Raw genomic sequence first — 61,558 nt, 5'->3', positions numbered from 1 at the left:
GAGCTTCTATCCCCAGGCCATCAGGCTGCTAAACGAACAATAATCGCTAAACGAACAATAATCACTATGCAACAACCATCAAATGCACACAGCACACACACCCACACGCACACACACACTCACTCAAACAAACAACACACTGCAGCACCCACTCTCCACACTTTAGATCACACAAACACACTTACACTTTATATTTATTGATAAAGGATTTGCACTACAACTCGTACACCTACTGTGAATTGTACCTAAACTGCACCTTGTCCATTTATGCCTTGCACTATATAGTATTGTATATTAGTACACTGCACAGTATTGTATATTGTATGGTAACTACGTCTACGAACATTGTACATATGTCTAAACTGAACACTGTGACCTCTTTTTTTTCTTCTAATTTTTACTATGTTTTTATTTCATACTTATCTTGTCATGCACAGTCTCTGGAGCGCAACAGTAAGAAGCATTTTGTACAAAAGTATTCTGTACTTCTGTATGACAACTATTAAAGAAACTTGAAACTTGAAACTTGAAACATGTATGACAGTGTCCCAAATCAGAATTGAAAAGCTCAGATTCCATGTGATTTGTGCCGTTCACACTGTCGTGAAAGAATCAGATCTGAGAGTCTCATGGACCTGCTCTGCAGTCAGGTTACCAGACGTCCCTAATTCCAGGGACAGTTAGCATACAGTAACTTTGCAAGCATCGTTTACAGCTAAAGATGGTAAGAATACATACCTTGCTATATCGCTCTATATCTAAGCCTACTATCAATGACTGAAGTCTAAGATTTGTTTTTGTTTTGCACCATTTATAATTAGAAAAGTATAAAGACCTAGCCCATTCTATTTTTGTTATGTCAAACAAATCTATATGCCTATTGATTGTGTAAGTCGGACATAAATGGCTATTAGTTTTTTAACCATTATTTGTTTAACCTTTGATTTGAAGTTGAATGCCATCTTGATATATACTAACCATAGGTCATAAAAGTTATGAATTGTTTTTTGATGATGATAGTGGAGGTTTGTTGCTAGTATATTTCACTGATCCATCATGTGTCAATATTGACAAAATACATACACGTGATGTAGGTATAAGGGACCGTCCCCAAGCACAAACAGACGTTTAACAATGAGATCCTCATTTGAAGAACATGGACACATCAATTCCCCCTCTAATATCATCATCAAACCTTTTATTCTTGAAAGGACAATTGAGGTCACCCTCATTTCCAATGTCATTGAGACATGCAGATTATTAAATTAGATAATAATAAACATTGATATAATCAAAAGAATCAGTTAAACAGTAAACATAAAATATAAATGTAGCAGGGTGGATTATCTCTGCTTTATGAGAGTGGTTGTACACGGCCACCGGGTAGCGGGATGCAGTTGAGTTTGATCTAACTGAACCCCCGTCTTTGGGCCCGGAACGTCGAACTGGAGGTCGGGCAGCAGGAGCGGATGGGGCCCAGGATTTACTAACCTGGGGGTGGTACTCTGGTCCTCCTCGCCCTCCAGGGCGGTCAGCAGTAGCTCCCCACACACTCTCACTTCCCCCAGTACCTCCGTTAGCCCTCCCACACCTGGTGACTGTTAGATGAACAATGATTTTCGCTCCCCAAAGCAGTACCCTTCCTTAATGACCTGTAGAGACCTTTAACCATGAAATACGAGTATGGTGGGGAAAGGGTTAAATAATAATAATATTACCCGGACAACAAGGGTTAAGACACGGGTAATATACAATATGTTCACACTAGGCACCTGGTGCTCTCACTCAACAATACATGGGGAACGTTATTCCCAAAATAGGCACCTTGTGCTCGTTCTATTAATACTACTGCCCCGCTTTGCGGTGGGGAAGACCCAGGTAAATGTTAAAGGAGTTCAATGGGAAATTCAATACAAGAACACAGTTAAAGAAATGAAATGTGGGCCCACGTTACCAAACAAAAGTCCTAGCTAAAGCCGGCTTAAAATGGTTGGGGTACCCCTACCTAGACGCTGCTGCTAGCGTTCGTTTCGAATTGATATTGTTTTGGCACTCGAGTACCGCTGTACTTAACAGAGATGGCGGGTCCACTCTCACCACCACTCGTCCAGGTGACAAGATGGCCGTCGGGCGATCCCGCGATAACAGCCAGCGGGCCGGGGTAGACAGCAGGGGCAGTGGCGTGGGCTGGAGGAGCGCGCTGTGTTGTGGCGGCCTCTGCTGGAAGAAGAGGCGTCCTCGGCTGCGTCGAGGAGACGTCCACTGCGGGGCTGAGGGCTGAGCTGGTGCGCGCTAATCTGTGGGCTACCTTAAACACAGCTAAACTGTGGGTCTTGGTGGACCCTCCTGCTGTCGCTTATACAGCTAACGCAACGGGGCTATGTACACCACCTGTCTTCGGCGACGCTCGCCTAGTGGTACACTCAGAGTCACTATAGCCGTTAGCCACCAGCTAATATACCGCTTCAACTTCTAGGATAACCCGAGGTATTTACTGAAGTTTGTTATTTTTTCCGTTTCACTATTCACACACTTCACTATCGCTTGTAATTCTAGGATAACCTGTGTTATAGCAGAGTTTCTCTTTCTCTCCCGTTGCTCTTCAACGGGGCTCTCCGAGAGCACACGTCCGTTCACGTTCGAGTTCACTGTTGAAGAGGACTTCCTCCTGTTCCGCCCTCCAGGTAACCAGCTTCTCGCTCGCTCGCTCCTTCCTCCTCTGCTCCGCCTGCCACCACCGCCCCCTGCTGGCGACCGCAAACTGGTCCCACAATGGGACACTCAAGGCAGGAAGAAAGATGATTTAGTGTCACGTTAATAATCCATATCGAGGCCGGAGGGAAGAAGAGAACCTCGCGTTATTGGTCCGGGCGAGATATCAAAGAGAAACACTGGTTATCATGTCTTTGTGCACACAGGGGAAGTAAAAGGTTACGTCAGCACTTCTGAATAATAGAAGAATATTCAGGATGCTACATAAAGACAGATAAAGTGCAGAATCATGGAGAAAAGTACTAAAAACAATTTCAAACTGTTTCTCAAATCTCCCAGAGGAACACAAATGTAGAAAAAAAAATAACTTGAAACTACTTCATTGAGTGTAGGTCAGAATAATCCCTCCCAACATGCATTTCTTGATTTTTCACATTTGTCCTGGTAAAAGAATATTAAACTTTATCAAGAAGATAACTGACATATAAATGTGTGGAGGTGCACATGGTGAAGTTAGATTTTTTTTTTTTAGATGTTTACTTTTTGTTTCCTTTACAATGGTTTGAAGAAATGCGTAAGCTATAACATTATTAATCTACAGAGATGCTCATTTACTTGAGGCTCTATGTCTCTATTCTGGGCCATGTCTATTTTGATGTAGTGTTTTCCCATGGGTTCAATTACCTTATGATGGCTATAAATCTTTTTTTAAATCTTTTCAAACCTTTCTTTGAACTCAAAGGCAACTGAGGTTTCCCTCATTTACAGTCATGTCGAGTGTACATATACAGGAATGAGGAAAACAAGCATATAAAACAATAACACGCAGAAAAGCAAGGATAACAACTTGATTGACAAAGGTGCAACAGAGGGGAGAATTTCAAGCGTGAATTTCAAATGACTGTTGGAGTTCATTCCATGAGCTAGAGGGGCATCATAGTGAAATGCATTGCAATTATGTTGACATTTGATTTGATGTTCACCGTGTGTGTATGTTACTCCTAAACTACGGTCAGCGTAAATATTTTCCCTGATGGGGTTGCACTTCCGCGTTCGGTTTGCGCGATCTGATTGGCCACTGACGTTTCTGGTCATGTGACATCTGCGCCAATCGTGTGACGCCTGTTTCTGCGCATATTTCCGGCTCTAACAGCCTGCAAACTACCTTTGATTGATTGATTGAAAACTTTATTAACAGATTATTATTAGCAGAATGGGTACAATACAGTACATCTCAATACACACAATTGTTAAGGGGATGCAGACCAGAGAGAGACTTTCGTCTTGTTTACATCAGGGTCCCCCATTTTCAATTCATCAGGACATATATGACATACATGACATACAGATAGTCAGTACTGCTACATCTATACATTTATGACATACCAGATTTGCAAATACAGTACTGTTTGTGATACAAAAAGAGTCCAGAAAAGATGGTATATACATTTGACGTAAAAACTGTACATTGGAGGGGGGGGGGGGGGCACTGTACAACTGTACAAGCAAAACTGTACATTGGAATATTGACAACCATACTAGGTAATTTACTGTACATTGGAGGGGGTTGGGTTAGGACATTTACAGGGGCCAGTTTCGAATTGCAGTCTCCCGTAGGTGTTCTTTGAGAGTGGTTTTGAAAGTGGGTAGTGATTCACATTCCTTTACAGCTTTGGGTAGGGCGTTCCAACCTAACGCCTAGTTTATCACTGGTTAAGCTTAGGCGACTCTTTCGAAGTTGGTTAAGGTTAGAGTTTGGAATCAGGGCTGGTGTTCCATCGCCCTGCTCTAAGACGAACACCAACTTCGAAAGAGTGCCTAAGCTTAACCGGTGATAGAAACAGGCGTCACACAATTGGCGCAGATGTCACATGACCAGGAACGTCAGTGGCCAATCAGATCGTGCAAACCGAACACGGAAGTGCAACCCCGTTAGGGAAAATATTCACGCCTACGGTCAAGTTGTTTGGCCGTTCTGCTTTGCAGCTGTCATTTTATCTTAATTAAGATTAAAAAAAACTTTCTGTCGAGAAGTTTGGCCTTCAAAATAAAAGCGCTGGTATTGACACAAATGCATTATTGCTTTGGATCAAGTCTCTGGCAGTAAAGCGAATTAAGCATCATAACAATAGTTTGGGGAATCTATACCTTAATGTTAAGTATAGAGTGTAGGGGAAACCTATAGAACATATGTAAAAATTATTAGCAATTGTTATACGATATTCCTTTATTGATCCCCTTTTGGGAAATTCAGGCATCATAGCAGGAAGGGGGAGGTACAGGTATAGGCAGGGCAATAGTAGAAAAACATAAATATAGGCAATGAGATCTGAATATAAATATAGGAGAAAAATAAACGGTGTAAACAATATAATTAAGTGAATATAAAAATATATGAGAAAAGTCAAAGTAAAGCAGTATACCTAATTGGCATGATATACGTCATATGTCTGTGCAGGGTTTGGTGGTTAAGAGTCGGACATTCCTAATAGTTCTCAAGTTCTGCAGCCATGAGTTCCATGTAAAATAGGGCCTGATACAGCCTGTGGGTAGGCTTGATACAATGTGCAGGGAATGCAGAGTCAGAATCAACCCTTTATTTTGAAAGTTGTATTAAATTTCAGACGGGAAGTAGAACCACTCTATTAATTCAGCTGGCTTGCCACTGCACATTAACCACCCGACGTTAACTAGTTGGGACAAAGTCCGAATACCAACAAACAAATAAATCACCCTGCAGCAGCAACGGCTTCAAGTATGCTGTCGTTTTTGAAGAACCTGAATAAAAGTCGTCATAATAACATTATTAATGGAGTCCTGCAGAATGCAGAGCGGTCCAGGACAACATGGGCTGCTTGCAGAAACGTTGACAGACTAGGAGGAGGAGGAACATGTTGTATTATTATTAAACCCAGTAGAAAGTACTCCTCAGGGAAACCATACAATGTCCCCCCCAGCGCGGAGTTCGTCGCCCGGGTGTCTGGGATCGCCACGATGGGGAAGCTGCCCTACCGGGAGACCGCGCAGGGGCTGGACGCGGCGTTTGTCGGTGTTCCCATCGATACCGGGACCTCCAACCGGCCCGGGGCAAGGTAGTACTGTACCTACTATTAGTCTACCATCGGTACCGTATAATCATCACATACAATAATAATAACTCTGAATGATCGCATGTACAATACTGTTGTATTTATATATACAGTATTGATTGATTGAAAACTATTAACATATTGCAGAATTGGTAGGGGAGAGTGGGGTAATTGTGCCAGTTTTTACCTAAAGTGCCTTTAAAGCAAGGGGATTACACTAATGCCCCCAACTAAAATATGTACATATAGTTTAGGATGTTGTGCATCCCTGGGGACAATCACTTTGGATCTTAAATAAACTGTTTCAGAAATATAGCTTTAGAAAAAAATGTGGTTTTGTGGCACAACTTGCCCCCGGTGCGGGGTGAGTTGTTTTGGGGCGGCGTGGCTCAGGGGTAGAGCGGGGCGTCCAATGATCGAAGGGTTGGTGGTTCGAATCCCGCTTAAGCCCATGTCCATCCCATTGACATTGTGTCCTTGGGCAAGACACTTAACCTACTTGCCTCGTATGAATGTGTATGCATGTGAATGAATGTTGGTGGTGGTCGGAGGGGCCGTAGGCGTTGATTATTCGCCACGCTTCCGTGAGTCTGCCTCAGGGCAGCTCTGGCTGCAATTGTAGCTTACCACCATCGGTATGACTGTGTATGAACGAATAATGGACTCTGTGAAGCGCTCTGGGTCAGTGAAGAGCGCTATATAAATCCAATCCATTATTATTATTATTATTAGAGAGAATACACTGGGGTAAATTGTGCCATTGTTAGTAAAACTGATCATTTTAATCTCAAGAGCGGTAAAAGCATCCTGCAGATCTTCATCTCCTTTCCAACCTGACGTATAGTCTTCCCCTGTTGCACCTCTTTCACTGCTGATTGATTGAAAAGTTTATTAACAGATTGCAGAATGGGTACAGACAGTACAGAAACTGTACATTGGAGGAGGTTGGGTGGGTGGGGGCTGTACATTGGAGGTGGTGGGGGGGGGGGGGGGGGGGGGGGGTTGGGGGGACGACACTGGACACTGTACACTGTACATTGGAATACTGTCAAAGCCATACTTGGTCATTTACTGTACAACTGGGTTAGGACATTTGTAGGGGCCAGTTTCGAATTGCAGTCTCCCGTAGGTGTTCTTTGAGAGTGTTTTTGAAAGTGGGTAGTGATTCACATTCCTTTACAGCTTTGGGTAGTGCGTTCCACATTGATGTGGCTTTCCTCGAGAAGGGACGGCGGAGCTAATAGGCTAACGTTAGTGTACTGGTCCCGACTGTAGCAGGGACGGCGGAGCTAATAGGCTAACGTTAGTGTACTGGTCCCGACTGTAGCAGGGACGGCGGAGCTAATAGGCTAACGTTAGTGTACTGGTCCCGACTGTAGCAGGGACGGCGGAGCTAATAGGCTAATGTTAGTGTAGTGGTCCCGACTGTAGCCGGGAGGACGGCGTAGCTAATAGGCTAAAGTTAGTGTAGTGGTCCCGACTGTAGCCGGGAGGACGGCGTAGCTAATAGGCTAACGTTAGTGTACTGGTCCCGACTGTAGCAGGGACGGCGGAGCTAATAGGCTAATGTTAGTGTAGTGGTCCCGACTGTAGCCGGGAGGACGGCGTAGCTAATAGGCTAAAAAAATCTATTTTTTTTATTTTTATTTTTTCAGGCCACTGAACTTAGAAGCAGGCCAGGACAGTGTTTCTAGTTGTATTCTAAAATTCTATTCTATTGTATTCTAAAATGTGACTATATGGTTTTATATTAACTTAATAAATAAACAAAAATGAAAAATCTACTTATTTCAACGAACATTTCAAACTAAATAACAGATTATGAACATAAAATGCTGAAAACAACCGAAGCAACAATAGTATTTTAATGAGGCTATTATTATTATCATTATTATTTTGCAACAAGTTGGATCATACACACATACAGCTCATTACAGTAATATTCCACAATTATTACATTTTAGATAGTAATAATGGTACAGAGCATAAAAACACCTACATGCGCATGCTACACTATACTACATGGTATAGTAGTACTACCAACTAATAGTCTACCATCGGTATAATCGCATACAATAACTGAATGATGGCATGTACAATAATGTTGTATATATTTATATGTACTGTATATATATATATGTATCCACATCGCTCTGAATATACCTGCATATAATGTGTATATACCTGCATATAACCCATATAACTCTGTATAATAATAATAATAATGTACAATAATGCTGTATATACCATATATATATATTTATTCTTACCACCATATATATATATATATATATATATATATATATATATATATATATATATATCTCCACTGTCTGTACATACCTGCATACAATCCTTTCTACACACCTGTAGACTATATATATCTGTACATATCCCTTACCTACTCTTACGCTGCTGGCCAGTATGACTTACTACCATGGTGTCTTTATACCTGTATCACTGTACATATTAATACTATATCTATATCTGTACATATCCCTTACCTACTCTTACTAGTTACGCTGCTGGCCAGTATGACTTACTACCATAGTGTCTTTATACCTGTATCACTGTACATATTAATACTATATCTAAATCTGTACATATCTCTTACCTACTCTTACTAGTTACACTGCTGGCCAGTATGACTTACTACCATAGTGTCTTTATACCTGTATCACTGTACATATTAATACTATATCTATATCTGTACATATCTCTTACCTACTCTTACTAGTTACACTGCTGGCCAGTATGACTTACTACCATAGTGTCTTTATACCTGTATCACTGTACATATTAATACTATATCTAAATCTGTACATATCTCTTACCTACTCTTACTAGTTACACTGCTGGCCAGTATGACTTACTACCATAGTGTCTTTATACCTGTATCACTGTACATATTAATACTATATCTAAATCTGTACATATCTCTTACCTACTCTTACTAGTTACACTGCTGGCCAGTATGACTTACTACCATAGTGTCTTTATACCTGTGCTGTACATAATAATACTACAACTTTGTACATACATCTGATTAGCACTATTACTCAATAGCACTAATTTATATATCTTATACCCAGTTTAGTCACCTGTACATTGTATATATTACTACTATTGCACTTTACTGTTACATTTGCACTCTGGTTGGATGCCAAACTTCTTCTTGTTGTACTGTACTTGTGCTGTATGATGACAATACATTTTAACCTAATCTAATCAAATATATTGATTGATTGAATACTTTATTTTGACACAATCGTAGGACAAACATTTGAAAAACAAACAATAACAGTGTCAACACGCTGGTCAAAAATGGATAAAACACAATAAAGCCAAGGCTTGTTTCCATTGTGGTCCATACATGGAACATAAAAGGCACAAAAACACGAATGGACATATACACGAGACAGGACGCCTATTGCTTAATAACAGCGGAGCAGTGCTGCCGTTGCTTCCGCGTTTTCCCTGATTGGCTGCGACACGCCCCGCGGCAGGTGCGGCAACCGCGGAGCGGCAGAGCTTGCGGAATTATGTAACCGCCCTAATCCGCCATGATTTTCATTCGGCGCTCAGCTCACCTGGCAGCGCAGCGGTCCTGCGGTCCGTTGTTGACGAGTTCGAATCCCATGAATTTTTTTTTTTAACGTGATTTTTTTTTTAACGTGTGTTCTTTCGCCGGTTAAGGTTAGGCATGGTTAAGGTTAAGGTTAGGCATTGTTTCGGAGTTGTGCACCCCTAGTCGCTTTTTCTACTTTTTTGAAATATTTTGAGTGTGTGTGTGAGCACAGCGGTGTCTGTGTTTATTATTATTTCATGAAATTGGGTAAATATCTTAATTTTACATATATGTTCATTGTGTGAAAAGCTTATAACATGAAACACTCTAGAAATAGTAGTTACAGATTTAGTGACTCGTTCACCCCTAGTTACTTTTTCTACTCCCATCCACTTCAACGTTAAAACGGCATTTTTAAGCATTTTTAAATCTGCTCTTATTCGTTCAATTCTCTCTATATCTTGCCATCCTTTGCATATTCCACGAGATAAGGACCTTGTAATTGCCGGGATGTGCTGTTACCGATGTAAAACTCATGGTGGCGTCATCGCTCCACAGATAACTTTGCCACAAGTCAGGGGGAGGTGAGTTAGGCTGAAGCGGGCTGCCGGTGATTGAAACTCGGCACACAGGTTTTGTGGTGGTGGGGGGGGGGGGGGCGAGTGGATTTTCAAGACAGAACCAGAGGCGAACCGGACCGCGCAGTCCACAGCGCGCCACACGCCGAAAAACAAGACCCCCATAGCCGGCACGCGCCAACGAGGAAGTGTCCTGCACGGATCACCTCTGGTTCTTGTTTCACCAGCGAGCCGAGCCGAATATTCCTGCCGGAGCAGCACATCGAAGCGCCCAGAGCATATGCAGGTCAGTTGACCACTTGGTAAAGTTTCGCCTCAACGCCGTTTCTGGCCGAACTAGTCATCGAATCTTTAATATTTTTTTTGATTCGTATTCAGAGGTAATTCGTCGAGATATTTCTAATTGGTATTTATCAAAAATAAATATTAGAAATATGGTCAAACAACATTTATACGTTTTTTTTCGAACCGCTGAGCGCTTCGTAACGTTCGCCTCAACGCCGTTTCTGGTCGAACTAGTCATCGAATCTTTAATATTTTTTTTGATTCGTATTCAGAGGTAATTCGTCGAGATATTTCTAATTGGTATTTATCAAAAATAAATATTAGAAATATGGTCAAAAACAACATGTATCCGTTTCTTTTGAACCGCCCTCGTCAGTTGACCACTTGGTAAAGTTTCGCCTCAACGCCGTTTCTGGTCGAACTAGTCATCGAATCTTTAATTTTTTTTTTGATTCGTATTCAGAGGTAATTCGTCGAGATATTTCTAATTGGTATTTATCAAAAATAAATATTAGAAATATGGTCAAACAACATTTATCCGTTTTTTTCGATGAAAAACTCCGGATACAGGTTTTGTGGTGGTGGGGGGGGGGACTCGGGGAGCGAGTGGATTTTCAAGACAGAACCTTCGCCTCAACGCCGTTTCTGGCCGAACTAGTCATCGAATCTTTAATATTTTTTTTGATTCGTATTCAGAGGTAATTCGTCGAGATATTTCTAATTGGTATTTATCAAAAATAAATATTAGAAATATGGTCAAAAAACATTTATCCGTTTCTTTTGAACCGCCCGCAGTATGTTGACCACTTGGTAAAGTTTCGCCTCAACGCCGTTTCTGGCCGAACTAGTCATCGAATCTTTAATATTTTTTTTGATTCGTATTCAGAGGTAATTCGTCGAGATATTTCTAATTGGTATTTATCAAAAATAAATATTGGAAATATGGTCAAAAACAACATTTATCCGTCTTTTTCGATGAAATTTCTTTTTTTTTCAATAAAAACTGACGTGGTATCAAACAAACACTAATTTAAGTGGTTAAAATTCGAAAATATGTGTAATTCTTTACAGATATCTTGAGAATAGGCTATGAATGTTAAACATGGGTAAAACATTTTTTTTTAAATAGTAAACAGTTAAAATTATATGGCTTTAAACATGATGTATCTTTTCCTCTCCCTTAAGCCCAGTGAGCTCCCTCATCGTTAGGCCTGCACAAGGGTTAAGGTTAGAACGGTTAAGTTTAGGCGCTGTTAAGGAGCTGGTTAAGGTTAGAGTTTGTCTTAGAGAATGGCAATATTCTTTCTATGGTTAAGGTTAGGCATGGTTAAGGTTAAGGTTAAGGTTAGGCATTGTTTCGGAGTTGGTTAAGGTTAGAACGGTTAAGTTTAGGCGCTGTTAAGGAGCTGGTTAAGGTTAGAGTTTGTCTTAGAGACAGCCTATTTCCGCACTGCCGCTCTCCCGCGTTGCCGCGGTCACATGGTCAAATTGTCACATTCTTGCACTGCTCCGCTGTTAAAAAGCAACACGCAGACAGGACACCCTAAAAATAAGTACAATAACACCTAACCTGAAAACTCATACAGTCAACTAATGTTAAAAGAAAATCTGCAAACCCTTAAAAGCAACTCATGATAAAGAGAGATAAAAGCCAAGTTATGATAAAAGAGATAAAAACTATATTAAGACCAATTTGAGTTGCTGCTGAGCCTATTTCTATTTCTCAACTTTGTTCAGAGCTGCACTTTGCAGCAAGTTATGACGCTGATACACACCTCAACTAGTTTTATAATTAGCCTACTTAATTACTTGTATATTCTACATATAGTGGCCCATAGCAGGTATACTTTGCACATTTGTATTACTGGAATGGAATGTATCCATGACTCCAAGTACACACTTAAGTACACACTCAAGTACACTCTCAAGCCAGTGAAACAGTAAAAACATGATGATAAACATTAAATCTAGGCTCAGGAGGTAGAGCGGTCGTCTGGTAATCTGACGGTTCCCGGTTAGATTCCGGCTCCTCCTCCCGGGCAGCGCGTCGAAGTGTCCTTGAGCAAGACACTTAACCCCTAACCCCTCCTTGAGCAAGACACTTAACCCCTAACCCCTCCCGATGAGCAGGTTGGCACCTTGCATGGTCGTCTCTGCCATTGGTGAGTGAATGTGTGAGTGAATGGATGAAAGTGAGGCACTAGTTGCTCACTAGTTGCTGGGGCGACAGTGGCTCAGGAGGTAGAGCAGTCGTCTGGTAATCCAGAGGTTTGATTCCCCTTCCTCCCGGGCAGCGTGTCGAAGTGTCCTTGAGCAAGACACTTAACCCCCAACTGCTCCCAATGAGCAGGTTGGCACCTTGCATGGTTGCCACCGCCGTCGGTGTGTGAATGTGTGTGTAAATGGATGAAAGTGAGGCACTAGTTGTAAAGCGCTTTGGATAGTCCATGGATAGTCCATTTACCATTTTACCAATAGGGAGGTGTAGTCTGACGTCACTGGTTGTTCTACCCGTATAGGGATTTATTATTGGGGAAATGTATTATCGGCTATTGTAACAATTCTGCCGCATGGAAATTGGAAAGCTTTCCATTTTTGCACAAAATGAGTTCCCTTCTATCACTAACATTATTGTTTAAGCATTTTTGGTTGAAAATATAGATTGTGGATGAATACGCACAGAAAGATACACCATGCCAAATGTTAATGCTTCATTTGTTTTAAACGAGACCATTTAGAAATGGGCAATGGGGAAATACATTGCGTTGGACAGAGGGTGGAACACGAAAAACGGCAATGACGTAACCACTAAACCTCCCTATGGAATTCCTCCCAGGTTCGGCCCTCGTCACATCAGAGCAGAATCTTCCTTGCTGAGGAACTACAACAGCGGCACGAGGGCTGCCCCCTACGAGTCCCTGATGGTGGCCGACATCGGAGACGTCAACGTCAACCTGTACGACCTGAAGGACACCTGCAGGCGGATCCGCGAGGCCTACCGCACCATCCTGGCCACGGGCTGCATCCCTCTGACCATGGGTGAGAAGCTGTGGCACTTGACCCTCACGAAAAGTATTACAGTATTTCCAATGGTGGAAGTACACAGTTCCTTTACTTAAGTAAAAGTAGAAATACCCAGATAAATGAGTAATCTGGTAAAAGTAAAAGTCCTCCATTCAATATTTCCTTTGAAATGTAGTAAAATTATCTGCTAAAGACAGTTAGAAGTCGACACAGTGGTCGGAGAACATACTTTTAAATGCAGCAAGAGAAGGAAGAACCTTCAGCTTCAGAGTGAGTCGCAGGGCATTTCAGGTGTTGGAAGCATTAGATTAGATTAAAATGTATTGTCATCATACAGCACAAGTACAGTACAACGTAACTTTACTACAACAAAATTAAACTGGAGTATATATATGAATGAGTACTACTGAGTAATAGTGCTAATCAGATGTATGTGCAGTGTTATTGTATTATTATGTACAGTCATACAGGTATAAAGACAATATGGTAGTATAATGGTAGTAAAATACCATATTATTGCCATTGGTTTCATGGTTTAAATTGGATTAGGCCTATATTATGGTATTATTTAAGTGCAAAAGTACCATAGCGATACATGACCTTTGCCATGATAAATTATTTATACAATGGCCAATAACATGGTAAAACTGAAATTACAATCAAACTACCATGATTTTCTTTTGTTAGGGGAATGGACCTGAGAGCAAAGCTAAACCCTTTTATTATTATTATCACGTTGCATGTTGCTTATAACGCCAACTCACAGTGACAACACAGTTCTTGCACAGTGCAAAGGTTGCCTTGCAGCGCGAGGGCTCTATCCCTGCAACTGTTTAGGTTTTTTAATGTTTCATGTTTTATTTTACATGCAAAGTTCTGTCTCAGAGTAGCTTGTTTGACAGTAGCGCTCAAGTTCAACACTGTTTGACGAACAATCTCACTGACCCCTAGCTGCCAGAGTTGTGCCCTTCCTGTTGTACACAACTTGTGAGTCGCTTTGGATAAAAGTGTTTCAGCTAAATGACTAAATGGAATAAAAATAAAAATAAAAAGTTGGTTCTCATCCTACTTCAGTGTAATGTTCATCGTTCACTGATGATGTTATGAAAGTCACTGCGCTGTACTGATAGATCCGTTGTCAACACTTTTTCTGACCCATTTCACAGGTGGTGATCACACCATTGCATACCCAATCCTCCAAGCTGTAGCTGAGAGGTGAGTTTAACACACTCCATTACCGAATGTGTTCATCCCACGTTTTCATTTAATATACTTGGTTTGTGAAATTATATTGTAACAATACCACAACACCAGAAGGTGAACATTGCCTATAAGACTAGAAAAACACAGGCCCATCATTTGCATTAATTTGTAACATTGTGGCTTTATTTCAATATGTGATGCTAATATCTCACTTTTCTGGGCACATTCACATACATAAAGGTGCTGCAAGTGGTGTTTTTCTGTTTGTTAAAATAAGTAAAAAATATCTAGGGTTCTCTCTCCTGATTGGATGAGAAGTGGGAAGGGATACCAGAACATTTATTTTGTGTTTACTGCAGAGTGGAGGGACTGGGAGACCTGCATGTTACTGACCAGACACTCTATATCAGTGATGGCTGTTTACTGCAGAGCAGGAGGGACTGAGAGACCCATGTTACTGACCAGACACTCTGTATCAGTGATGGCTGTTTACTGCAGAGTGGAGGGACTGGGAGACCCATGTTACTGACCAGACACTCTATATCAGTGATGTCTGTTTACTGCAGAGTGGAGGGACTGGGAGACCCATGTTACTGACCAGACACTCTGTATCAGTGATGGCTGTTTACTGCAGAGCAGGAGGGACTGAGAGACCCATGTTACTGACCAGACACTCTATATCAGTGATGACTGTTTACTGCAGAGTGGAGGGACTGAGAGACCCATGTTACTGACCAGACACTCTATATCAGTGATGGCTGTCTGAGTGTAGAGCTATTCAACACTTATTTGAACAAAAATAAAATACCACTTAAAACACCTTTAACGTATAGGCAAATGCTTTTTAAAACGTTCTTGACCTAGCATTTAGCTAACTCACAACATAATAAAAAATAAAATGTATGCCAGTGTTGCAAATGTAAAGAAAACACGTAAATACATAAAAAACCCACGTTAACCCGTTCACTACCACACTACAGAAGATTAACCTTTCACTACCACACTACAGGTTAACCCTTTCACTGCCACACTACAGAAGATTAACCTTTCACTACCACACTACAGGTTAACCCTTTCACTGCCACACTACAGACGGTTAACCCTTTCACTACCACACTACAGAAGGTTCTGTATCGTTAGTGGCTTAGCTTGGCATCGCCTTCTGCACTATCTCGCGTACGTGCACGCGTACTGAATAAACCACAAATGTACCTCTAATACCAGTATTAGTCTGACCACACCCCTCATCAGCTTACCTTCATAAGCAGGTGTGTGGTCACCTGCTCTCCTCCTTCTCGCTTTCACCACAAGGAAGAGGTGCCTCGGTAGATCCCCACACTTGACACCATGATGGAAGAAATTGGATTAGGAACAGCTTGGGAAACAAGGATACGTTGACATCATATCTTTATTTTCTCTCTCACTATTTTCGAGAAAATACGGCGATATTGTCTTCGTACTGGAGTGTCTAGAAGATGATGATCATTCTACAAACCCTCCACCGGTTTTCGTATTGGGAGCACGCCGCTGCATGCTTCTCAACTGCAGTTCCTTGCTGTGTTTGTTGGGGTGAAACCTGTCAGGCCACGGCTGAACTGTCGGACATGCCGCTGTTGTGAGGAGCGGTGCGTTCCAGGTTGGGTGAGTAGTGTTTGCTGGCGGGCTCCACTTGTCTGTTAGTGCTATGGGGGCTACTAGACAAAGTTTATGGAAACCGGCCCCAGGCTAGGGTCCTTTGTTTAGCCGTCTAGGCGACAGAAGGCCTTGGTCTGGCGACCATTATAGTTTTAACTAGTGGGCCGCGACCATTGACACTGGTGATCCCTGTGTGTTCTGGACGAGTGGATTCTCTCTGTCACCGTGTTAAGACCCCATCTTTCATATCCAAATGAGAGTATTCCTTCACGAGGGGATATGTGCATGTAATGTGCGATAGCGGCAGATTCATGTTCAAAGTCAGCTATACAGGCCAGTTGGTACTGTGCTGATTCCGCCGGACGTGGTAATATCACCGTTGTGAAGCGGTGTTGACGTCTTGTTTTCTCTTTTTTCTTAAAAAGTGAGGAGGGTTCAGAACGGCGGCCTGTCTGGGTGAGTGTTATGTCATTGTTTACATGTTCATAGCTTACGGTTAGCCGGTCGGTGGCCTGGCGCGGGGTAGCTTGGCTTCTCGCGCGCCGCCGGGAGCTCGCTCCTGATCGCGTGCGTCGTAGATCGGCGTCTCGCGAGCGGAAGCAATAGCACCCGAACGGTTGGAGCAGCCGTTAGCTTGATGCTATTCTGTTGAACGTGCTTTGATTTTTAACATGTTTTACACTCTTGACCACGACGTCATCCTTGACAGGGGATGTTCGTCGACCCTGCCTGAGCCTAGACGGGGATTGCGTCAACAAAGAGGACTGTAGCGACTGGTGGAGCGGCGACGCTGCCCGGATCGAACAACACGGGACGGCTGTGTTCTACGGTGGCTTGTGACTGCACTTCGCTGATCTGCGTTCCGGGCAGGTACGGGGTTGGCCAGACCCCATAACACGTCTTCTGGTTTTACCTTGCTAAATGTATTGTGAATAACGGTGTTTTTTTCCCAAAACGTGTGTTGTTGCAATGCATTTGAGATACGTTGCGGGTTGTGTGTGAGCTGTTTTTGTCACTGGCAGTTAGCTTCTCCGTGCAGGTCGTGATGTATTGATCTGGTTGTTGTGTGAGAAACATCATGGTGTTTATGTGTACCGTGTACTCACTACTAAGGCAACTAACCTATGAAGCTATGCTTGGTGACGAGTGAGTAAAAGAATGTTCTTTCTCAGACTGTAATGACAATGAACAGTGAGTTCACACATTAACAGGTTTTCCTGTTTTAACTGGCCGTATTGAGGGTAAAATAGGAGGATTGTGTTTCCCCCCCCGGTTCCCTGGGGACTTTATCACCTCCTATCAGACATGTTGTGCATTAATTGTGTCTTTTGTGTGGTAGGGATACGATGTAACTCTCAGCTTGATTGCTGAGGTTGTGCTAAATCTGCTGGAGAAACTTATTTCCTAAAGGGAAATTGGTTTGGTTGCTGTCATGTGTGCTTAGCAAGGCCTGTGGTCGATACTAATCAAGAATGATGTATTCTCTCATTGTGAAAAAAACGGCGTTCCTCTGTTGAGTGTTTTTGCCATTTTTTGTAGGTGATGATGGGTTGTGTGTGTCATGTGACCTACAACTGGGTTGTACTGGCCACAGAAGCACATGTGTATGTTGGACCGGGGTTCTTAGAGCCCTCTCTATTCTGTGTTTTTCCTTAGTAAAAATCAGATAGCAGGTTAGCTCGTGCGCTGTGTGGAGCTGTGAAACGCTTCATAGAGCTGACTATGACTGTGTCATATTCTCTTTTTGTCGTTACGTCGTATCATGGGTGTGGGGTCGTAAAGGGGTGAACTGGTAACCTTTCCTCTCCCCATTGTTCTGTCGGTCAGGGGTACACCCCCTGTCCTTCAAGGTTCCCGTCACGTGGCGGTTCGGCACGTTACGGGGGGGGGGGGGGGGGGGGGGGGAGGGAGTTCCTGGTCCCACGGCCTGGTATATTGGGCGTGTGCACCGCAGGAATTCCCCCGCCATAGAGTACGTCACCGTGCGCGTCTCTGTTGGTAGGACTTCCGTGTGCTGTTCAGGTCCATGTGATGGATCTGTTTTCAGGGGGGGTGGTCAGGGCTCCTCCTCACCAAGCGCCTACTCAGGCCTTCTGTGAGTTCGGACTCCTTCTTCCATGTGAGGAAGCCTCCATCAGAGTACAGAGCCTTCCTCCTCAGATTGTCAAAGTGGGTGGACCCTCTAGAAGGGTCCTTTTCTATTGTATGTATATTCGATTCAATTCGTTTATTGAGTGTGTATGGGTTCGGTGCCTCTTCCCCGGAGGCCCTAAAACCAGTTTTTTACATGGCTCAAGGTGCAATATATTCTTTTCAATCTGTACAGCTCGCGTGGGAAGTCTCTCTGGGGATCCCCGTCTCTTTCCTATGGGAGGGTGGTGGGATGTAAAAATGTGAAAATTTTTTACCCCGGCTGTGTAGACTGGGATACATACTGTTGATGCTTCCTTCTTTCTATTCCAGAAGTGTTGGAGTTAGGGAGTGTCACACCCCTCTTGTCGTTCCCCTGGGCGCCTTGGGGATTCAATGACAGGTCTAAATAGCCTGTTCATTGATGGGGGTGTGTCCCGACGCACGTATAGTGCTAGCTCGCTGTAAACAGGCGATTGACTGGCACGCCTTAGTTGCTTGTGGTTGAAACAGCGTTTTTATAAAGCAACTGAGATGGGGGTTTTTCCTCTTCCGGCGACCACATCCCATGACCTGGGTGGGTTGTCGACGGATTCTCGTTCATGTCTGGGGGATGATGACGGGATGGATCTGAACATATGTAGTGGGGTCTCACGCCCTTGGGGTGGGCCACCAGGCGCGGTTCGTCCCGACGTCTGGGTGGCGCCTTCTTTTCATGTTAAGATCAACACGCATATCTGCCCTTCTCCTGGAGTAGGCATGTCGGCGTGGTTAGGGCACGGGACTGGTTCTGGTCACGCTGGTCCAGATCAGTTGAACCCGTTGTCCGCCGGGGATGCAGATCTGCTGTTCTGGTACCCTGAGGGACTTGGGCTTTTTTCAGGGGGAAAAATGCCAGGTCGGTCTGGGTGTCACAGGGTTAAGCGCTTTGGAGACCCTGGTTGGGTATGTTTTTACTCAGCACTGTCGTCATGGCTTACAGCCATGCCATTCTGTACGCGCTCGATCTCGTCGGATCTCGGCCGCTACACAGGTTGGTCCTGGTTAGTACTTGGTTGGGAGACCGCCGGGGAATACCGGGTACGGTGTGCTTAGGGGCTGGTTCTCCATTATTTTTCGCTCCTCTCTCACGCATGGCGAAGAGGGGCCTGTGGGGGTGGTTTTTTGACCTCCTCTGGTGACCCTGTGCTTCCCGTACCGCCAGGCCCGGTCCGAAGTGATGTTTGCGACCCGTAGGCCTGGGTTAACCCTTTTTGGAAACTGAAACACTTGTACTGCGGTATAGCCGGTGTATACCCGCAGGTGTGTTTTGGAGTTTTTTCTTGAGGGGTTATAGGAACAACCACCGCATTGGGTAACACCGAGGTGGTTGATTCCCTGGTGTGTTGGAGCAGTGTCAACTCCCGGGTTCACCGGTTGAGGGTGCCCCTGCACGTTCATGACGTCTGCCAATCGTGTCAGCCTTCTCTGCCTCGACCCCTCTGGGTGGGGGTTGTTAAATGGAGGCTTGGTCATGCAACACCGCCAGCTTACGCTCCTTCCGCCGGGGCGGCTGTGTTCAGCTGTCCCCTCTGGCGCCTGTCTCGTCCGCAGTCTCCAGGCTAGGGTTAACAGCCTGTTGCCTGGTTTTTTTTTTTTTTTTTTTTTTTTTTTTCCCGGTGCGCTGCCTGCTTCCGTTGGTTAACCTTTTTTGTGTGCTTACGGCCATGCTGACTGCCTATTCTGCAGGGTCAGTGTGCCAGGCGGTGTACTATTGGGGGGACGGGGCCCGCTCGGCTTACGGCCATACCGACCTGAACACGCCCGGTCTCGTCCGATCTCGGAAGCTGGGCAGGTTCTGGCCTGGTTGGTTCCGCCTGGGAATACCAGGTGCAGTAACTGAGGGGCCTTTGTCCGAATACGCTGGCGATGTGGGGGGCGGGGCACTACGTGCCCACCTGGTGGGGTCTTGATGCTGGCATCATGGACTTCTCCGGGCCCCCATTCCAGGGAGTCCAGTCCTTTTGGTGGGTCTGGGTCTTCCTTCGTGCTCCGCTGCTACGGCCTTGCCACGGGGTTGGGTTTGCCCTTGACCCCGTGATTCTGGGGGCAGTAACGAGGTTGTTCCTCCGTTCGTTCCCGGGTGGCATGCGGGTTGTGCGTGTGTGTAGTCGTGGGGTCAAGCCACGGTCTGCTCACCCTGTGCGTTGAGTTGCTTGAGTGCCTCTTCGCACGGTCGGGTCCGTCGCCCTCCCGTGACGTCCCTAATAGGGGGGCTACCCTCCATTAGGGGGGGTCGGGGGGGCTCGGCCCTCCCTGTTCTGATGGTTTTGGGGGGCTGTCAGCGGGGTGTATTTGTCAGCCAAGTGGCTCCGCTTGGCCTCCCTTGTGCAGAAGGCGATGCCAAGCTAAGCCACTAACGATACAGAACGTTAGGTTATGACTATAACCAAGTTCTGTTAGTTAGGGGCGATGCTTGGCATCGGACGCCGCTGCAGCCCTTGTCCTCACCTTGTGGTGAAAGCTTGGGAAGGAGGAGAGCAGGTGACCACACACCTGCTTATGAAGGTAAGCTGATGAGGGGTGTGGTCAGACTAATACTGGTATTAGAGGTACATTTGTGGTTTATTCAGTACGCGTGCACGTACGCGAGATAGTGCAGAAGGCGATGCCAAGCATCGCCCCTAACTAACAGAACTTGGTTATAGTCATAACCTAACGTTAACCCTTTCACTACCACACTACAGACGGTTAACCCTTTCACTACCACACTACAGAAGGTTAACCCTTTCACTACCACACTACAGAAGGTTAACCCTTTGTGCCCGTTTTTAACCCGCCCTGGAACCATCACCGTGTGTCAGACACGGCCCGGTGGGTCTGGTCCACGTGGACGCCCACGCCGACACCAGCGACGTGGTCCTGGGGGAGAGGATCGGCCACGGCACCCCGTTCCGGCGCTGCGTGGAGGAGGGGCTGCTGGACTGCAGGAGGGTGGTGCAGATCGGCCTGCGGGGCACGGGCTACTCCCCTGACTCCTACGAGTGGAGCCGCGCCCAGGTGAGGGAGGGGACGACTGCATAAGATCTGCCCAGAGCAGGGCTCCAGAGTGCGCCTGATTTGGTCGCATGATGTTTTCCCTTGTCGCACTGGTGCACCTCCCAGCAGGTCTGTGTGTGTGTGTGTGTGTGTGTGTGTGTGTGTGTGTGTAGCGTCTTTTTCCCGGCCATGTGCGTTCTCAAAAAAATGTATAAAAAAAATCTCTGCCTTTGATTGGTTCTAACACGTGCATTATGCAAAGACCAGCCCTGATCTGCCTCTGATTGGCTCTGATCGTTATTCACTGAATGACGAGATAAACAAAAAAAAGTCTTGTGCCACTGAAACCTGAAACCAAAATATATACCTTTCGGAAGGAATGGCTGGTTCAATTTCCCTGGCACCGCTACGATAAAGTGACAAACAGTATGGTTTGCATGTATTGCAAGGAGTGTGGTCCTAATATGGCTGGCAGTACTGCGTTTGCTGTCAGATCATCAACATTCAGAATAGAAACATTAGAAAAGCATAGTGTCTCCAAAAAACACATAGTGTGTCGTCACTGTCGTGACGGGTGTGTTGCCAGCACATCAACAGTGCCTCTCCACCAAGCATTTCAGCGCCAGACGGCGGCAAATAGAAAAAGCGAGGAGGAAGAAATGAAAATCAAATTCAACACTGCTTATAATATTGCAAAAGAAGAGCTGGCGTTTACTAAATTCAAATCGCAGATCACCCTAATGAAAAAAAACTGCTTAAATGTCAACCCGAGGTACAGCAACGACACTACCTGTGCCCAGTTCATAGGAGTGATTGCAGACACATTAAAAAAGAAGACGTCCCTTCAGATCGCGGAGAACATCTACATGAGCTTCATGATCGATGAAGATACAGACGTCTCCGCAAAGGAGTGTGAGCTTGTGTACAGCCGCATATTGCGCAACGGGAGACCTATCAATATCCTAATTGGCCACATCGAGGTGGAGCACGCACATGCAAAAGGTACAGCAATGTTATTATATAATAACTCCAGTTTAAGCAGAAATAAGACAAGCAACACATTTAAATAGTTATTAGGCTATTCAAATAGATTCAATAAGCATATAGGGCCCTAACTATGGAATCTGTTATTATTACGTTTTCTTTTTTCAATATAATTTTCAGTTTTAATGTTGAGTAATAATAATAATAATGAGTAATAGACATACAACCTGGATTTAGGCTACTGGAGCTGAGTTGAATGTGTTAAAATAGACGTAAAAAAGTGAAGGATTGGACTTTGCTAACTGTAATACAATGTTATTTTTTCATAGGAGTCTATGCTGCCAAGTCAAGCACAGCACTTTTTTCCCCCTTCTTCTAAACAATTGAGGTTATTGCAATCTTATTTAAATGTTTAAGCTCCAGTGGAATTTTGTGAGACAATTAGTTTGAAAGCCATTTGTCTGAACTTTAAGACCTGCTGTGTGTCATATGACAATTTCTTGTTTGTGATTTAAATAAAGAAAAAACATTTATCTGTACCTTCTATTCCTGTTTACAATAATGTACTTAACATAATAAGAAATTAAAATTACTAATGTGTATGGGAACTGACAAAAAAGGTAACTGTAACGCTTAAAATGTATTATTGCAGCGGCAAGAGGCGCGGTAAAACTTTTTGGGTGCACCTAAATTATGTGCTGGTGCAACCAATGTAAAAAGTTAGTCTGGAGCCCTGGCCCAGAGCCAGGGGTGTAAAAAGTACTCAGAAATGATATTTAAGTGAAAGTATGGGTACCGTCTCAAAATCGTACTCAAGTAAAAGTCAGAGTATCTGGCTAAAAACACACTTGAGTAAAAGTAAAAAAGTTTCTACTTTTAAATGTACTTAAGTACTAAAAAGTTAAAGTAAAAACTTTTTTTTATTCCGGGGGAAAGAAATTTTCCGTTTCGTCCTCTTCATCACTCGTACTATCGTTTATTTAAAAACAGCCAATCAATGGAAAATGAACCCGCCCATACTAGGGCTGGGCGATATGACGATATTATATAAATATCGGGTACAGTTCATTAACGATACACTTTTTAAACGTATCGTGGATATCGTGATGTTTTGCCCAAGAGGCTTGTGTCGCGTCAATCTGGTCCACACGTTGACACTTTTGAACAGCGCCGCCCCACACACACACTACTGCATCAAAGGTGACTACTTATGATAACAAAGGCATTCGTTGTGGCATTAACGTTATAATAATAATAATGCAGGACCTGTTCAGAGGTCTCTATATAGTTACACTTTCAATAACATCAGCGTATTTACATAGTGCCGACCGAGGTCGACCTAGATATAGCAAGCTCGTTCATATCTCAGCCCGTGCTGACTCAGTTGTGCCCATTCTGCGGTCTGTTAATAAAGTTTTCAATCAGACAGATGTATGGAAAGGCTTTTATTATAACATCCGTTTCAGTAAAATCATTATGCCTCCAGTCGTTTAGTCCTTCTGCGGAGCTAAAAGCTATTGTTATTGTCATTGAGCTCTCCATGGCGGAAGTAAAAAATAAATACGCGCTTTCCGATTGGTGCTAAGAACAGCAGGGCGGGTGCAAGCGATGTGACGTAATTGGCAGACGCGACTGTCAATCAAAATGATTCTGTTTGCCGACTGAATGAATGAGAACGTTATTAAAAGATTGCAGCATGGGTACAATACAGTACAGCTCAATACAACAACAGTCAACAGCGGACTGGAGGATGCAGACCAGAGAAATACTTTCGTCTTGTTTACATCAGGGTCCCCCATTTTCAATTCATCATATTTCATATCTAAATCATATAATATCTCATTGCTAAATATATGCAATATATAATCTAATAATCCAATAATCTAAATCTAATATATAATATAAAAATGCTAAATGCATGGGTATTTTATTTTGTCTTTAATGTTAGCTTGCAAACTCAAATACTGTCTTGGTAAGCCTCATAATGAATTTTGGGGAAAAAAAGAAAAACATCGTGATGCGTATCGTGTATCGCCGAAAGGTCAGAAAATATCGTGATATCAGATTTAGGCCATATCGCCCAGCCCTAGCCCATACCCATGCTGATTGGTCCTAGAAAGCGGGGATCTTTGATTAAACACCTGCTATCAGAAGAATAGAAAGTCAGAGTGACAAGCTACAGAAGATGGCCACAAACGATTGTCTATCGCAGAACACAGTGGGTCTCATTCTCGAACGTAGTTGCGACAAAATATTTCGTCTTAGCCAGATTTCGACCTATTTAAGACATATTAGGGCTGGGAGTGGGAGTCCTCAAATTTTCCTGAGATCTTATTTGAGAGCAGATCTAAGAGTGCTGAGGAGCACACTTAAATATGCTCTCAGCCCACGATCAAATCTCATGATTGCTTGACTAATTTAAAATGTTATTATAACTTGACAGACTGTGTTCTCATAGTGATTCCTTCATGTTAACGCTACAGGCCTCCTTGGAATTAATTACTTGATCATAATTAAAATAAATATGACAATATTTGTACGATAAGAAATTACGCATTTGATGTCGGAAAAATAAATAATATGGATTCATCTGATCACAGGGCAGCTGGATTAACCATATCTGAGCCAGCTATTTTGGACAAATGTATAATTACTTTAATTACTCAGATATTCAAACACAATTATGCAATTATTGTGAAATGATTGAAAATAATAATAATTGAATGCCTTCTGTGGAATTTGCATTTCTTATTTGTTACACATCTGTTTTAATGATTAATTATATACATTTGAAAGAATGCAGGTCAACATGCAATGTATTCCATTGATTGGTATTGATTGAAAACTTTATTAACAGATTGCAGAATGGGTACAGTACAGTACAGCTCAATTACATAAGGGGATGCAGACCAGAGAAAGAATTTCGTCTTGTTTACATCAGGGTCCCCCATTTTCAATTCATCATAACATATATGACACACACGACACAGATAGACAGTACTGCTACATCTATACATTTATGACATACCAGATTTGCAAATACAGTACTGTTTGTGATACAAAAAGAGTCCAGAAAATAGAGTACATTTGACGTAGAAACTGTTGGAGGAGGTTGGGTAGGAGGGGTGGTAGACTTACACTGTACAAGCAAAACTGTACATTGGAATATTGACAAAACCATACTTGGTTACTGTACATTGGAGGGGGTTGATATAGCTATAAACCTGCATTCCTTCGAATATATCAATTAAACTTATATTGAAATACACTATATAGCCTATACACCAACACTGAAATGACAGTGGATAAATAAATAAGAACTAAAGCTAATCGGTGGAAATAGACTGCATTAATATTCCATAACAAGTCTTGTGTGCGCCTACGAATGAACAGTAGCCTATAGGTTTATGGAATAATAAGCCATACTGCTTCATTCATTACGCCCGCCGGCCCGTAGGCTATATATATTATATGTCATTCATTCATTCATATACAGTACTGCGCGCGCGTGTGTGTGTGCGCGCTGCGGCAGGTGTGTACCACGAGCTGTATATGATGTCAATACATGAATCTAATCTAGTTTTGATGGGCGCAAGCGTGATTATGAAACCTAGCCGCATTTCTCGGAGACGCTCTCTGATTGGCACTGACTGACGCTAGGTTTCGTAATCACGCGGCTCTCAAAGCACTTCCGCCATTCCATTTCACACAGCTGCGTCAACAGTTGCTTTATAAGGACTGTCGGGGGCGTGGTTTGTATGCAAATGAACTGAACGGGAACGCGCTTTGGAGTTTACGACAGAATGCCATTCTCCAAGCAGATATCAGATCATATAATTTCTGCGACCGTTTCAGCCACTTAAGACATATCTCCAGCACGTTCAGGACTCAGAGTGTACTTGTCATAGATTATGTCTCAGTGGTTCCAAGATAAGTCTTCCAGAATATATCTTTGAAAAATGTTCGGGAATGAGACCCAGTGAGTCCATTGTGGGCAGAGTGTATGCTTGGTTTCATTCCAGCCTTGCCTAAACACCAGCTGATGATTTCACTAATTGGCTCACCTCTTCAACTAGCTCACCTGGTGCAATGTGTAGTTAAAATGAAAACTTGGCCCACGATGGAATGAGTTTGAGACCCCTGGTCTATCCCTTGCAATTTTTTTTTAACTTTTAAGTACTTAAGTACATTTAAAAGTAGAAACTGTTTGACTTTACTCAAGTGTGTTTTTAGCCAGATACTCTGACTTTTACTTGAGTGCGATTTTGAGACGGTACCCATACTTTCACTTAAGTATAATTTCTGGGTACTTTTTACACCCCTGACTGTATACTTTACTTACTTATAGTATATTTAGATTCTAGTGTTTATTGTAACCATATTTATTGTAATGTATAATATATAACTGAAAAAAAGAAGATCAGATCTGAGCAATAAATCAGAATTGAGCACCCCCTCCAATGTAGTTGGAACCCAACCCCCTCCAATGTACAATTCCCCCTCAAATGTATATACTCTTTTTAGACTCCTTTTGTACACATAAACAGTACTGTATATTTGTAGATCTGGTATGTCATAAATGTCTAGATGTAACAGTACTGTCTACCTGTATGTTGTGTATGTCATATATGTTATGATGTATCCCCTTAACAATTGTGTGTATTGAGCCGTACTGTATTGTACCCATTCTGCAATCTGTTAATAACATTTTCAATCAATCAATCAATCACTAAGTGTGAACGTGATGTCTTAGTTAGTCTTAGTTCTGTGAGAATATCCAGGTCAAATTACTCAAAACTAGTAGGACAAACATATTTGTTAAGTTTGGCGCAAACTGGACGAGCACAAGCAACACATCACTTCCCGTTTACAATGCGTTCTAACCTTTATGGCAATCTGGCCATGACTGTCAGAGCTGCCTTGTTCACAGACGGACAGAAGGGGTTAAAACATGACCTCCTCTGCAGAGGTATTGAATTTAAGTAAAGGTAAAAAAAATTAAGTAACGGTCAAAGGTCAAACACTTCCAGGAAGTGTAGACGACCTTCTGAGACCCAATCAAGGCAGAGACCAACAGGGTTTCCCTCACTCGTGTGTCTTGTTGCAGGGGTTCCGTGTGGTCCAGGTAGAAGAGTGCTGGTACAAATCCCTAGCGCCGCTCATGGCGGAGGTCCGGGCTCAGATGGGCAGCGGGCCGGTCTACCTCAGCTTCGACATCGACGCTCTGGACCCAGGTTTCGCCCCTGGAACGGGCACGCCAGAGATCGCTGGGCTCACACCCATACAGGTACAGGACGTCTGTTGTACCTTTATTGTGGCATGAATATATCCGTGCAACAATATATATATATATGTAACGGTTGCGACATCGTCACCTTAAACTTCGAAGCCCCGAGGGAGTTTCGAACCCGGGTCTCCCACGCCGCGTGCAACGGCACAGACCGCTATACCAAGAAGTGAACTCACTGCTTTGTAACGTGTCTATGTGTCTTTTGAGGATGAGAGTGAGTTTAACCCATAGCACCGCTACTCGCCCCAGCCCTTCATGATTGCGCTTCACGATACCATCCGTTACATATATAATTTGTTTAATATATATTTAATATTTATATAATCAATTATTATTATTTTGTATAATAATAAATAGTATAAATAATATATATACAAAATAATAATAATTAAAAAGTAAAAACATTTAACATTAAAAAAATATATAAACATATATTTATTGTTGCATGGATATATTCGTCTCTTGTATTTTATTTTTTTATTATTTTTTAAACAAACACATAAACAAACATGACAACACACGATAAGATATACAAGCATTAGTTGTCAGTGCACATCCAATGAAATCACATTTTTGTTAATTGTCTTATATAGGATATACCCCTAATACCTGTTATCTAAAAACCTACACACATATGCTCCAGCTCGAACCCCCCCCCCCTCCCGGACCCCTCTTTGGATAGTACCTCCATTATCCCTCGCTCCTAACCAGACACTACCATTATAAACTAGCTTTTATTCTCTCCACCACTTCTAACCACATTGACATTTTGGATTCATTGAGACCCAGAATTCTTGCTGTAGATATTTCTTGATAAATCACATCGAGATATGTAAGAAACCAAACTTTCCGGCACATTTTTTCCGGTTGAAACCAGCGTGATGCGATCAGCTTTTTAGCTACTGTGATACCCGATAAAACCAATCTCTTTAGCTGTGGATTTACTGCAAACTCAAAAACATCATTCAATAGAAATACAGAGGGGTGTACAGGTATATTCCAAGATACGAGTTTTGATAATTGTTGGGTCACATCTTTCCAGAATGTCTTAACTGGTGAGCAGTCCCAATACATGTGCATAAATGTCCCTTCGTAGATATATATGGATATATTCGTCTCTATATATTTATAGACAATGGGTTGGTTTGTGCAAGGTCTCCTATTCTGAGAGACTATTTTGTTAGCCATTTCTTCAGAGTTTAAAAATGTCTCTCTGCTTCGATGAGTTTGAGATACTGGACGTTTATTCCATTCAGTTGCAGTCGTGTATAAAAACTTGTAATGTCAATTTAGCAATACAATTTAAAAAGTTATAGCCCTGCAAAGAAGGTGAACATCTCCATAGGCTTAGAGTGGTGGCAGAGAGGCTAAATTGATGGATATAACCGTGGCAGGGAATGTGTTAAAGTGGTTGGACAGATATTTGCGGATGTCATCATGAACAATTTTAAGTCCTACCCTGATCTGTACGAGTCGTTTGTCAACTGGAAGGCAATTTAGATCTTGAGAATAATGCAGAATCTAGAAGAGTACAGGGAGGTGGTTAACTTGTGTTGGACAGTCTGTGTCTGTGTTTATTCTTGATGAGCTGTAGAGTGCTATTGAACCAGCAGGTGGCAGCATAATCAAAATGGCATCGGACTGATGCCCCGGCTGAAGACTTCAATGTCGATCTGTGTTCTTGTCTTTTGGCTGATTTCAGTGAGGCTTTCAGAGCCAAAATAATAATAATAACTTGGTTTTATATAGCGCATTTCACGAAACCCAAGGTCGCTTTACATAGGGCAATATCAACAATAACAAACATGGTGGACAGACACAGAGTCCAGAGTTGGGGCGTTGCAGAGTTCTGCGGGGAGGGAGTTCCAGAGAGAGAGAGAGGGGGGGGGGGGGGGCACGCTGAAAGCTCTGTCCCCAAAGGTCTGCAGTCTGGTTCGGGGAATGGAGAGCTGACCATGGTCTCCCCTGATGGATGTTTGTCTCATGTACATCCTACACCAGGGGTCAGGAACCTTTTTGATACAAAGTGCCATTTTAAAATGTTCTTGTTAACCAGTGTGCCATGAGGTTCCGGTTCCGGGTCAAGGATGGGGTAGTCGCTCATGGCCACGATGTGACTCCCGTATTTTTATATTTAGTCCTAAAAGCCTCTTTTTATATTTTCAACTCGGTTAAACCTTTTTGTATATACCCCCTTTATGTTTCTACTTATTTATTTTGGCTGCAAGAACCACAATGGCGACGAGACAACTGAGAAATGAATCCAAGAAGGACGACGCTCCCGCTGATATAACCGCCATTGCTGGGCAAATTGAAGAGCTAAGGCGGGCCCTAACCAACGAAATCAGAGCGTCCGCTGCCTCGCTCGAATCCAAACTCGACAGCCTCTGGACGTCGGTTAATGACCATGCAGAGGGTCTGACCTCCGTGGAAGACGGTTTAAATACTTGGACCGGCAGGCTGGACGAGCTAGAGGCTAGGTGTACGGCGCTGGAAGAGAACAATGACAAGCTAAAGGCTAAGCTAACTAACGGTGAGTCCACGAGTCGCCGGTCTAATATTCGCATATTGGGATTGGATGAGTCCGTTCATAGCGACCGGCCCAGCGACTTTTTTGCAGAGGTACTGGTTGAAATTCTGGGGAAGGAGGTCCTCCCTACGCCACCCGAACTGGACCGGTGTCACAGGGCCCTCACTGCCAAGCCAGCACCCGGCTCCAGGCCTAGAGCGGTTATTGCTCGCCTACACCACTATCGAATAAAAGAGAGGATTATCTGGGAGGCACGGAAGAGGAGGCGAACGCTGAAATACAGAGGGAAACCAGTCCTGATCTTTGAAGACTACTGCCCCGAAGTCGTGGAGCAGCGTTCCCGCTACAAAGACGTCATGGCCCCCCTCTACAAGCTAGGACTCAAGCCGTCTCTACAGTTCCCTGCGAGACTTATCATCACAACCGGAGACGGCGCGAGAAAACATCTTTCATCGCCTGAGGACGCCGTGGACTTCTTGAAGACCCGGCGTGGAGGGGCCCCGACACCGGCCTCACCAGTACCAAACGCGGTAGTAGCTTGATTTTGGGCCGTTAGCACCTCGCTATGGCTAATGTGCCGAGCGGCATATCCCTCTATATTTATTCGTTCTTATAAATATGGTTGACTGTGTGACGTTAGGTATCGCCTGGATGCTTTATTTTTCTCTGCGTCTGACTTAAGGTTGGCCTGGTCTGTTTTGTATAACTATTACATAATGCCACTTTATTTTAATTTAATTTTTTTACATCCACTATATGCCGGGGAGCTAAGAGCTAGCTTTGTTTAAATGACCTAGGACTTCTATGCGTGTCACTTACGCCTCGTCACGACTTGGCTTAATGCCTCCGTGATGCATTTTTTTTTTTTTGTGTGTGTGTACATATTTTTTTCGGACTGAGGTCTCATGGATCCATCAGCCACGCTCTTCCAGCTACGTTCTGCTAGCCACACACATGGCAAATGGTCACGTGTGTGGCCAGAGGCGTCATCATCAGCTGTTGACCTGCTAGGCCGCTAAAATGTCAGACGAACTTTTGCACAGCACCCTCTCCTGACACGGCGGCCTAATTGCGCTATGACAAGGCAGCAAGCTACTCTGTGTGAACCATAGGAAACAACGCGGACCTGTCAGCAGAGTATCGCCCTCTTCCGGCCTGGTGGACGTACTGCACACGTTTATCACGCAGTACACAGGTCATTTACCCCCCCCCCCCCCCCTTTTTCTCTTGCTACGGTTCCTGTTCTAGGTTTCCTGTTTAAACCTAGCCATGTTTTTATAAGGTTTAATGTGAACTTTTCCATTTACTCTACGTTTTGAGGCTTTTTCTTTTTCTTTTCTTTTTTTTATGTTTGGGAGTGTGGCAAGCAGCCACTGAGAGAGTAATCTACTTATGGTAGGTTTGAGGGTTTTAGTTTAGTTCGTTTTTGTTGGGGAAAGGCCCACCGGTCCCGCACCTATGTATGTTTTATGTATGTTTTATGTATGTTTTATGTATGGCTCAGGACACATGTCTGCCACTGAAAATATTTATTTTATATATGGCTCTAGGTACATATGCTTAGTGGTTAAAATAGGTGAATTTGGTGTGTGCCCACAGGCCTTTTTAGGTCTGCCCTGTCTACACACCCCTAATATTCTATGGCTACGGCTAACTCTGAGAGCTTTAAGCTCTGCTCCTGGAATGTTCGAGGTCTTCAGAAACGAGCGAAAAGGAAGGCGATTCTGACCTTTTTAAAGAAGGAGAATGTTTCTATTGCTTTACTACAAGAAACCCATATGGGACCCAACGACACCGCTAAACTCCAAAAGAGTTGGGTGGGACAGGTCTTCGCCACAAACTATTCTACATTTAGTAGGGGAGTGGCCATACTGATCAATAAAAATCTCCCCTTTAGACTCATAACTTCCTCTTTAGAATAGAATAGAATAGAATAGACTTTTAATTGTCATTGCACAGTATACAACGAAATTTCAGGGGAGCTCCCACAGACCGTAGTACAATATATACATACATGAACACATAACACATATAACACTGTACATAACAGAATATTTTAAATAATAAAGTGCATGATGAGTGGTAACAGTGATTATCAAGTCCAGGTAAGTGCATGGTGCACGTGAGGGGACAGTCAATGAGCGTTTAACAGTCTGACTGCTTGGGGGGAAAAGCTGTTCTTAAATATTGAACTCTTGGCATGTATGGACCGGTATCTCCTCCCTGAGGGAAGGAGCTGAAAGAGGTGATGTGCTGGGTGAGACTGGTCCTTGATGATACACTTGGAGTGGTGGAGGCAGCGGGAGGTTAAGACGGAGGTGATGTTTGGTAGAGGAGTCCCGACGATCCTGCATGCCGCCTTCACCACCCTCTGTAGAGCCTCTTGCTCTGCCTTTGTGCAGCTGGAGAACCACACAGACACACCGTAGGTCAGCACACTCAACCGCACAATGATAAAAGTTGACAAGGAGATTTTGTGGCAGGCCAGCCTGCTTCAGCTTCCTTAGATAGCCAAGGTCGCTATGTGATTATCAAAGGGGTTCTTAAGGGTAAAGAAATGACATTTATGAATGTATTCTGTCCCCCAGGCTACTCCCCTGACTTTCTATCCAAAGTATTTACTGAATTTAATGGCCTGGCCTCTGAGAATGCTTTTGTGGGCGGAGACTTTAACTGTCACCTTATACCGTCTCTTGACAAACTCCCACCCAGTTTGGCTCCCCCCTCTAGGCAAGCAAAGATGCTCTCCTCCCTATGTACAGACATCGGATTCTCAGATGTCTGGAGAACCCTTTGCCCATCCAAACTGAAGTTTACCTTTTTTAGCGGCCCACATAAGAGCAACAGTAGAATAGACTATTTCTTCATCCCTTCCTCTAAGCTCTTTCTAGTATCGTCCTGCACAATCGGAAGTATTGTTTTATCGGATCACGCCCCTATATATCTGGTCTACTCCTTGTCAGAAGAGAGGCCGCTGTCGAGACGTTGGCGTCTTAACCCATACCTCCTCAAGGATGATAGGTTTGTCTCCTATTTCGAATCGGAATTTAAAATGTTCTACTCAATTAACTCACATTCTACGGATAACCCGTCTCTGCTCTGGGAAACATCCAAAGTCTTTTCTCGCGGACTGATTATGTCTTACGTATCATCCAAGAAACGCAAGAAAAATGAACAATGCAAACTTCTTGAATCCAAACTAGCCGACCTTGAGAATCAACATGTTTCAAACCCAGCCCCGGCTGTGCTTATAGCGCTTACGGCCACCAGAACTGCGTTAAACACTCTTCTGATCCAGGACGCCGAATACTCTCTTAAATTTGCCAGACAGAGAATGTACGAACACGGTGACAAGCCTGGCAGGTGCCTAGCTAACTTGGCAAAAAAGAGGGCTGACACCCAAGTAATAGCCTCAATCTCGGACTCAAACGGGGTCAGGTCCTTTGACACCAAAACTATTAATAAAGAGTTTGCCTCTTTCTATGCCCAACTCTATAGGACTGAACGACCCGATGGTGCTCTCTCTGACATGCAAGCTTTTTTCGCTGACTTGCACCTCCCTAAGGTATCGAAAGATCAGAACTTGCTCCTTAACGCCCCAATTACGAAGGAAGAAGCTCTGTGCGCCCTTAAGGGTATGCCATCTGGTAAGGCTCCGGGCCCGGACGGTTTCGGATGCGAATTCTATAAGGAATTCGGTCATATTCTCTTGGATCCCCTGCTGGCAATGCTTAATCACTCCTCTGAGGTTGGGATATTACCCCAGTCCCTACGGGAGGCTAATATTTGCCTTCTCCTTAAAAAGGGTAAATGCGGGGCGCCCTTGTGGCGCATACCATAGTGCCTTGCGCACCTACGCGGCCGACCCGGGTTCGATCCCAGCTCCCGTCGTTATTTGTCGCATGTCCTCCCCACCTCTCCTCCCGTTCGCCCTCTCCTCTGTCGGTCCTGCGTGACCAATAAAAGCTGTAAAAATGCTAAAAAAAATTATCTTATCTGTCTCATATCGGACCTGAACTGTCTGCCACTGTACTCTGTGGTTTTCCCCATTACCCATAGCCCCCCTATAGACCAATGCTGCCTTGTTTTTGTCTGATTGTGCTGGTATCGTTGCTGAGGGAACCATAATTACTGTAATATACACGCACACATACACACGCTCACACCACACATATACGCATGCACACACATAGAACATGCACGCGTAAATTACACAGGCATATTAAACATTCACACATAAAACACGCACATAGGTAATGCACACACACACATAGGTAAACACGCATCTACAAAGTACACACACTCATACACTCCGTACACACACAGTCTATCTTTGTCTAATGGTCCTAACACAGTTGATCAGTACACTGGGTGCTATCGTGGACCAGGAGCTGACTCCCTAACCGCCACACTGTATATACAGTACAACATGTGAATATTTGAGCCATGTCTTTGTTGTTTGTCTTTTGTCATGTCTAATAATGTACTTTTATAGTTTATATTATGTCTTTATTATTTTTACTATCATTTCTGTTGTTATTATTGTTAGTGTTATTGTTGTTAGTGTCTCTATTATTATTACCGTAAATCTATTGTATTGTGTGATGTCTTGTTCTATGTATGTTTTGAAAAAGTGAAAATAAAAACATTTACAAAAAAATAAAAATAAAACAGTGTGCCATATCAACATTAAGGTTAACATTAAGTTAAATTATGACACCACGTCAAAATGTAAATCTCCAACAGATCTGTAATTCTATTCCATCCATACAGGCAACGTGCATAGAGATAGTTTTAATAACCATTTTCCTCTCATAATTATATAAGTGCGCTATACGAGAATGCTGCCGTCTTTATGAGATGCTTGCTTGCCATACCTGGACACATTCAGCCTTGTCTGCCTTATCCTTTAAAGAAAAAGCCCTCAGCTCTGAACTCGGCAGAATCTGCACCTGGCTCGCTGATAACAAACTATCATTACACCTGGGTAAAACAGAGTCCATTCTCTTTGGATCAAATAACATACTCAGTTAGGCCAACGGCTTCTCAGTTACAGTGGGTGACAATATTGTCACAAGGAAAGATGAAATTACATACCTGGGTTCCATCCTAGAGGCAAATCATTCCTGTGACAAAATGGCATCCAATGTAATCAAAAAAGTCAACAAACTAGATTCTTGTACCGGATCTCCTCTCTGGTAAACAAGAATACCCTTTAGATCGCTAGCATGGCTAACAAATGCAAATATATTGTAGTCTCCCCCGTTGTTCTCACCAGGATTAAGTTCCTTTCTGCCCCGGTGATGCGCGCGCACACTGAGTCTGACGTATACAGCGAACAGGTCTCTAGGCAAGATAGATTCCTAAGTAGCAGAGGGCATACTAGTAAAAGACAGTACGAAGGTTAGTATTTAAATTATTTTCCTTCTTCATATCAGATATTGATTGAAGGAGTGTGGTTTTAGTCAACGGTGGAAAATTGGGCGGGTTTGGGCTTGTTCCAAATTGGTTCTGATTTGTATCCAGGGATTGGAGATAATCCGAGGCTGCCGCGGTCTCAGTCTGGTGGGATGTGACCTGGTGGAGGTGTCCCCTGCGTACGACACCACAGGTATTATAATTCGCCACGTTCGTTTATCGTTTCCCATTAACACTTTCAGTGCCCATCACGTCATACCACGTTTTATCAGCCCAATGCCTGAATGCCCACGACGTTTATTAGCGTTTTATTTTTTTATTAGCGATCTGAATTCATATTTCATCAACCGAGTCTCCCGTTGGTATGCAGCCCCTGTAGGAGCTCAGATGTGAAAAAACCGCCCCCTATCGTCTCCCAGATGGTAATGGGCTCAATGAAAATGGATGAGAAAAGAAAAATCCGGAATCCACATTTTACTTCTCAGGCATGTAACCCGAGCCGATCGGATTCATTGTGGACCCTCAGAACAGCGTGGAATACATGTGTACAGTATGTAGCATTGGATCAATAAAAGCGATCGATATTTGGAATGGCGATCAGGAATTGGAATAATCTTTTTGGATAACATCTGATCTCAGGTAAGGAATCTATTTTACCAGTCTTAGGATAATCAGACCTGTTTTCACGGAGATATAAGCTTTTCCCCTATGTGTGTGTGTGGCTGTGTGGCTGTGCGAGCGATCAGGAACTAAGAGAATCGATTTTCAGCTTGCGGCCCCAGCGTGCATACGTACACATCGATAATCTAGCGTTTATTTGAAAACGATTCATAAATAGGCAGAAAAATTACAACGTTTTTGTGTATTCTAGAATATTCCAGTAAAGGGCGATTATCATGGAATATTTATATTTTCCTTGAAAACGAGGGCTTTTCAAAATGCTATGAAACGAAAATTAACCGATAAAAAAACAATCCGCTTCGACAATGTTGACTGGAAAACGAGTCATTGATAAGCGACGGGCAGATTAGACACATAGCCATCATTTAAAACATAGATTAGGCATTATTAACGCTAACATTGAAGTGGATGGTGGGCATTCAAGCACTAAATCGTGCGCCCCCTGCTGGCACTGAAAGTGTTAAAAAGGTCAAAATGAATGAATTTTTTTCCTATTACTTTAATACTTTGTAACAGGATTAGAGGGTATCTAACAAACACAATTATGATTTACTTTGGTTTTTCATTTCATTGCATTTAAAAAAAGGAAAAAGAGAAAGAAAAAATTGAAATTGTATCCTATACATGTATACATCATGGTTTCTTCCTTTCCTAAAAATTTCTATGCAAACCCGGGGGGCTGGGAGGGGGGTTAAGAAGCGACCTGGACTGTCTTGCAGCCACAGGACCGTCAGAACGGAGAAAAAGACTGTCACACCTGCCAGCAGGCAGGCTACACAGTACATGACTTTACTGACGGACAATCTATATACTGAAAAGACACTTTTTTATGCCACTGTGGGAATTTGTATGAACTGCTGATGTGAATGTCTCTTTCCTCTGAACTTGTTTTTCTTAAAAAAAGATAAAATAAAAGGTTGGTCACAAAAAAAAATGAACCATCAGGCTTTAATGTTTCTCTCTCTCCACCCACAGGGAACACAGCACTGACTGGTGCCAACCTGCTCTTTGAGATGATGTGCGTCCTGCCAAAAACTAAATACTACTGAGAGACAAACTAACTAACACAATGGAACATGTGGAATCATCTATTTGCCACTGGTGTCTTTCGGTGAATAAGACGTGTCGGCAAAATAATAATAATAATAATTAGGGATGTCCAATATTATCGGCCTACCGATATTGGCATTAAAATGTAATATCGGAAATTATCTGTATCGGTTTTCAAAAAAATTAAGACATTTTCTATTTTTTTTTACATTTATTTAACCTTTATTTACCCAGGCAAGCAAGTAAGAACAAATTCTTATTTAATTTATTGTCAAAAGTATGCATAATGTGTGTTAATCCCACGACGTTTAACTAAGGGGAAGGAGATCAGAGGAACAAGAGGGAAATCAGGCAGAGACTAGAGTCATTAATAGATTTGGTGAAGAGGTGAGATTTTAGTTGAGATTTGAAGGAGTGCAGGGATGTAGCGTTTCGGATGTCTGGAGGGAGGGAGTTCCAGAGGGTGGGTGCGGCAACGGAGAAGGCAAAATACAAATACAAATTCTCTACAAATGATTACAGTTGCACGCGTTTACAAACATAAAGCATTTTATTACACGCTCAGCATGATATATATATATATTTATATATTACTGCAGAACTAATGAAACATCTGCAAATTGCAAACTTGTCTTTTATAATATTATGTCAAATGAAGTCTCGATGGACACCAAAATAAAACATGACCACAGTATTATTATGATAAATGTATAAACATTAACTCATCTGTCAAATTAGAGTTATTCTTTTTTTCTTCTTCTTGTTAAATACAGTTCCTATATATGATTTATATACAGTATTTATATTTCACAGCATTGACAAAATGATAATGACCATGATAGTAGGGTTGATATTAATATGAACTACCGTATTAATAAATACAATGACGAACCAAACACGCATGTCTCTTTTCCTTTACCGTTTTAATCTCTCCACGCTCCTAATGATGTAACAACGAGATAGAATTGTTCTACGTTTTTTTTCCTTTTTAGAAAACATTCATAACATGAAATAATTCACAACAGAAAAGGCCCACGTCGTTGCTACAGGAAGCTACTGGCTAAGTGGGGTTGTTCGAACGACAGGCCACAGCTGCTATAATATCATTATTCGTATTAACCCTTTCACTACCACACCACCAAATGGTTAACCCTTTCACTGCGACAATACAGAAGGTTAACCCTTTCACTGTCACACGACAAAGGGCTAACCCTTTCACTGCGACAATACAAAGTATCTTTTAAACCAAAAACTCCCACAGTTCTCATGTAACAAAACAAAAATAAGAATGTACAGTATTAAAAACGTCGTCGGCCAAGCACGAAGCCATCACAGTCGAGGACAAAAGGATCGTCATTACAGTAGGACACTATATTGCACAGGCAGCATTAGGGAAATCATCTCTCATAAAACTGGGATATTAAACGGGAACTATTTTACTATTTCTTTCACTATTTGGGCACTTTTACACAATTCCTGTGAGTCTATGGAACACCTCTGTAATATATATATTTTTTTTATTCATTGTTTTGTATTTCTAATCAAGTCCTCAAAAACAGCATTTTTCTACCTCAAGATTTCGAGCTGTTTTGAGCCTGGGCTGCAGGGCGCCACCTAAACAAACCACTGCGGAGCGTCCCAACATTAACATGCAGCAGTGACTATATGACATCACAAATCAGCACATTTTCAAACGACTCAGTTCAGTGAGGGTGAATATTGTGAGAGGAGAATTGGAAGAATGCGCCAATATGAGAATTTTGAGACATAGATCATATTAATATAAGTTCACATAGCTAGGAAACAATGCTAAACACTCAAAAAGGCCATTTATAAGATAGTTCCCCTTTAAAAAGAAAAAAAAAAAAAAAAAAAAGGCAGATAAATGTAGTTCTAGAGACATGCATCTCTATTCACAGTATTCATCAATCGAGAGACTAGAAGATAGATTCGAATATCCCCCGTCGGATCTGATTGATGGCATCAGTTTATGACTGACGCTTGTGTAAAGGCAAGGCGATTACAAGTGGCCACAGTGATTTAGTTCACTTAGTAAAATCTAAAAGGCGGCAGGCAGCGTTCGCCCGGAGTAACAGAGAAAAACGATGGATGGCATGCTTTGAGCGCAGCGGCGAGGGGGGGGGGGGGGTGAATCGTCCCAGCGTTGAGGTCCCGGGGGGGGGGGGGGGGGGGGGGTGGGCCTTGGGGCCCGGTCTGGCTTTGAAGCGCGACGGGACATGTTTCCGTAACCAATGAATATATCAAGTGCAACACAGAGGCGCGTCTGGCCTCGTTCCAGCAGGTCGTGTAGAGAACTGTTCTGACGTGAATCATATCTCCTCCTTTATACCGTCTAGCGAGGGGCGTTCAATCTCTTCTTCTCCGTGAGTTGGATCCTTTGGCTCAGCTCACCCATGAGAAACATCTCTCTAACGCAGTGGTTCTCGAACTACGGGTCGCGACCCAAATTGGGGTCGTGGGTAGGTGACAGTGGCATTGGAAAGTAAAAAAGGTATATACAGTATATATTTTTTTTATGTTCTGGCAACATATTTTGGCTAAATATGCCTCGTTTTATAAATGTGTATTGATAACATGGTGCTGTAATTACATTTACATTACATTCTAATAAATATGCATGATCAAGTTCAACAACGTGTGCTTTTATTTTGATATTCCTTAATTCCACGTTGAAATTACGCGATGTGGGGTCCCCAAAGAAATTCTTAAATTAAATGGGGTCACGGTATGAAAAAGTTTGAGAACCCCTGCTCTAACGGTTCTTGTCAGTGAGTTGGATCCTTTGGCTCAATTTAATTTAATTTAAGACATTTTAAGACTTTCTAAGGACCCAGGCATGCAATTCCACTTACTTATCATTGCTGGGGGCAGAGTAGACCTGAACCAGCTTCAGGGAGCACACCTTGAGCTGCTTCCAGTGATGGATCAAGGACTGCTTCATGTGACACTGTAAGCAGATGACAAACACAGCTTAGTAAGGAACAGTGAACTTGATGAATGAAGACATCTACTATACATTATTTTCTAGATCAATTAAAAACAGGATTAATGCATTAAATATCTTTAATGCAAGTGCAAGTAGAAAATGTACCCAATACAGCCTGGTGGTTGTAATATTCATGCTTTGAATATATCATTTACGACAGGCGCGCCAGGCGCACCTTCCTATTATGTATACCTGACAAGGGGTCCGTCATGCTTAACGAGTACTTACCTTTGAATAAATATCTAAATGCAATCTCCTCGTCCTGAAGATTATTCTATATAAATCGAATACGACATGGTGTCAGAAGCAGGATGAACATGGATATCAACGGAGTCCCGTCGCCACGGATGAATTGGGATTCTCTGGACTTACCGGGAGAATGGAAGAAGTTCAGGCAGCATGCAGAGCTAATGTTTTCGGGCCCACTCAAGAAGAAAGGAGAGGATGAGAAATGTAGCTACCTGCTACTGTGGAGCGGAGAAAGAGGGAGAGACATTCACAACACATGGACTCTCAGTGCAGATGAAGCAAAGGTATTGAAGAGCTACTATGACAATTTCGAAGCATATGTACTTCCAAGGAGGAACACGATTTTCGCTAGGTACAAATTCCATGAGAAAACCCAGCAACCTAGCGAGTCATTTGAACAATTTGTCACTGCATTGAAACTACTCGTGAAGGACTGTGCATATGTGAACAATGATGAGATGGTTAGAGACCGCATAGTGTTTGGCATACACTCAGCAAAAGTAAGAGAGAAACTATTAAACGTTGGATCAGACTTGTCGTTAGACAAAGCGGTAGATATAGCTAGAGCCCACGAGCTAGCACAATCACAGATAAAGAGCTTTACTGGCGCCACGAGCAGCGCGCAGGAGCAGCTCGTGCACGAGGTACACAGACATGAACAGAAGTATAGCGCACAGAGATATCGCCCCAGAGCAGAGTGGACAGAGAGAGCGAACAGAGCGAGCGACACAGACACACGTAAGAACTGTGGATACTGTGGGGGTAGAGCTCACAAGGAAGGGGATAACTGTGTAGCTAGGGGGAAACAGTGCACAAAGTGTGGAAAATGGAACCACTTTGCCAAAGTCTGCAGGGCCGGTAGTTTCCAGAAAAAGTCAGTACACGAGATTAGCATGCGCTCTGAGTCAGGAGAAGAGTCAGACGAACTGTATGTAGACACCGTGACAGACAGACGATTTGATGCAACAGAACAAGCGTTCGCAGACATACAAGTAGGAAAACAGGGCACAGAGCTTAAATTTAAGCTAGACACAGGTGCACAAGTAAATGTAATTCCTTTGAGAGAGTATCACAGTTTACAAGATAAACGCAAAATACAGCCTACTTCAAGCAGACTGACAGGATATGGTGGAGAGAAGCTAGTGGTAAAGGGCACATGCACATTAAAGTGTAAATACAAAGAGCGTGGCATGTTGTTAGACTTTTACATAGTAGACACTCAGGCACCCCCAGTTCTAGGTTTACAGGCATGCCTGAATATGGACCTCATTAAACTAGTGTTGTCAGTAAATGCACACACAGATAAACAGACCATCATGGAAGAATACCACGACGTGTTTAAAGGGATAGGACTATTCCCAGGAGAGTGTCACATCCATATAGACCCAGACGCCACGCCAGTAGTCTGCCCACTGAGAAGGACACCGATCGCCCTGCGTGGCCGACTAAAGAAGGAGCTACAGAGTATGGAAGACACACAGATCATCGCTAGAGTCATCGAACCAACGGAGTGGGTCAGTGCACTGGTCATTGTTGAGAAACCACGCACAGGCAAGCTCAGACTATGTTTGGATCCTAAGGAGCTAAACAAGGCTATCAAGCGCCCGCACTACCCTCTGCCGACACTAGAGGACATCACACCCAGACTAACAGGCGCACGCTATTTCAGCGTACTGGATGCAAGGTCGGGATACTGGTCCATCAAGCTCTCCACAGAATCATCGAAGCCGACGACGTTCAACACACCGTTTGGACGATACAGATTCCTACGATTACCATTTGGGCTCGCTTCTGCCCAGGACGAGTTCCAACGAAAAATCGACGAGACATACGAGGGACTGAACGGAGTAGCAGCTATAGTAGACGACATCCTTGTATATGGCGCGACCAGAAAAGAACACGATAAGAACCTACATGCAATGTTGGTGAGATCACGGGAGAGAGGCGTTCGGCTCAACACAGACAAGTGCACCATCGGAGCCACCGAAGTGAGCTACTTCGGGCACGTCCTTTCAGCTGACGGCATGAAGCCTGACCCAGGCAAGATAGCTGCCATCAAGGAGATGGAGGCGCCAAAGAGCCGTGCAGAACTGGAGACCGTGCTAGGTATGGTCAACTATCTGGCGAAGTTCGCCCCGAGCCTCTCCGAGATAAACGCACCCATGAGACAGCTGCTTAAACAATCGAATGAGTTCCTGTGGGACGCGCAGCACGACGCTGCATTCCAAAAGATGAAAGACATACTTACCAGTGAACCTGGGCCAGTCCTCATCTACTTTGACCCAGATAAGGAGCTCAGCTTACAAGTGGACGCATCAAAGTATGGTCTGGGTGCTGTGCTGATGCAGGAAGGAAGGCCCATTAGCTACGCATCCAGATCACTCACGGACAGCGAGGTCAACTACGCACAAATCGAAAAGGAGATGTACGCAGTCCTTTATGGATTCAAACGCTTCCACCAATATGCCTACGGTCGCCATGTTATGGTGCAATCTGACCACAAGCCCCTGGAGTCGATCATGAAAAAGCCGATCGCCGCAGCCCCACCGCGGTTACAGAGGATGATACTGCAACTACACAAGTACAACTTCACGATCGTGCACCGCCCTGGGAAAGACATCCCAGTAGCCGACACGCTGTCCAGGAAATCACTCACCTCTCACGACGACGGTCTCAGTGAAGGGATGGACCTTCAGGTACACATGGTATACAACAGCTTACCTGTACACGACGACAGGCTACAGGAGATCAGAGAAACAACAGACAATGACACACAGCTAAAGCTGCTCAGCCAGGCTATCCTGGAGGGATGGCCTGAGGAAAGAAAACAATGCCCCCAGAACATCACCGAATACTGGAATCACCGAGATGAACTATCCAAAACGAATGGAATAATTTTCAAAGGGGAGAAAATAGTCATCCCTACCAGCCTCAGAGGAGAGATGCTGATCAAGATCCATGCAGGCCACATGGGAATGGAAAAATGCAAACTGAGAGCACGAGACATCATGTTCTGGCCTGGAATGGGTAGACATATAGAGTAAGTCGTGGAGAAGTGCTCAATATGCCAAGAGCGCCGCCCATCAAACACCAAGGAGCCCATGATGCCTCATCGTATCCCAGACCGCCCCTGGCAGGTTGTAGGGACAGATCTCTTTAACTGGAACAACCAGGACTATGTTGTGACCGTCGACTACTACAGCAGATTCTTCTAACTAGACAGACTTCACAGCACCACATCGGCAGCTGTTGTCCACAAGCTAAAGGCAGCCTGTGCCAGGCATGGCGTCCCAGAGACCATAGTCTCAGACAACGGACCACAATACAAGTCTAAAGAGTTCGAGGCATTCGCCAAGTCGTGGGAGTTTACACACGTCACGTCAAGCCCACACTATCCGCAAAGCAACGGACTAGCGGAGAGAACTGTGAAGACGGCAAAATCACTCATGGACAAGGCTAAGGCAGACGGAAGAGACCCGTACCTAAGCCTCCTGGAATATCGTAACACCCCAGTCGACAACTTCAAATCGCCGGCACAGCTGTTGATGAGCCGCAGGCTACGCTCAACCCTCCCGAGCACCAACCAACAGCTGCGGCCAGGGGTAGTAAGCCCCAAAGATGGACATGACAAGCGAGTGCAGAGACAACAGCACCAGAAGAAATACTATGACAGGTCAGCTAGACCGCTGCCCCCACTACATTGTGGTGAATCTGTCAGGCTACAAGAACATGGACGCTGGAGGCCAGCAGTAGTCATACAACCAGCCGACACTGCGCGGTCATACCACGTTCGCACCCAAGATGGACGCGAATACCGCCGCAACCGCAGGCATCTGAGGGACACAAAAGAGGAACACTTCCAGGACAGCGACGGTATGCCAAGTCCAGAGAGCGTCGATCAACCGCCGGAGACCAACGACCCTGAACTGTCAGAGGACTCAGAAGAGAACTCAGCTTCATACTACACCAGATCCGGCCGAGCAGTGAAGCCTCGGGACATTTTAGACCTATAAATGTACAGGGTGCAGGCGGATCGCTGCCCTATTATAACACCATTTACCCCAATGAAAAAAAAAAAAAAGGGGTGGTGAAATGTAACAAAATATTAATGTATGCTGAAATGATGACTTACTATATGTGTTGAATCTATGACCTACTTACCTTGCTTAATTGTCGATATTTTCCCATTTTGTTAGCAAGCTAATTCTACAAATAAGAACTGCATATGGTAAGAGTGTTGAGACACACGACCAAATAAGCCATGAATACATACCTTTTCACAGCTGAAGTATTCAAATATTAAAGCAGACTTTCCAGAATAAGAGGGCACACAATACGAACTGTAATACCTTGATACATGAATATTTTATGTTTAACATATTAATCCTACCTGTTTACATTGCCTGGTCCTGACACAGGTAACGCACTTGTTATTGTTTACAAAGAAACTCTTACAGAGTATTGCACAACCTTTCTTTATTTCAATTTTGTTCATAGCTTATAAAGCTTTCTTTAAAAGAAGGAGGATGTAATATTCATGCTTTGAATATATCATTTACGACAGGGCGCCAGGCGCACCTTCCTATTATGTATACCTGACAAGGGGACGTCCTGACAGTCAGTTGGCTGCCAGCCGTGGATGGAGTTACACTCATGCTTAACGAGTACTTACCTTTGAATAAATATCTAAATGCAATCTCCTCGTCCTGAAGATTATTCTATATAAATCGAATACCGCCTGGTGGTAGCTGTTTATTGCCACCGCTGTCGTCCCAAATAACTTTTTGATGTTGTCCATTCGCTTCTTGTTTTTGTTGTTGTTGAAGTGTTCTAGGATGTTTCTCATCAGGAACAGATGGGTCGATGGTAGTTGCTGCGTTAAAAAAGTAATTGTTCTTTCTCATTTGTGCAAACAGTTGTTCTGCAACTTGACTGTTTACATGTCCTGCAGTTTGAGGGACTATTATTATTATTATTATTATTACTAGATCTGGTATGTCTAGATGTAACATTACTGTCTATTTACAAGTTTACTGTCTATGTACCTATGCAAACGAGACGAAAGTGAAGTTGAAAATGGTGCGCAGTAGTGCAAATACTTGTCCAGACCACTAATACTTGTCCAGACCGCCTCCATTGCTTGGCATTAACGTACAGGCAACCCGTCCAGCCTGGCTCTGCGGCTCTGCAGATACCCCCTATTGGAGTTATTGGTATTCTGACGTGAGGACTCTTCCTTCTTTTATCGTTTCCTTGTCCACCACCCGGAAATAATCTCCACGGCGCGGACAAACACTTCCTGGTCGACCACTAGTTTCTCGAGTAGCAAATGTCAACAGTCTCTAGCAGGAAAATCCAAAAGCGTGTTTACAAATCGCGTGGCTAGAGCCGCACCTAAATGATTCACCAATGCACGTCTGACAACTTGACAAGTGAAGAATCCAGTCTCCAGAACCAGACCCCCGGAGACAGAAAGAGAGAGAGAGAGAGGAACCTGTAGGAAAGGAGAGAAAGGATGTCTAACTTCATAGCACTGCAGACACAACTCGCCTCTGTCATGGAGTCCTTGGTCTGCTCCGCGGTGGCCGAGCTCGGTAAACTCGTGGAGGACTGCTCGGTGTTGATCTGGTCTCTGGAGCTGTCCCGGGGCTCCACGGGAGGAGGAGGACACAAGGTCACCCAGGAGGAGCTGCAGGAGGAGAGTCAAGTTAAGATGGTAGAGTGTCTTTTATTTATGATTTTTTTTTTTCGGGGTAAACAGAAGGGTCTGTTGTCACTTGATTAGATTGAAATGTATTTTCATCATACAGCAAAAGTACAGTACAACGAAAAGATGTTTGGCATCCAACCAGAGTGCAAATGTAACAGTAAGGTACAATATACAGGTGATTAAACTGGGTACATAGTACAGTCATTGTGCTAATCAGTTGTATGTACAGTGATACAGGTATAAAGACACTATGGTAGTAGTAAGTCATACTGGCCAGCGGTATAACTAGTAAGAGTAGAGGGATATGTACAGATATAGATATAGCAAGTGAAGTGACTGTTCATAAGTAAGTTAGTTGTGCTGTGGTTGGATTGATTTATACTTGGATATGGATTTACTATCTGGATGAACTATTTCCCATATTGTCATAGGCTATTTGTTATAGAGAATAATCTTTACCATACCATGCTAGACCATGCCTAGCCCCAGCCAGACTGAACATAGCTTAGACGCTTAGAGTCAGTGTATCCATGTCTCTCTAAAGACTCTTAATTAATTAGCTGGCCACCCTAATATTTAGAATTTAGTCTAACTTCCTGTCTAAATTCAAATGTAATTGTAGGCCTACTCTTGTCATGTGGGGATCTACTAGAATCACACCCATGACTCCTATGTTAAGATACACACTATTTCATTTGCACCTATTTCAGACCCTGTTTGCATCCATCATGGAGACTCTGGGGAATGAGGCTCTGGGTAAAATCATGAAGATCATGGACGACACCAAGTTTCTGATGGACTTTGAGCAGAGGGCCACCAGAGCGTGTAGAGGGAGGAAGCCACCTCAGACCAGCGTCCTCAACATCCTGTCTGATGGAGGAGTCGGTAGGTGGCCTAACGATTAGAGAAGTGGGCTTGTGACTGGAAGGTCGTCGGTTCGATTCCCCAAAATGGCAGGAGAAATCTGGGAGTTAACAAATAATGCTCAATTAGCTGTGCTTTTTGGAGCCAAGAACACTACTGACCTGATGAAGATTAGATTAGAATCTAATTTATTGTCATCATACAGCACAAGTACAGTACAATGAAAATAAGTTATGTGCAATACAATGTACAGGTGATTAAACTGGGTATGAAATATATAAATTAGTACTACGGGGTGCTAATCAGATGTATACGTACAGAGTTGTAGTGTAATTTAATATGTACAGTGATAGTGACAGATATATAAAGACACTATGGTAGTAAGTCATACTGGCCAGTTGTATAACTAGGTAATCATATGTACAGAGATATAGATATAATATTTACAGCGGAGGTATGCAAAAATTATTATATGTAGGTATATACAGACAGATGTGGAATAAATATATATATACAGTGAGTATAAATATATATGGTATGTTCCACAGATTCAAAGAAGCAGTTTAAAATGGTTGAAAAGATACATAATATGTCCTTTAAAACGCATAGTGTCTCAACCCCCTTACACAAGGTTTTTTGTTGCCAGACCCAGAGGGCCGGCCTACAATAGCAAATGTCCCTAACTGACTGACTGACTCCCCTTTGTTGAAATTAGAGGTTGACTGATTAATCTGCGCCGATAGGACGTTTTATAAACTGTCTGTATATCGGCCATTTATGTTCAAATCAAATGTATTTGTAGAGCCTGAGATCACATGGATTTGCCCCCATGGAAGAAGAAGGCGTGGAGGAGAGAAACCACTATCCTGCTGTTTGAATAGCTGTATTTAAAGGGCTCTAGTTATTTCTTTTTCTAGCACAAAGATAAATCAAATCAAATGTATTTGTAAGGCCCGACAACACACGTTAATGTCCCCATGGGCCGGACACGTCTTCTTTAAACAAGTCAAGAAGAAACATCACAATAAATCAAGAACAAAACAAAAAACATGAAATCCAAAATAAAATGTAAAATTAATAAATAAATGCAACACTCCCAGACGTACCCCACACGAAGGTAAGGAAAAATTCACTAAAAACCTAGCAATAGGAAAAAAGCACCACAGGCAATGTGGAGGAGAGAAACCTTAGAAGGACCGTTCAAGGGGGGATCTCCCTTCTTAGATGTCTGTGATGTGAAAGGCCCTTCTAAGGTCTAAGGTGTTGCTATAAAACAGGCAAAACAGTTGATAAGCGTACATATACGTGTAATGAAACACAAATAAGTACATGCAATAGCAACTGGGGTACATACGAATGTTTTTAAAGATTGAAAATAGAGCTGATGACGGATCCATTTGAGGTATTTGAGGCATTTGATTGCATCCTCCCGGCCATCACCACGGGACGTCCACCACTCCGGTCATCACCACGAGACGTCCACCACTCCGGTCATCATCACGGGACGTCCACCACTCTGGTCATCACCACGGGACGTCCACCACTCCGGTCATCACCACGGGACGTCCACCACTCCGGTCATCACCACGGGACGTCCACCACTCCGGTCATCACCACGGGACGTCCACCACTCCGGTCATCATCACGGGACGTCCACCACTCCGGTCATCACCACGGGACGTCCACCACTCCGGTCATCACCACGGGACGTCCACCACTCCGGTCATCACCACGGGACGTCCACCACTCCGGTCATCACCACGGGACGTCCACCACTCCGGTCATCACCACGGGACGTCCACCACTCCGGTCATCACCACGGGACGTCCACCACTCCGGTCATCACCACGGGACGTCCACCACTCCGGTCATCACCACGGGACGTCCACCACTCCGGTCATCACCACGGGACGTCCACCACTCCGGTCATCACCACAAGACGTCCACCACTCCGGTCATCACCACGGGACGTCCACCACTCCGGTCATCACCACAAGACGTCCACCACTCCGGTCATCACCACGAGACATCCACTCACAGGGAGACGGGACAGGCGTTAGACAGTTTGCGTGTTTGTGATGGGCGGACATAGCAATAGATACATGTAGTAAGCATATATGTGAATATAATAGATACATGTAGTAAGCATACTGTATATGTGAATAGAATAGAAGTACTTAAACAAATAAATAAACAAATGAAACTAGAGATCTTGAGGAATCCGAAGGTACCAGCCCTGTCATGCTAGGTTACTGGCAAAGGGGGTCCAAATGTTCCTCCAAAGTCAAGCTATTTTAATCTTAAATTTGATGGGAGGAAAATGCCATGGGCCACTTTCAAACCATGACTTCTCACCTCAAGTATCTGAATAGAAATGGCCGCAATGAAGCCACACAATACTCCTCTTTACAGCCAGCCTGTGTGTGTGTGGTAGTCAGGTGCACATTAGGCCAAACCTGTGTGTGTGTGTGTGTGTGTGTGTGTGTGTGTGTGTGTGTGTGTGTGTGTGTGTGTGTGTGTGTGTGTGTGTGTGTGTGTGTGTGTGTGTGTGTGTGTGTGTGTGTGTGTGTGTGTGTGTGTGTGTGTGTGTGTGTGTGTGTGTGTGTGTGTGTGTGTGTGTGTGTGTGTGTGTGTGTGTGTGTGTGTGTGTGTGTGTGTGTGTGTGTGTGTGTGTGTGTGTGAGAGTGATATCAGCCTTTAAAAATCAACTATGGATTTATCTCTAGTTGAAATACGCATGCGTGGCCGGGTCTGGCTTTTAACTAGCCTTCCCAAGTCTTGTTTTGTCCGTATTTGTCGTTTCTTCGTACAGTGACACTTTAATAAACTTTTCTACTCTTATTATTTGTAATACTGATACTATTCTTTTCTCTGACACAGAGGCAGAACATTGCTATGATGGCAGTGCAAGAAGTGTTGAGAGAAATGTCTCACAGGTAATGCAGGTAAGACCTATTCCCCATATTATAGTGGAGGCTATGCGCAGATAAAGAGTGTATACTCTTACCCTATGTAAGAGTGTATACTCATGGTGCAGTGGTTAGCACTGCTGCCTCACAGCATGGACGTCCTGGTTTCAAACCCTGTGATTTTGCATGGGTTTCACCATAAAAGACATGCATGGTACATATTATAGATAGATAGATACTTTATTGCCATTTCAACACATGATTGATTGGGATTTGTCTCTGTGTAATGCTCATTACATCATAGTGGAAAAAACATACAGTATAAAAACATACAAGAATACATACAATGCAAGTATTTCACAAACATTTCCAAAAAATGCTACAGTGCATAAAGGAGCTCAGTGCTCCATTTAAAGTGCATATTGCCTTAAAGGAAAACGCCAACATTTTGGGAAATTTGCTTATTTGCCATCTTCCCTGGAGTTAGACAAGAAGATACATACCCTTTTCTTCTCTGTGCGTGCAGTAGGCGTAGGGAACGCCCGCACCGTTAGCGTAGCTTAGCTTCATCACTGGAAGTGGGGCAGTCCTTTACCCTGAAGTTCCCTACAGTCACCAAATACAACTCCAAAACGTTCCTGTAAACATGTTGTGACCTGTGTATTTACCACGTGGAGAATAAAAAATAATTGAATTCGACAATTACGTATTCTAAGCAAATATACTCTGAACAATCTTTTGCCGAACCACTCCTCTCTGGGCTCAGTCAGTGATTTCACGCAACGCAGTGATACTTACTAACGTGACGCCAGTGTTTGTTTACATTCTCATTTCATTCAAAGGATCCAAACCGATTGAAGTTTATGGATACCATGCCTTCAAATCCTCTTACCTTGACGATTAAAAGCCTCCACAATTTAGAAAACAGTATTCCCATGGCTGGTGTTGACCTAAACTAACGTTACAACTAACCTAAAGTTAGTTTAGGTTCGTGTTAACGTTAGATAATGTACAAAATAAATGTATTTCCGGTGCTTTAGACGTCGCTCTTTTATTTTGAAACCCCCCGACCGGAAGTAAAAATGATGCCTCTTTTTCTGCTTACGCGTCCGGTTCTGTGTTTGTTGGTTTTCGTTAGCTAGCAGCATATCAACACCAGCCATGGGAATACTGTTTTCTAAATTGTGGAGGCTTTTAATCGTCAAGGTAAGAGGATTTGAAGTCATGGTATCCATAAACTTCAATCGGTTCGGATCCTTTGAATGAAATGAGAATGTAAACAAACACTGGCGTCACGTTAGTAAGTATCACTGCGTTGCGTGAAATCACTGACTGAGCCCAGAGAGGAGTGGTTCGGCAAAAAAAAATTCTGAGTATATTTGCTTAGAAAACGTAATTGTCGAATTCAATAATTTTTTATTTCTCCACGTGGTAAATACACAGGTCACAACATGTTTACAGGAACGTTTTGGAGTTGTATTTGGAGTGTATTTCGTGACTGTAGGGAACTTCAGGGTAAAGGACTGCCCCACTTCCAGTGATGAAGCTAAGCTACGCTAACGGTGCGGGCGTTCCCTAAGCCTACTGCACGCACAGAGAAGAAAAGGGTATGTATCTTCTTGTCTAACTCCAGGGAAGATGTCAAATAAGCTAATTTCCCAAAATGTTGGCGTTTTCCTTTAAAGTGCCTGTCGGCTGGTGCTAGCCCTTATAGTACAAAGTGCCTGTGCATTAGGGCTTGGGTTCAGGTGACCGACAATCTCGGGATATGTGCTATTTTTTAAACAAGATGTCCTACACCTGAGACTTTAGAGTCTTCTACCAGAGGGAAGGGGGTTAAAGAGGTAGTAAGCAGGGTGAGAGGGGTCACTGATCACCTTCTCTCCTTTCCGCCTGATGTGTGTTGCATATAGAGGTACACAAAGTGCTGCCGTTGTCCTTCACCAAGGTGCTGGCATTACAACTGGAGTTGGTCCCCGGGTGCCTGTCTCTGGCTGCTGCCCACTGCTGAGAAGTAGTTAGCAGTGTTGTAGTCGAGTCACTAAATCTCAAGTCCGAGTCGAGTCTCGACTCTCGAGTCCCCAGTGTTCGAGTCTGAGTCACCAAAGAAGAGCCTGAGTCGAGTCCCCATTACCCTAGTCCGAGTCCAAGTCATCAAGGTTGAGTCCACTCCACTCTGGCAGAGTGGCAGTCAAAGAGCTGACATACAAATAAAAAAAGGAATACATTAAACATAAATGACAGCGGTCATCATTTTATTTACTTTGTGACACAATAGCCAAACAAATGCACTAGCCATCAATATCTTATGCCAAATGATTAGGGTCTATTACAAAAAAAACGAAATGCAAATAACTGTTTATCAATGAACAAGTCCGAGTCCGAGTCTGCACCTTCCGAGTCCGAATGCAGCCGATGCTCGAGTCCAAGTCCAAGTCGAGTCAAAGTCCTGAAAATCAGTCCAGGACGCGTGTATATGCCTTCTACAACAGAACTTCGTTTCCGCGTACGAGTTTTGCGCTCTGATTGGCCAGGTCATGTGACATGTGCATTGTGCGCCAATCGTGGGACAGCAAGTTCTGCGCCTATTTCCGGGTCTAACAGCCTGCAAACTACCTGGCGTTCTATCGCCATGCTCTAAGACAAACTCTAACCTTAACCAACTTCGAAAGAGTGCCTGAGCTTAACCGTCGGAATCAGGGCAGGCGTTCTATCGCCATGCTCTAAGATAAACTCTAACCTTAACCAACTTCGAAAGAGCGCCTAAGCTTAACCAGTGTAGAAACTTGCGGCCCCACGATTGGGCGTACATGTCACATGACCAGAAATGACCTGGCCAATCAGAGACGCGGAAACAAAGTTCTGTTGTAGAAGGCATTCAGGCGTCTACAACACTGATCAAGTGCAGAGGACAACATTTCCCTGCATGGATTATTAAAGTACAACTTAGAGGTGCTATGGATAACATTCAGCCACTAGATGTCGCACTAGAGCACAAGCAAGTCCTTTATCCTATGACAGGGGTGGGCAACTTTGTATATGGTGAGAGCCACTAAATGTCCACACTCAATCTGGGGGGCTGCATTGTTTATCGGCAGTCCCGCCAGTAGTACCCCATCACTCAAATAGCCCATAATAGTCACAGATGTGATAAATAAGGCATATAAATATAAACTTATAATTTGTTGTAACGTTGTTTTTATTCCATTTCAAACGCATTTAGTAATGCTTAATTTCAACTTTATGAATTTATAAATACAGCTGAATTTGAAAGTATTGCTGTGTAACCCAAATATATACAAAAATGACAAATTATAATTAAGGCTTCTATTAAAATAAATGTATGAACTTAAAGCCCACTGCTCAACAAACACAAAGCAGCATTTCTGCTGCATTTCACTACAACAGTAAATCAAAAGTGAAATAATAAATGATTTTGTTAAATGTATAAACTTTTATCCTGCTACTAAACAAAACATTCCTGAGTGCTTCATATCCATAACATGCATTTCAGTGTTATCTGAACACTACAAAAGTAAACAAGTAGCCAAGTGAAATACTCATCAGAATAATGAATTCCTTTTTGTGCAATTCTACATGCCTCCCATTGACCCTTTATCAAACTGACATGACATTCACCCTCCCCCCACAGTGGGTCAATAATGGTTCTGTCTTTAATGAGACACTTAGAAGGAATGTCAACTTCAATGTTTGTGCATTCGATCTGCATCAGATGAAATAACGTTTCATTTTTGCGTGCACGCGCGTCCACATCCGTGCGCGTACTTCTGCTCAGGAAATTATGTTCGCAAACTTACCTGATGTATAATGCAGTGCAGCATTGGACACTCAACGCCACTCTGCCTTAGAAGCCCGGCGAATCCTGTGTGTTTTCCTTTCATTGCGGGTGCTCCATCGGTAACAACAGCCGACAGTTTATCAAACCCCCCATATTGCTGCACGGCACTTTCAACAGTGTTGAATATGTCCACACTAGGGCTGACCCCTATTAGTCGAATAGTCGACTAATCGATCGAAAGGAGCCATAGTCGACTGCCAACCTCTTAGTCGAATGCAAAAAAATAAATATATATATATATATATATATATATATATATATATATATATATATATATATATATATATATATATTAAAAAAAAATCAATATTGGCCTGGGGCCGCATAGAGCGTCAGTGAGGGCCGCATGCGGCCTGCAGGCCGCCAGTTGCCCCTCCCTGTCCTATGAGATGCATTCCACGTGGGGACATAGAACGTAGGGAGGGGATACATGCACATAAGATGTAAACAACAACATTCATTTTGGACACGCCAACATTTTCTAAATGATAAATTCATGAATCAATTATTTCTGGGGGGGGGGGGCGGGGTAATACTTTTATTCCGCACCTTTCTAAAGGATCTGAATGTTTTTTAATATATATATATATTTTTTTTTTTAATTATTACTCCATAAAATGTTACCTATAGTATAGCACCTTTAACTTCTCAGGGCATATTCACAATATTGGACCATAGACGTCTTGATCGCAAACAACAGGTGATGATAATCCACTAGCAGGTGATTATCATTAAAAACCGTGGCCAATGAGCTGTGACCCTGTGCCATGTTGGCAGAACACATCATGAGAAAACTATGAAGAGAGTTTATCTATCAGCCTAATTATGATTGATGCATATGGATGATGCAGGGGCCACAGTGAGGCCAATGTACTGTTTCCACTTTCTCACTGCCAATGATAGAGATTCTGAGGACTACACCTTTTACTGAGTTCTAAGTTAGTTGGGCCATCACCAAAATCAAGTTTGAACGAATATAAATAAAAATATTATTTTTGCACTTTTATGTAATCAGAATGAGGAGGTGGAGGCTCCTTTTGTCCTGGCTGTCAGCGTCAAAGATGAACACGGCAACATTGACTTCGGAGCCATCGCTGAAAGTAAGTACGAATTTCTTGGCCCCTTATATCGTTTTTGAAGTAGTTTTTGGTGTGTGTGTGTGTATCTGAGTGTGTGTGTGGGGGGGGCGGGGGGGACATTTCAGTCTTGGTTCGAGATAGCTTGTAAAATGCTGAGCTGTGTTGAGTGAAATCTGGACCCTGTGCTTCCATCACTTCCTCCCTCCAGGAGCTGCAGCCGAGGCCCTCCTAGGAGACTCCAACACCTCTGAGACTGTGACACTCGACCCCCTTGACCCCCTTCTCGATCCCCAGCAGAAGCAAGAGCCGCAGTCGCCCAGCGCGGCCAACCTGCTGCTTCAGAAGCTCAGTCGGGGCCGCAAGTTCTTCATCTGCACCGAGTGTGGCAAGAGCTTCTCCACGCAGAGCAACCTCAAAGCGCACCTCCGGATCCACACGGGAGAGAAGCCGTTCGCCTGCGTGATCTGTAAGAAAGGGTTCGCTCACAAACAGAGCCTCCAGGACCACATCCGGACTCACACCGGAGAGAAGCCCTTCGAGTGCCTCCAGTGCGGCAAGTGCTTCGGCAAACAAGCGCACCTCAAGACCCACTCCATCATCCACACGGGGGAGAAGCCGTACGGCTGCGACCTGTGCGGCAGGAGGTTCAACTTGGCCCAGAACCTCTCCCGACATGCTCAGATCCACACCGGGGAGAAGATATTCATGTGTCCCGTGTGCGGCAAGGGGTTCACCCGCTCGGTGACCCTGAAGACCCACGAACTCATCCACACGGGGCAAAAGCCTTTCAAGTGCGCGCAGTGCGCCAAGAGCTTCCGCCACGCCGTCAACCTGAAGAACCACCAGCGGATCCACACAGGGGCGCGTCCCTTCGGCTGCGACCTCTGCGGGAAGACCTTCCGCCAGTCGGTGAACCTGAAGATCCACCGGCGCATCCACACGGGCGAGAGGCCGTTCCAGTGCAAGGAGTGCGGCAAGAGCTTCAGCCAGCAGAGCAGCCTGATCTCGCACGGGCGCACGCACTCCGAGGAGAGGCCCTTCTGCTGCCACTTCTGCGAGAAGACGTTCAACAACGCCAACAGCCTGAAGCTGCATGTGCGCGTGCACACCGGGGAGAAGCCGTACGGCTGCGAGGTCTGCGGGAAGACGTTCTCCCAGGGGAGCCACCTGAGGACGCACAAGAGGCACGTGCACGCCGGCGGGAAGCAGTTCATATGCGACAAGTGCGGGAAGAGGTACTCGGACCAACGCAACCTGAAGATGCACAAGTGTGTGTACGCCTGAGTGAGTGAGTGAGTGAGTGAGTGAACACTGGAGAGAGTTTTTCCAAAGTGTTTGAATAGCAAGTGTTGGAAGTGTTGTTGTTTTCTTTGTTGTTTTTTCATTTTAATTTTGGTAAATTGGTAGTATTTGCGCCGATTTCTTTGATAATGCTGAGAGAACATTATCAAATAATTTAAAGATATTTCGATTTAATTTAAATAAGACTTTTGGATCAAATCAATCTGTGAGAATAGCTAATGGATTATTTAAGATTTATTTAATTTGAGATTTTGTGAGAGAGGGTTTTTATTCTTATCATATATTTTTGAAGGGGTGGGGTTTGGCGTTTCCATCAAACTTTGCACTGTGAGTATTTGGGCTCCCCCCTCAGAGGCCTTGCATGGAATGTTTATGTAGTTCTCTTTCTTCCAACATGGCTGCCTGTAACCATTGGTAACTACTTTCAAAAGGAAATGCCTGCTAGTGCTTTCTATGCAGTGGTAGAGCAGGTAAAATATTGTAAAAGCGTGATATTACTGTTCGTGTTTAAGATAATATATTCCTTATATTCCCTTGGGGAAATTCGGGCATCATTACAGCAGCATGGGGGAGGGGAGGTACAGGTATGGGCAGGGTAATAGAATAATAAACAAAGGTGCAGATGAGGGTCTGTATGCAGGGGTGCAGTGGTAATATCAGAAGTGGTGGGATGGTGGGGATGACGCCACGCATGGTGGGGATGTAGTCCGCAATTTCTTTAATTGAATTAACTTAGGCCATGGTTACACTGGGGAAAACAGCAAAGTTTTTGTTGCTGAATGATTACGTTTGCATGTCCAAGTTAAAAAGAATCGCCGTTTTGGCAGGAAAACGCGTTGTCCTAGTGGCAACGCTGAAAAGGTGTTTTCGTTTTGGAAACTCACCAAAACTCGCCGACAATGGTGCCATGTAATCTGCGCGAGCCGGATACAGAGCCGTTCTGCCCATGCGCAGTAGAGACTGACGCCAAATTCTCCCCCTCCCAGACCCACCCATGTCATGTCAACAAACCCTTACCACGCAAGAGTTGACTGCATGAGCAGCTCAGAGCTCCTCTTTCAACATAACGAGCATTAAACAAAATGGCCCAGTCATCTTTTTTTTTTATCCACTTTTTCTCCCATTTTCTATATTTTTCTCCCATCCCAATTTCGTATCATCCAATTCAACCCTCCCCTGTCACGAACGCTGTTTCTTGCCTCCCACAAGCCGGCTGCAATGTGGACTAAGTCATACAGAGCACAAGTCCCCTCCGGTACTTGAGGTAACAGCAGTCGCATCTTTTCACCTGCGCAGCTCGATCTCTCAGTGGCGAGGAGTAACGCGTGGGAGGCTCACGCTGCCCCCGACACTTCCTGATTCTACTGCGCAGGCGCACCAACCGACCTGTAGGAGTCGCTGTCCACAACGCCCGATCCCCACCCATCAGTTTTCCACCCCCTAATACGGCCAATGTGTATTAGTATGAACGACCAGCTAAACTGAAAGCAATGTGGAGCGCTGGGCTCGAACAGGCGAGCCCAGCGTCTCCGCATTCGTGGCGAGCGCCTTGCCCACTACGCCACGTAGCCGCCAAAATGGCCCAGTCATCTATTCACTTTTGTTTAATACATGAGGCGTTGTCTAATGTTATCTAGCTACTGATAGCTCCTGATATCAACGTCTGATATCATCAGTTTGGTGCTGGCTGGCTAGCGTCGCTCGTGAGCTAACGTTAGCTACCTAGCTAACGTTACTTTCAGACCCTGTTAGCTGCGGCTACCAACGTGTTGTCAAGTTATTGTTATAAGGAGCCCAGTCCAAGCTACAACAGTCTGCATTCCCTTTTGTTAAATAACGTTTACATCCATTCATTCTGCTAGCATTAACGTTACCACGCTGCTAGCCACAATGCTATACTGTTATACTGGCATATCCCAATCACGTTAGCACGTAAGCTAACGAAATCGGCGATATTTTTGTGAGACTAAACTCCGCTCTTGGTGGTCAATTGTGTTGATGTTAGTTTTGTTTCATCAACAAATGAGGCAGAACACACAGAGAATGTATCCGTTTTTGTTTATTGCACTTTATTTCTTGCTGAAAAATAAATGCTATGTGGGTAAATGGCTCTTGCGAGGTATAAAGATGGTGGCTTTTGAGATTTTGAGCAGGATGTGGAGTGACTCGCTCAACCTTTCTGATTGGTTGAAAATGGCCTTCATGTTTGAACTACATCGCCGCCTACTGCTTTGGCATTGTACTACATGTATATAGTAGACGAGACAAAACGACGTCTACCGGTAACTTAACTCTTACTTGCCTGCCAATACGCAGCGTTCTGAAAAGGGAATGAAACTAAATGAAAATGGCCCTAGTGTAACCGCAGCCTTAAACTAGAAAAGTAAATACAAACTAAATTAACAATGTAACTAACTTACAGTTTACAGAAGGACAGTTTCCTTCTGAAGCACCACTTAATGTCTCATCCTTCCAGTCGGGACCATTTGTCACATAGTGAGAGCTCCACAGCTCAAGCAAACCCCCACAGGGCTTGTATTTTGGTCCGTGCGCGACTGCGCATACTTCTGCTCCGCATGGGACCACCACTGCACCACTGTCTGTATGCCTTATCGGTTATAATATACCTTACAATAAAATAAATATAGGCAATTGATTATAATAAAAAATTATAATAAGAAGAAAATCATTTGTGGTGGTCTCTTTCTTCCAGCATGGCTGCCTGTAACCTAGCAACCATTGTTTTGTGTTTTACATGGCAATGGGAGAGACAATATGCAAAATAACGGTTGCTATGTGTTGATATATATGAAAAATATATCGACCAAACAATACATTTTTTCCTCTAATGTTTTACCTACTCTACCCCTGCACAGAAATGAGGCGTTTAAACAAAAAAAAGTGGTTACCAATGGTTACAGGCAGCCATGTTGGAAGAAAGAGACAAACATTCCATGCAATGCCTCTATTCATTTATCTACATCCAACTGACAGTTTGGTAGTGTAAAGTTTATTTAAATGTTTCTATTATTAATCCTGACAGCTAATCACACGTTGGTCTTTGCAAAGCACTAGATTATAGTTATTTTAGGTCCCATACTGCATTGTTGAAGTGTGTGTAATGTATATATATATATGTATATATAAATAATTCACTAATGTATGAGATTGTTTCGTCTAGATGGTCGCTCTAGAGAGCAAGGGATAATAGACACTAGTTTTAGGATAATTCTAATTTTGTAGTAATTGGTTTCCTAATTTTTCTAATAGAAAATACAGGAAGAAAATTACTTTTGTAACATTTGATGTAGATCTGAGGGGATAAAGTCATTGACTTAAGTATTGAAGAATTTATTGTTGGTTTTGTTCAAGGTATAGTTATTTTTATTTTATATTAAAAGAAAATGATATATATAATGTATATTTTTTCCATAATAGACTTTGCAAGCCAGTTTGGGAAATGTGAGTAGTAATGTGAACCAGGATGTAGAAAGGCCCAACATTATAGACCAGAGCTATTATTAAACATCTTCATCTCTGGTATCAGTTACCCGAATGGGTCTGAATGATGTTAATATATTTTGCTTTAGATAATACTACACTCTGCACATGTGGAAGGTGCACATAGTTTTTCTTTTTATAAATACGTTTATAACTGGCATTTTGCTGTGTACAGAAGTATTTCTAACATAAAAAGCCTGTTGGTAAAAAAATTAAAGAAAAGCCCTTTTCTTTGGATGTGTGAATTCACCCCATTTTCAAAATGCGAGTCTCCTATCCACAGACATACGTGTATGTTAATCAAGTCTTTAGTGTAGTAGGCTAATAGCTCTACATGGTCTTCAGTCTCAAGGTGACAAAACACACCGGTGATTCTCAACGTGGGGTCCCGGTACCCACAGAAGAAACTCTTCTTGTTGTGACTCTGGAGAGCATGGTAAGTGCATTTCCCATGATTTTGGCGTTTTCCTTTTAACTACATTATAGTAGGGCTGGGTGATATGGCCACTATACCATATCATTATAGTAGGGCTGGGTGATATGGCCACTATACCATATCATTATAGTAGGGCTGGGTGATATGGCCACTATACCATATCATTATAGTAGGGCTGGGTGATATGGCCACTATACCATATCATTATAGTAGGGCTGGGTGATATGGCCACTATACCATATCATTATAGTAGGGCTGGGTGATATGGCCACTATACCATATCATTATAGTAGGGCTGGGTGATATGGCCACTATACCATATCATTATAGTAGGGCTGGGTGATATGGCCACTATACCATATCATTATAGTAGGGCTGGGTGATATGGCCACTATACCATATCATTATAGTAGGGCTGGGTGATATGGCCACTACATTATAGTAGGGCTGGGTGATATGGCCACTATACCATATCGCAACATTTGTCTTTGTTTTTTTGACGGTATTTGATGTTAGTTATTATACTTTTCCAGTACAATTTATAGTGTGATATGACTTTATTTTTAATTTTCTTAAGTCATTATCTTGTAATACATTTGTTACAAAAAGAAATTCCTGGCAACAATATTTAAAACAAGGTAACAGAAAGAGTGCCTGTTTTGGATGAAATAGCACCATGATAATGACTTTAAAAAAAAAGAAACATTTATACATATCTATATATAGGCTATATTGTGGATGACAGTAAAAATAAATCCATACCTTTGTGTGGATCCATGAAGGTATAGTTTCATATTCACTTCACCTCCCAACCCTACTTTATAATCATGGAATAATGGACTGAATGTCGGTAAAGGTCCTTGACACGACAACTGTTGAGAACCACATGCTCTTCAAGACAGGCCAATATTTACTAATGTTTTACAACAAATATATAACCAGGATGATACAAATTACATCAGGGATGGGATGGTAGAAAATGTATTTAATAACATATTTAATAATAGTTTTCTTTTTGGACTAAATGTATCTGTTTGGGATGGTTCTAGTAGAACTGAAAAGAAAAGTATAAGCCTTGAACATCAGTGTTGTTTTTCTCTCGAAAAGCAGTGTTCCTCAGTAATCCAGATGAGCTAACACATTACAGTGACACTACAGTAGATTTAATGAGAACACATTAGCAGATTTCTCTGACTAAGGACAGCCCTACAGTAGCTTCCAAGTTCAGAGCAAGACACCTAATGTACAGTCTCCTCCCCATCATATGTGTGTATATTTTCTCCCCACTATGTATATTTCTCACCCACCCACCCCCTCCTAATGTACAGTCTCCTCCCCATCACATGTATGTAATCTCTGTTAGGATCTATGGGTAACCGTACTGTATATTTGCATATCGTATATGTCACAAATGTAACAGTACTATATACCTGTATGTCCCTATGCC

General features: G+C 43.3%; 2 protein-coding genes across 3 annotated transcripts; both read left to right on the top strand.

Moving 5' to 3' along the window:
* Positions 1-5,374: 5,374 nt before the first annotated feature.
* Positions 5,375-37,625, top strand: agmat (agmatinase (putative)). Its single transcript, XM_084323622.1, has 7 exons — positions 5,375-5,804; positions 13,069-13,271; positions 14,423-14,471; positions 21,068-21,263; positions 27,334-27,513; positions 35,573-35,657; positions 37,121-37,625. Exons 1-7 carry the CDS (start codon positions 5,470-5,472, stop codon positions 37,192-37,194), a joined length of 1,122 nt encoding a protein of 373 aa, XP_084179748.1. The 5' UTR covers positions 5,375-5,469; the 3' UTR covers positions 37,195-37,625.
* An 8,167-nt stretch (positions 37,626-45,792) lies between these two features.
* LOC311236301 (uncharacterized protein) lies at positions 45,793-57,440 on the top strand. 2 transcript variants are annotated; one of them, XM_084323987.1, is made up of 5 exons: positions 45,793-46,167; positions 46,872-47,046; positions 49,906-49,961; positions 54,809-54,893; positions 55,081-57,440. In XM_084323987.1, the coding sequence occupies exons 1-5, from the start codon at positions 45,967-45,969 to the stop codon at positions 56,154-56,156; spliced, it is 1,593 nt and encodes a 530-aa protein (XP_084180113.1). In that variant the 5' UTR covers positions 45,793-45,966; the 3' UTR covers positions 56,157-57,440. The 2 variants fall into 2 exon arrangements, with proteins under 2 accessions (XP_084180113.1, XP_084180112.1); XM_084323986.1 differs by having other exon boundaries at positions 49,906-49,970.
* Positions 57,441-61,558: the final 4,118 nt, after the last annotated feature.

This window comes from Notolepis coatsorum (genome assembly GCF_963971535.1).
Source record: "Notolepis coatsorum genome assembly, chromosome: 10".
NCBI lineage: Eukaryota > Metazoa > Chordata > Actinopteri > Aulopiformes > Paralepididae > Notolepis > Notolepis coatsorum.
Note: the sequence above shows the minus strand (reverse complement) of the source record. Positions and strands in the feature narration are given on the sequence as shown.

Bases quoted from the DNA above. Each gene is read 5' to 3' on its own strand.
- agmat (XM_084323622.1), top strand. From the start codon at position 5,470: ATGCTGTCGTTTTTGAAGAACCTGAATAAAAGTCGTCATAATAACATT. The intron at 14,472-21,067 runs GTGAGTTTAACA...ACCGTGTGTCAG, and splicing joins CTCCAAGCTGTAGCTGAGAG to ACACGGCCCGGTGGGTCTGG. The intron at 21,264-27,333 runs GTGAGGGAGGGG...GTCTTGTTGCAG, and splicing joins ACGAGTGGAGCCGCGCCCAG to GGGTTCCGTGTGGTCCAGGT.
- LOC311236301 (XM_084323986.1), top strand. From the start codon at position 45,967: ATGTCTAACTTCATAGCACTGCAGACACAACTCGCCTCTGTCATGGAG. The intron at 49,971-54,808 runs GTAAGACCTATT...TTATGTAATCAG, and splicing joins ATGTCTCACAGGTAATGCAG to AATGAGGAGGTGGAGGCTCC. The intron at 54,894-55,080 runs GTAAGTACGAAT...TCCTCCCTCCAG, and splicing joins CTTCGGAGCCATCGCTGAAA to GAGCTGCAGCCGAGGCCCTC.